At 42.2% G+C, this 72,089-nt stretch overlaps 1 protein-coding gene across 2 annotated transcripts; it reads right to left on the bottom strand.

Moving 5' to 3' along the window:
* Positions 1 to 16,286: 16,286 nt before the first annotated feature.
* On the bottom strand, positions 16,287 to 69,581 carry LOC148031021 (SWI/SNF complex subunit SWI3D-like). 2 transcript variants are annotated; one of them, XM_087684551.1, is made up of 7 exons: positions 68,925 to 69,581; positions 68,029 to 68,567; positions 40,435 to 41,034; positions 40,169 to 40,338; positions 40,003 to 40,094; positions 16,925 to 17,094; positions 16,287 to 16,837 (listed from the first exon to the last, which is right to left on the bottom strand). In XM_087684551.1, the coding sequence occupies exons 1-7, from the start codon at positions 69,370 to 69,372 to the stop codon at positions 16,466 to 16,468; spliced, it is 2,391 nt and encodes a 796-aa protein (XP_087540677.1). In that variant the 5' UTR covers positions 69,373 to 69,581; the 3' UTR covers positions 16,287 to 16,465. The 2 variants fall into 2 exon arrangements, 1 of the variants encoding a protein (XP_087540677.1); XR_015691837.1 differs by having other exon boundaries at positions 16,700 to 16,837; positions 40,003 to 40,099.
* Positions 69,582 to 72,089: the final 2,508 nt, after the last annotated feature.

Here is a 72,089-nt window from a genome sequence, read left to right as displayed (position 1 = left end):
AACATTTAGCATTTCCATGGCTTCCTTTCATAGAGTTGATTAAAAAACATTGCTTATCCACACAGTCTATTGCAATCAAGCTCTAATGAGAACTGAAAGTGATCATATCTCAACAAATTAGTAGGATAAAATCTCAAAAACTCTAATAGAATATTGAATCACTTACTTTTCATTATATGGAATTATAAGGAGCTCCAAAGTATCGAAGTCAATTAGATTGAACCACTGCTCAACAAAACTTGTATTAAGCTCGTTCCTCATAAAGTGTGAGATAGATGGTTCAAAAACCTCAATTTTTTGTTGCACATTCAAAGGAAACTCATGCATTACACACCTAGAAAAGGCATAGAAATAGTGAGTATAAACAATAAAAATATTATTGTTAAAAAAGTATCAAAAAGTAGAAGTAATTATGGGTGGATATACCTTACGCTAGCAAGAATAATACTGTCATTTATTTCTCTTCTTTTATACTTAAGAATCTGAACATAGGAAGTATTAAAGAAGATAATCTTAGCTCTTTTGCCTAAGTCACCAGGTAAAAAACAAAACACATTGAATCCTTCTGGATTAGCTACTTCAAGAAGGGTGGCCAGCTCATTTTCAAAGGGCTCTAGTTGCTCTGCTTCTCTTTCTTCAGCCCTTTGCCTCCTATACTCTCTCCATTTATCTGCTTGTTCCTCTTTAGCTTTCTCCTCTTTTTCATGTTACCTTGCATTAGGGCCAAAAACGTTTCAAAAATGGCACTTGTAAGAAAATGATTAAGTTACTAATTAGTTGAGGTTTTAAAATAATGAACCCTCCAAATTTGGCCATTCAGACGTGATTAATGAGAGAATTTATTATTCATTTAAGAGGTTAGCCATTAAATGCCTAAGGATGTTAACTCATATTAGAGGTCACTTTTCAGCCATTATTATTTCTTTTTGAATACTCTACTATCACGTTTCCCACCAAAATCACGCTTCTTTTTTCGTCTACATTCATTTGAATCATTGTTCTCTCCTCTTCACTTTGTTTCTTAGTTCTTAAAGCAGATTTTACTCTGTCATAAAATTTCTCACCAAAATCACGTCTGGTTCTTACCAGCAGCGTGCATTGGTCTCCCTTCGTCTCCCTTCGTCTCCTTTCACAAAATCTTGAGAAGGTGATCAACAATCAAAAGAGTCTCTACACAGAGGATCAATACCACTTACTTGCCGATTGAGCTATAGAGATATGGTCCTCCATGGACCTAAGCCGAGATCATCTCGTTAGTTTTCAGTAGACCCAACTAGGTTGGGACATCCAAGCTGCATCTTTACTTCGACCCCTAAGACATCCATTCTGTAAGATTTTGTTTCAACTAAATCCAAGCTTTTTCTTTAATCTCTTCAATTTGATTCATAAGAAAATGGGTAAAAGAGTCCCATTGTGTTTATACAAATTGGTAGGGATAGATATACTAAGGATAAGCTAATAGAATAGAAAGTGAAAAACTTCACCTTGATCTTGGCACTTGAAAATAGAATATCTTCATTATAGAGTGTTGTAATATTAACTTTTTAGCAAGCGCTAATGGATAAGACAAGGATAATATATTATAATTAGAAGAAAGTAAGTACTTTGATTTTTGGGAGATAAAAATATTTACCTAGTAATAGATTAAAAATGTTTATTATTCAATTTTGTCTCTTAAAATATAAAAAACATTAAATAAGTAATAGATAGAAGTATTAGTGATATTGTGTATCATACCAACTTTAGAACTAAGATGATTTTATGTGTGCAGGATGCTTCGAAGAATATGAAGGATACAACTTCTTACTTGATATTAGCTCTTGGGAATCTTTTTTTTATCATACTCTCAACTATGATTAGCACTATGGGGTTTCAAGTTTCAATATCCTCAATTGTGATTCTTATTAGCACTATCAGATTTCAATACCTAAATGGTGGCTTGATGTCATGGGATGATACTACTCATGCTATCATATCCTAGCAAATCTCTTAAGATCTCTTTCCTTGATTTGTAAGAAGAAATAGAAAGGACTTGACTCTATTTCTTTCTCTCAGAACTCTGATTCTAATGCAGACTGATTTTATAATTGAAAGCATCACTACATTATTGATACTTTATCCTTGTATATCTTTTTTCAAATGTAATATATCTCAATTTAAAAAAAAAAGAAGACTATCAAAATAATATTTGTGATTATAGATCTCCTTTACTCTATAGCATTCATGATCATATTTATTAAAAAAATAGTTTAAAGAGTATTATATGATGTTATACAAAGTTCTCTACATGAAATAACATGAACTTTTGACAAGTCAATGAAGTTAGATAAATAAATAACATGAACTTTCTTGAGCAGAAGAGGATCTAGATTGATTTGTTGGTTGATCAAGTACTCTAGGGGAGATTGAAACCTTGACAATTGTCTACTTTGTCCTTGTCATCATTGTTGCACCTGAGAATATAACAGGAAGAATAAAAAAAAACTATTCACTGGTATGGTCGATACGACATGGAGAGGATAAGTTGATATGACGCGAGAGCTGCAAAGCCAAATTTTCGCAGGGTTATATTCGTGCTGTATCGTGGAGCAACTCATACGGCGTAAGCATGGCAAAGCATAATGTTTGGTACTATACTTCTCACTCTATATCGTGGATGACTTGATATGGCGCGAGAGTGGCACAACAAAATCTCCGTAGGTGTCCTCCTCGCTCCGTATCGTAAAGGAGTAAACATGCATGTGCAAAGTACACCTCCCTTGTAATGACTTATTTTTTGTGAGACCTTAAATCCATCAAAAAAATTCAAATTTTTTTTTTCATAAGACTATAAGGCTCTGAAAAAAATTTAGAAAATTTTTACGATTTTTTTGAGCTCGTTTGCTATTTTACAACTATTTTTAAGCAAAAATGGCCTAAAAATGACAAAAAAAACACAAAAAATAACCCAAAATAGCATATCTGATACGGTGCAAAAATGGGTCACTTTTAGGCCATTTTTGCTTAAAAATAGTTGTAAAAGAGCAAACGAGCTCAAAAAAATCGTAAAATTTTTCTTTTTTTTTTCAAAGCCTAATAAACTTATGAATTTTTTTTGGAATTTTGTTGATGGAATTAAGGTCTCACAAAAAATAAGTCATTATAGGGGGATTGTACTTTGCATGCGTATGTTTACTCCTCCACGATACGGAGCAAGGACTCCTCCTACGGAGATTTCGTTGTGCCACTCTCGCGCCATATCAGGCCATCCATGATATGGAGCGAGAAGTATAGTACCAAACATTATGCTTTGCCACGCTTGCGCCGTATGAGCTGCTCCCCAATACAACGCGAATAGGACCCTGCGAAAATTTGGCTTTGCTGCTGCTCTCGCATCATATCAACTTATCCTCTCCATGTCGTATTGACCATACCAGCGAATAGTTTTTTTTAACTCTTCCTGTTATATTCTCAGGCGCAACAATGATTAGAAGGACAAAGTAGACAATTGCCAAGGTTCCAATCTCCCCTAGAGTGCTTGATCAACCAGCAAATCAATCTAGATCCTCTTCTGCTCAAGGAAGTTCATGTTCTTTATTACTCTTCCTATCATTTTCTCAAGCAGTAGTAATAACAAGGACAAAGCAGACAGCTGCCAAGGTTCCAATCTCCCCTAGAGTACTTGATTAGCCAACAAATCAAGGATATTTTTGATAGATTTTCAAGAATGTTGACTAAAACTGGCTTGCAAAAGAAATGGTAGCTTGCAGCAATTCTTTCTCTTTAGGAGGCAGTTGAAGACTTTGTTATTGACTTTATGAATTATCCTTACATTGTTGCTGCTCATGCTCATAAGATCACCCTAATGAACAAAGATTTTAATATGATTAGCAGAATAAGGTACCGAGGATGATGTTTACAAGAGAAAAATCGATGTACTTGGATCTATTAATTATAAGAGAATGGGTGAGGTGAATGGACAAATGGTTATCAATGTTTCTTGCACTTCTGAGGAAGAGGACTATCATAGCATATCTCATGAGGACAAGTCCATGCTAGTTGTAAAAAGGATATTTAATTGTTAGATTCTGTAGTTTATTATTGCATAAGATAAGGCATTTTGACTCTAAAATTTTTTAGTATATAGAATAATTGTGCTATTGATTGCAAATAACACGCCTTTATTTTTGCTATTAGCTTTAGGACATTGATTGCATCTCTTAGCCAATAAATCTCTAAAATTATGTGTGTTGTTGATCCACTGTTATCAATGGAATTTTTTTTCGAGATTTGGTTCAAATATAGCAATGTCTTTCAAAGATTTTGATTTCATCACAACTGCCATATTTTTTTTCATTACATCGGATACACTCACCAGAGAAATTATCCTCATGAACTCTTTAAGTGGTATCCATGGCCAAGGAAGAATGTGGGTTGAATGGAATACTGCTTGCTTTTTGATTAATTATTTATTTTATTTGATTGTCTATTTTAGTTACATGTTTCCATTTGCAATGCTGGCAGGCTCGTGACTACCTTCTTGGGCACCACATATGAGGATATTGTTGATCCTAGAAAACCATATAACTCTCTCTAACAATAAATACCATCGCAAAGTCACAAAGTCATACATATACTTGTGGAAAGAGAGTACTTTTCAAATGTCTGGAGGACAATAGATTCAAAGATACTCAAGATAGATGGAGTGAATGTAAGTCTCTTTCATATTGTTGGTTTTTTTAGGGACCCTTTTTTAGTTTACCAACTTGTTACATTTTTTCTCGTAGTGTTAAGATTACCCTAACTCATATATGTGGTGGATAAGGAAGCAATGTATTGAGTTGATTTTGGATAGGGTAATCACACTAGTTGATTATGATTCCCCTCCACACATCCACGAAACATGCATAATAAAAGAACCCACAATCTGCTCAGCATAGGTAATGTCTGTGAACACCTTATGAATCGCATGGAAGGTTCCACTTAAGCTTTCCATAGGTTGCCATTCCGTACTTGTTGATAGAAATATATCTACAACCAAGAATTCATTATTAGTACTTGCTTAAATGGAAAAAAAAAATGTTATCAACTCAAGTCTTACAATGTGTTTGCTGTGAAACACGCTCGTTTGGAGGCAAGTGGATATCCTTCGCCATGTAAACATGTTACAGTTTGATAAACCACCCTTCATGCATAATTTTGAAAGAAATGATACGTCCCTTCCAGTGATGTTTAATATCCTCTTGCTTTTTTCTTTTCACCTTGTGAGAGTCCTTACAAGAGGGCAGCATGGCAACCTAATTGTTTATACTAAAGATCTTTGGCTCCCAATTTTCATAAACTCTGTGGCTATAGATAGTGTAAGAGTTTACTAAACGAGAAGAGCTCCTTCTGGATGTCATACTTAAATTAAATTCGCAGAGAAAGAAGCTCATCGAGAAAGATGAATGAACTAAAAAGTAGAGAAAGAAGCTCACTCAGAAAGGTAAATGAACTAAAAAGGAATATTAAGAAGACTAATGAAAATATATTGGGCGCCAAAAAGTTCTCGACTTTCAAAAAAATCATCATTAACTTCACAGCAACTTTATTATGTCATTTGTCAGATTTTATAAGTAAATAAGGACTTCGGGACTACCAAAACATGTCAGACATTGGAGATTTTGGCTAAAAAGGAGGAGAGAATCACGAAGTGGACTCTACTATCTCCAAAAAAGAGGAGACAAGAATACCATATTCTTGCACACGTGGCAAACTCTCTTTGGCCCTTTTCTTAATTCCATGATTAACAAAAGTGCATTTTTTGAAGCGTTTTTGACCCTAATTACTGTCCCTCTCATGGGTGACATCCTCAACCTTGGGACCAGAATCATCTTTCTTTCTCCTAGTTGGGTGCATTAGGGATATTAAATGTCTTCTCATCAGTGAGGGAAACTGGCTCAAGGACCTTTGAAAATCTATATCTTAGCCTCCTAAGAATTACCATGTCCTTGTCCATGAGTGTGAGCCTATGAGCATGAGCAGCACAAATATAGGAATCTTGAAAAAACTCAACTAAAAAATCCTCAGTGGCTTCCTGTATACAATTAAGGGTTGTTCTTGTCCATCTGAAACTATCTAAACTATATTTGTCACAAATCTCCCTGACAAGCCTTTGAAAAGGCAGCTTTGGAATTGCATTGTTTAGAGCCTTTATTGGCTTCCTAATCTTCCTTAGGCACCTAACATTTTGAGAAAATTTTCTCTTTGGCTTTGACTTTCTAGAGCACTTATGAGGCTTTGAAGATTGATGAATCTTTGATGCTAAACCCCTAGGATCAATCTTCTCCTTCCTTGCTGTCGATTTAGTCCTAGCCATCTGCCAAAAAAAGACATATTACTTCTTGTCCAGTGAAACGCAAGTTTGAGAAGAGAGACCTCCTTGCAGCATGTTATTTTTGTGTTTCACCAGATAACACATAAATAGCAAAACAATCAACAAAACTAAGGAAAACAAAACGTTAACCTAAGGAATACCATAACAATTACCTACAATCTCTACACCATTAAAGCCATAGAAGCAATGTTATAAAACATCAAGGGAAAGATAATTATTTATACTACCACTAGGTTATATCATAGACATAAACTTTTCAAACGCGAGTCAAAGGAAAAGTGTCGAAAACCATACCTTGTCTCGCGCTTTGCTAGAAAAAGTCCGTTTAAAACCAATTTTGTGAATAAGCCTGGTGAAACAAAAATACGTTCTTCACGACCACAACTCGAAGACCCTGATCGCGTTTCACACGACAATGTTATGCTGGTACAAAAAAAACAAGTATAAAAGTGACAACTACCTATAAGCTCCATACTATCAAAACCCTAGAAGCAATGTCAAGACATGAAAAGAAAGATACTTTTTCACACTAGTATCAACTTACCTTACAGACATGGATTTTGAAGCGCGAATCAAAGCCAATTTTTAAAAAAACTCCTGGTGAAACATGAAAATGTGCTGCATGACCATGACCCGAAGCTTCTTATCGCGTTTCACCTGACAATGTTGTGTTTGTGCAATAAAAATAAGTTTCAAAGTGACATTAAACTATTTTTATAACATCAGGCTACTTTGTCATGAAATTTGCCATGCATCTTTCAATTTTAGAATTACTATAGTAAAAATTGCAAACAAATAGTATTGTTAGACATGAAATGGAATACTTACCAGGTGTGGATGACTTCACGCGACAATTTTGTCGCAATTCTAGACTATTCTTTTGGGTTGCTTTGTCTTTTGCGAAGTCCGTTGAGAAATGTGAACAAATTTGGCCGTTGTTTCCTTTTATTGGGAGGCTTTTCTAAAAATTGATGGTACATGCATTAATTGGCGGTGTGTTAAGTGGAACACCTGCACACATATTTTGAGATATTGTTATCCCCGAAAAAAGAGTCTCCTTTCATGCGTGCGAAAATATTGGAAATTTCCTCGAAATTTGCGGTCGCCTTTATTTTGCCATCATTACGTTAACTTTTTCGTTGGAACTATCAACACATGTTTGACAATTGATCAAACTCTAAACACACAATATTAATATAAAAGATTTTCGAAATCATCTTCTCCGATAGTCTTTCTTTCTCCCGAAATTTTACTTCAATTTGTCTTCAAGGTCCTTGCTTCCTATTTGAAGAGCACTTCAACAATTTCTAATAGGTAACAAAATTTTGTTATTACAAGTATCTGAACAAAATTTCATTGATTAGTATAGAAAGAATTTTTAACAACACTTGAAAAATCACACATGTCATGTGTTTTGTGTCTTTCAAAAGGAGCATGGCAATTTCAGAAAGGATTTTATCACAAATTTCTGTGTTTTAATAGAATTAATTCATAGTTCATGTTTCTCTTGGTGTTTTGAATCTATTGACCGATGAAACGCGAAATAATGTCTCTAGTTAGTGATGTCTTCCTAATTGTCGCGTTTCACCGGTCACATACAAAATTTTCTCCTATTTCGATCTTTTGTCTTGTGAAACGCGATTTGTTTGCATTTGAGGCCTCTTTCCATGGTTCTATCACGTTTGATTGGACATTGTTACCATTCTGATTTGTTTGTAGGGATAAATCTTTTGTTGGTCAAGATGACAAAGAGAAAGCTATCTTTGGAAGGAATGGATGAGGAGGAGCCAATGGAGACTTCTGATGATAGGCTCTTTGATTTCTTACACACAACTGGAAATTCTTCCAAGTTTAGCTATATCAAGGAAATTTTCAATGTTCCTTTTGATTTGAAAGAGTTATTGGAGAATCTTGAAGATAAAATTAAAGAGTACATATATTTTTATGATAAACATGTGCAAGGTTTAGAAGTCAATGGATTTGAACATTATAGTGATGTCATGGGAGCCACCAGTAAAGCCAGATCAACTTTGCTAGGCAGGTTCAACCTCATTGATGAGGAATTCAGGAGGAGAGAACATGTTGCCCTTTCCACAGGGATCAACACCAATGCCTTCTGATCCACAAGGATGTTGGATTTATTGTGTATCTTCAGTACATGGAAAATTCTTCTCCAAATATAGCCCAACAGAGAAAGCTAGAGGATATTGCAAGTATGGATAAGGAGGTCGAAGAGAAGGAGAAGATGTTCCAAGAAGATATTGAGAATCAACTTGTCTGAGGTTTTGATGTAGGTTTGTTTAAGAGTGACAATATCACAATGGTGGAAGAAAGGAGATCGAGCCAAGTGCACAGGTTGATGAAGAAGGTCCTCTTGCATATGTTCCAACATTTTCCACTTATCTTATCAACAAGAAGAGATATGTGTTGATAAATGATATTCAACATCTTTTTGATCTTAGAGAAGATTATTGCTTAGCAATCCTTACAGGTTGGGACCAAAATGACATGAATTTTATAGGTTATGAACAAGAACCACTAGCAAGTCTTGATGTTGAGGGAGAGAATTTCCAAGACAGCTCTATAGCCTTACATACATGTATTAATCAGATCGTAGAATACGAAAAGGAGGGGCTACCTACAGAAGAAGAGTTCTTGCAGGTCTGGAAGAGACTTTGTATTGATGATATAGGGTATGAAGAGAGATTGAAGTCTCCATCAGATGAGAAACCCAAGAGTTTAATAAATCTTTATGATGATAGTCTTCTTGAAGAAGACGAACACCCTAAGGTGTGAAATATAATTCGAAGTTACCCATTGAGTTTATGTTAGACTTTATTATGCATTATAGATAAATATCTTATATCTTATACTGTTGTGTAGATTGAGATTGAAGATCGGGATAACTTTCTTGGAAGGGCCAAGGGCTCTAGGCCAATGAAGCTTGGGAAAAATCAAAGCCTTGGCCATTATATTGGAAACTTAAATAATAAAAAAATTATAATATATCATAGTAGATTGTCAAGATCTCCAAGTCTACCAATGATGGATTTGAGAGCTATCTCAAAGGTAATTGGATCTCAAGTTTTCAGCAGAGGTTTGGACAAGATCATTTTAGTGGAGAATGAAGAAGCCATAAGAGTTTTTGGCTTCATGCCTAGATACAGTGGATCTAGAGCTGGATATTTTGGAGTTCTTGGCTCATATTTGCTCTCTTATGTAGGAGATAGTAAGAATTTGAAGCTTTTTACAGGCTATCGAAAATAGGAGTTTTTGAAATACAAACGTCTTATTGAGTGGGATGAAACAAAAGATTCCTCTAGAGACCCTGTCGAGCTACCTGAAACCAAGGATTCCTCTGAAGGCCGTGTTGAGGTGCCTGAAACTAAGGACTCCTTTGGAGACCCTGTCGAGGTGCCTGAAACTAAGGACTCTTTTGCAACACAATCAGACTAGAAGATGCCAAAGATCAAGGGTTTCTTGAAACCCATCTTTTCCCAACTCTTTGTTTGGTTTGTAACCATTCTGTAAATCTTTGCTTTGCGTAAGAATTTAAATATCTATCTTTTCTTCTTTGGGTAACAATTTGTATAGTCCTTGCTAAAGATGATGCATTGCTTGATGTGGTTGTATCTTTAAGCTTGAATTTATGCCAGATTTGTCAATAGAACCATTGAAAGACCTCTAATAAAATGTTGGCTTTGTGTCTTCCACCTCCATGTCTTGTTTGTCTAAAATATTTTGTTCTTGCTGGATAATGTGATTTTTCCATACCTTGGGTTGACTAGATAGATAGAGATCCATATTGTTTAATAAAGTATGGAGCATGGTTGTATAAAATATGCTGCATAGTCAACAAATAAAGAAAGTTATTAAAAAACATTATATGAGTTCGACAATGAAGAAACAGACATATACAAACTTCTTATCATATATTGAGTAAAGTGTTGATCACCCCAAGCTTCTGTCATCGCCTTTTTGAAAAGGTTCAATTGGTTTTTAAAGTCTTTGAGATTATCATCATTCCATTTAGTCTTATCACAATTAAAAAAACGCTTTGTCTAGTGTTTCCCAAACTTTTGCTTTTCTATTCCGAGCTTGTCCATTATCAATGTGATCCTTAACTACATTATGTAGGGATTTCCACTGATTAAATTTAATAGTTGAGCCACCATTTCTCGAGTTTATCTTGCCAAGTCTCCCATGAAAACCTAGTAACCTTCTAGCCTTCACTCCACCAATAGATGGTTTTTTTGGGACACAATTACCATCCTTAAACTTCTGAAGATCTGGTTCAATAACAACATTGCCACCATGCAAACCAATTGCAAAGAGAACTTTTTCAACCTTTGTTATAGCAGCTATTCTAGTTGATAATGGCTTTAGCTTCCATGCAAATCCTATATAGAGATAAACAAGCTTTTCAATTATCCTGCAAAGTGCATGGTGTACAAATATGGGCATTCGCTAAAGGAATGTCCAAGACTGGTTTAAACTGTGGATCCTTATTGTGCCTAGAGGGAGCTCTATTCCAATTGCTTGAGTTTAACTCTGCAGCTGGCAACATGCAGTATAAGCAAGGAGATCTCGAGTTGGCTCCCTTTGATACATTATACATACATTTGAGTGTCTTTAGGTCACCAGCTATGTGCCACTCAATCCTGTAGTTCCCAAATCCTTCAACAAATAGCTCTTCTCCTACTTGTTGCCTTTGAATAACATTAGGTATTAACGTTTGATGAAAAACCCAATATAATATATCAAAATTCTCAGTATCTATGTCAAATGCTTCTAGCCACTAGATGTTATATTCAGATTGAACACTAAATGATGTTGAGTGATTGCAATGACCTGACGAAAGTGCTCTATTCATCAAGGTGGTAGAGATTCTCTCTAATTTTTTTACATTTCAGAATCTCACTTTCATCAAGTTTAATCACAAATCTAGCCACTCCCTATGCCTCTACTACTACTGACAAGTCATAAAATTTGATCATTAAGCGTTATAGGGTGGGCAAGTCAAGGAAAATATTGTTAAATTCATTGAATGTAACCTCCTTTTTCTTGCCCTTGAAGGTAGCCTTGATAAGAAAAGGCTCACCTAGAATCCCCATCACTTTGTTATTAACTCTCTGTCTGATAGTCCTAACCACAAATGGCTTCGAAAATATGCAATTGCGTACCTGTCCTTGCTTCATATTTGATTGTAAAAGCTGGAAAAGTTGCATATAAGCATCTCGACTGATACCAATACCATCCAGTGTCTTCTATACTAACTCAAAATCCAAAGAACGATCCTTTACAAATGACTTCAAGCATTGTTTCTTTGCCTTTTTAAATTTCTTCTTCTCCAAAATATCCTTTGAAACTACTGAAGGAAGAAGATGATAATAAAACTGAGCTGCTTTTAAATGATCTCTTTCACTTGCATTTGGTTGTAGAAGAGATCTAAGAAAAATTAACATCACAAATCAATACAAGTAATTTAAATAAAGCCATATTTAAGATTTTCAAAGTGAAAAAAAATATACATTGCTGCTTGGATTCTTTTACCACAGCCTCCTCCTCCTCGTTTGAGATTCTCAATATTTTTAAGAGCTCTTTGTCGATTTCGAAGGCCTAATAAAGTTTGCTTTCGTTGATAAGCTTTGATACGCTTTTCCAATGAATGAATTTTTTGTTGACAATCCTCTAGCTTCTGCAACAACTCTATATTGTGTTTCATCAAAAGATGATTCTCTAGTCCAAGGATATCCTTTTCTGCAACAAGGTTAAGTGTATAACCTAAAAATCCATTGTAGCCATCACCAATAAATATCATTAATGATGAGCTATTATAGAAAGGAGGAGTGCTATTTCTGCTAGGATCTTTGGGATATAGCTTTCCATCTAACCAAAGATCAATATTCTTCTTTCCTTCAAACCTCAATATATGTTTCATAAACTCTATAACCGTGATCGATTTTGTTTTCTTTCTTATTGGTTCATACTCACTATCCAACTCAATATGAAGATGATAGAGAGTCTTTTATGAGAGATACAGAGATCATTGGATGATTGATCCATTGCTGAGTTACAAAGATCATTGGGTGATTGATCCATAGCTAAGGATATGATTAGAAGCAAGAACGAAAACAAAGAAAAGACTACTAAAGGAGGAGAAAAAAAGAAGAGAGAAACGATGGAGGGAGGCAATCGAGTATCCACCAAAATTCAAATTGAATATTAGTCTTCACTTTAATGAGGAGAGGTAAGATCTTCATTATGACAACCTTTACCAACTTTATGGCGACCTAGATTTCTAGGTTTGATGTGACCACGAGAATATCATGACAATGACTTATTAACAAATTTTGATATTTTACCTTACCAAAATATAAACCTTTTAAAAATTCTATAAAATGATTTTATTTCTTAAATTGTCTTCTCTCTCTAGGATCTCTTACAGGGCATTTTTGAGACCTCAAAACTCCCCTAATGTCTCCCTCTTGTGCACATTCTTCTTGCTGGAAACTCTGATTTTCCACATTCACAAGGTCCTTCAATTTTCATCTTTGCTACCATCTTCACAAAAGATACACATCCCACCACCAGCTTCACCACGTCTTTTTTGCATCCTTCATTAAAAGTACCAATTACAATCATGAGGAGGTGTATTTTCTTCGAAGTTTTCTAGCCCTTCAAGACTCTCATGAGGAATTGAGTTAAATTTATGGGTTTTTAAAGCCCTTCATAATGTAGAAATTACATCTCACAGTTGACAGAATCTAAGCAAGGAGTAGAGAACACACAAAAAATATGATAAGAACATAAACTACTTTAATTTCCAACAAATTGTTACAAAAATGGTTATGTCCACCCATGTGCTTCCACTGTAAAGCTTAGATGACGATCTAGACACATGATAGGTAAAGAGCTTAAGGGTAGCTGAAAGAACTCTCACTAACTGAAATATAAATTGACAATGGCTTTGCAAGGGCTTCCTTTTATAGCATGGGAAGGCCATTTGGTTGGCATGTTCGACCATATTATGAATCTTCCCTTGTCAACCAAGAAATATTCTCTTTATCATCAGGTTGGTGTGATAACTCCCATACTCCATAACTCAATCATTGGTGGCACCTTATGAGAGGGATGCTAAGCATATCTAACACTCCACACTTGCTAGAGAAAACTAGCTTACTATTGGTAGAGTGATGATATGTTGTGATTAGGTTTGAATCCTAGGCCAATGAAGGAAGATTTCCATAATTGGATTGGCCGGACGTTATCCATCACCTTGAGGTTTTGGAGGCTATATGGCTAGCCCAATTATGGGAAACTTATGGTTAAGCATGCACTGGAATGAACAATACTAGGATGGATGACCTCCCAAGAAGGGGAGATACAAGGTCCCTCACCCAATTTCAAACTTGGTATCAATGCTTAAGTTATTGAGCTTGGGTGGCACTAGGACCTCAACCAAGGTGTGGCATGAGGGGGGGTGTTGGAAATGCACTCCACACTTGTTAGAGAAAACTAGCTTACTATGGATGGAGCAACAATGTGTTGAGACTAGGTTTAAATCCTAGGCCAAATGGAGGAAGATTTCGAACACAAATTGTATTTGAATGCCAAAGAGATTATAGTATCAACAAGCATAGCAACATATTGGTTCACTCATTACACGTGATTATGAAGGGTAAACAATGTATATCCTTTGAAAAGGTTGTCAATTACATATGCAAATTACCAAATGAATGTGAAATCAACCTTCTTGAATGGTGTTCTTCAAGTGGAGATATAAGTTGACAAACCCCCAAGTTTTAGTTTATTAAGATCTATGGATCACGTTCTTCACTTGTGGATATGTTTATGTTGCCAATGTCTACTAGAAAGACATGGATGGTTGGTCACAATTAGTATTCTATATTTATGGTTTGATCCCTACAAGAGGTAATAGCTAGCACATGGCTTACACTAGCAAGCAAGGAGTTTGAGACAACAGTTCTTAGGTTTTTCCACTTTTCCCTTATTCTTTAGGCTTTTCAACTACTAGTTGACAGTTTCATCTCTCAATACACACACTATTGAGTTGCTTATAACTTTTGGCATGAGCCTAGTTGAGTACCCAATTTAGCTCGTTGATACCTAATAAAATAAATGCACTTTACTTCTTATTCCCAAATCATTTATCCATAGACCTCTCCTTCCCCATCAACAAGAATGTTGCAAATGTTTCAATGAATACGAGGCACCCAAATGCATGAGATTCATATGGAGAGATGATCACATCGAGTCAAACTAACTCAAATTGTTGACATGCATGGTTAAGGAACTTGTTCCTTAAAATATCATTTTGCATGGAAAGTTGTGCGAGAATCTGACAATCCACACTACTACCTAGCCAAAGTGAGGAACCTAGTGGTTCATGTGTGCATGACAATGAGGTTCAACAATATTATGTTGAGAATCTAGTATTGAGTTGGAGCTTTTGTATTGTCCTACTAACAACCTTTGAAAACACTCTTTCATTCCATTTGCCTCTTCATTAATGGTCCTTAAGAGTATCAATTCGCAATCTAAGAGTGTTAATGGTTGGCAATCTCATGTCACAACACATTGTCACAAACGAACATTCTATGTTTTGACCATTTTTTATCATCACAATTACAATTGCTTACTACTAATCATCCACTTTATTTATAGGCCAAGGGAGTAGCTTATTTATGGACCAAGGGAGTAGTTGAGCCCCTGGAGAGTGATAAATTTGTGTTATACCTATCATTGATCAAAATGATAGCATTGCGACACAATATCAATACTCAAATGTTATCGAAGAGACTTTTCCTACTATTCAACCTTTCAATGTTCACCCCTCAACACACCCACTTCTGCAAACTCATTGTAGCTTGTGAAGGAGCTACCTTGTATCATCCTACTTTATTGTCTTGATTATCAATTCATTGCCTTCATTTTTGTTGCTTGTGCATATGTTTTGACAAAGACCAAAGCATGTATGCACACGCACACACATTGGACAAATGGTAGGTTTGGTCCAAAGGCTTAAAAACACATTCCTTGGTTGTGTCAAGAGGGTACACATTTGGTCACGTGATTCAAAACAAGTTCAACATGCATAACAAACCCAATGCTAGTGACATGGAAAGAAAATGTATAGTCCATAACTTGGCTCGTGGATTGGAACCTACTGTACTTTGGGAGACTCATAATGTCTCACCACGTGGCACCACAAAAGCAATGCTAACAACTATTTTGCACAATGATGCCATGACTCCTTGTGGCCTTGTACACACATACTGGTCTGCTTGAGGAATTTAGCATATCCATGTGACCTTGAAAAGAAGGTCAACTCAAATGTTCATAAGGAGGGATGGAGAGGCACAATGGGCACCAAAAACTACTATCGAAATGTCAACGTTAACTAATAGACCAAGGTTTTGGAAAAAAATTTGAAGGAATCTGAAGTAAATCCTCCTCATCGTCATCTGGGAAGGAAGTATCCTCTATTGAAATGGTATTTTATACATAATTTCAGAGATATGACTACATTTTGAAAAATATGAACATGATTTGTTTCCCCAAAATTTGAGAAGGATCTCCCCCAAGCTGAACACTTCCTCAGGTTAAGCGAACCCATCTTTTCTCAAACTCTGCTATTTCATAGACACCAGTAGTGCAATAACACCATTAAAACTTCTACATCGTTGTTAAACTTCTACATTAGACTCTAACAGCGTCTTTGGTTTCGAATTCGATGGTCCTCCCTTTCTATGGTCTATGTTATTTATGAGATTATTATTTGCAGTCAATGAGATGTTTTTACTTGATATGGAACACGCACACACAGACACACACAATCTCTCTCTCTCTCTCTCTCTCTCTCTCTCTCTCTCTCTCTCTCTCTCTCTCAATCACAAGAGACTAGAACACAGTTTAGAATAAAATCGCACTATAAGGGGGCCAATGACAGCTACATTCATAAGTGTATATAGGGGCCCACCCTGTGTGCATAGCCCCAGCTATTCTTTTCCTGGGTCAGCACCGTAGATTTCATTCTAAGGGCTTATGAAGAATTTCATCACTAGGAAACATAGGACAGCATGACCTTCATTTTGGGTATCCATGTGTGAACCTTTGAAGCTCAGCTTGATAGGGAGCTTGCTGTGGGCTTGCCATCAGCAAAGGAGGTTTGCCAGCCACAGTACTTGGCCCTTGTGACTCCTTTGAATGCAGAGATGTAGGACCTCTGCTAAAATCACTTGGCCCAGAAGCAGCAACAGATGTATATACTCCTTGGGCTACATTGGATACCCTTAATCCAGCAGACATTCCCAATGCTGCCTGGTTCCCCCGACTTGCTGCCATCTGTGCACGCTCTGCGTACAGCCTTTGCCTAGATTTTTCCAGCACATTATGCTCTCTCTGAAGGACACTGTCCAGATCTTTGAAGAGTTTCAGCTTGGCCTCTATCTTTTTGCACTGCATTGTTCAAAGTAGGCTCATCATTACCTTCTGAAATTTGGAATAATAGCGATGCAATCTGAAACTTCATTAATTGAGAAAAACCTGACTATCCACCACAGATAGCGCCAGGCGCAAGATGTCACTCTCTTCCTGTTCTGCAAGGAACATAGCTTTTACAGCAGCAGCAGCCAATGCTGTTGTAGCAGCGTTTTGTACCTTCTCAAGAGAGGAGAGACCTGAATCTGCGGCCACAACTTCTGGAGATTGTTTCCCTGAAACATGCGAGGCACTGATTAGCATAATACACCTATGGAAAAGAGTACTGCATTACAACTTTCTGCTTTGCTCTGGTTTCAGACAATAGCGATCCCATTCCTGTGAATCTCCTTAATGGGCAAGAAACAATCACTCTGAAAGTATAAGCTCAAGGCATTAGAAATTGTGATCTCCTTCTCAACAACTGATCAACCTTAAGGCTGAACTAACACAGAGTGCCACCACTTGATTTTGTAGAGACAAGTCCTATTACAGTCTGAAGATTTTGCAATACCTGATAGTCAATCCTGACGTTGAGTCCCTACTATATCAATCAATGCTGTCACTTGCACAGAGGATGCACAGAAACAAAAAGTTTTTTGTTATATAAAGAAACCCAGATTCTGGATCCCATAATCAACTTGTTGCCAATGTTCCTGCAAAACTGGTGTGGTTCCAACCCCATTTTACCACAAAGATGGCCAGAAAAGGCTTATCAGATCAGGAAATCTGAGCGCAGGCTGAAAGGAAAGTAGATCAAGCAAAGCTCATTCTGTCACCTTGATCACTGTTAGATCATAAGATTCAGAGTCCTTGACAAACAACACAGCCTAAAGAGCGTTCTCAATTCAATGCACACCCTTAGATTTGGACACATATTCCACGGTAACATGTTGGATCCATAGCAATGGTCCTGGCTAAGATAAGGTGCCCCAATGTGCCAGTGGACAGCATCACGAACTTCCCATTTTGCAATTGGCATACATCTCATCTAAGGCCAGAAGTAGAAGGCATTTGATCCACAACCATCATGAGTCATTATCACCCTAGACTTGCTATACATTAAGATGTCAGGAAACAGGATAATGACCCACCCTGGCAATGGCTAAAAGATTCAAGCAACACCATGGAGAAAGTGGATAGTTTTTTGAGGCAGCTCCAAGAGCTCCAACAGTCAAAAGATATCTGAAATCCTCCTTGAAAACATCTGCTCTCACAATTCAAATTTGCTTGAATTATCACTTTTGCCTAATCATCAGGTTTTTGCTGATTAGAAACCTCCCAATGTTGGACATCCTAAGTCTTCAACACGGACAGCACTCCTTGATCCTTAAACTTAATGAGAGACATCAACATGCAAGGCTCACGTACCCCTTTATGCCACATCCATATCTACTGCCACAGAAACATGCCAGTAACCTGCAGTGTAGGTCACCTATTCCAAGAAGCCAAGTAACGCTCCAATCCAGCTTTCATGCCTGCTATGCAGTCCAGTAATATCAACCATTGGCAATGAGTGTATACAAACAGACTCACAAATTTTTGCTAAGCACACCAATCTCCATAGCAACACCACTAAACTACATTGACAGCATTGGCTAGCAAGATTCAAACATCTGCTAGTATTGTCTGTCAAAAAACCCTCACTAGCAAGAGTGAGCACACATTAGCTCCAGGCCTCCAAGTCCCCAAAGCTGCTGTGCAGGAAACAATCAGGGATATATCATTTGCAACATCTGTTACCCTGCTCTTATTTAGTCTCAGTCTGTCATCTCCTGGTTGTGAGCTCCTGTCAGAGTCTGACAGGAGACAGAGGAGCTCTGTCAGTGTGTTTTCAGGCTGCCTTAGTCTGTATGCAGCCCTGGGCATTTTACAGCCCAGATCTGGGCTGTTTTTGGGGTGACTGCCCATTATTTTGGGCAGTCAGACCAGTTCTGGTCCGACTAGTTCTGGTCAGTCGGACCAGAACTGGCCAGTCGGACCAGATCTGGCCAGTCGGACCAGATCAGTTCTGGTCAGTCGGACCAGATCTGGCCAGTCGGACCAGATCTGGCCAGGTCGGCCAGTTTAGCTGGTCGGCCAGTTTGCTGGCTGGGGGCTATTTATAGCTGCCCCCCCCAGTCAGTCCAGCATTCATCTCATTCATGCTCTGCAGGTTCAGCACTCCTCCCTCCGTCTCCGTCTCCGGCATTGGTGCTGCCTCTGCTTCCAGTCTGTCCTGGTTCCCTCACTGACGCTCCGGGCTGCGTGCAGGGACTGTTCTGTCCATTCCAGTGTATTCAGCATTCATCTCAGTCAGTGCAGATTTTCTTCCTTCATTCTCTGCTTCCTCTCTCCTCTCCTCTGTGTTCGTGTTCTTCTTTCGCTGCGCACTCTCACATGGTATCATCGCCTGATTGAGAGCACGGAGGACGAGAGAAATACCTTGCTGCTGCTGTCCACAGTCCCACAACAGCCAGACGATTCCTTCAGGAGGCTGCCAACAGGTCTATTCCAGCCAGGCGACTGCATCAGAAGGCTGTACACCCTGCGTTTGCTGTACACAGGGGCTGCCACGTCATCCAGTGACGCAGCAACCCTGCGTTTGCTGCCAGGCGACCTCCTCTGCTGCAGGGCGACCCTCCTACAGCTTGCGTTTTGCTGTTTTGCAGGTCGCTTCTACCCTGGCTGCTCCTATCCTGCAGGCGACCTCTATCTGGGCAAGTTCCCGGTGCTGGTGGTCTCGTTTCTGGTGTTCGCCATCAGATCTATTTGCGTTTTGCAGATCTAGGTGGCTGTAGGCACTTTCTGCCTGCATCTTGGTGGTTGGTGACCACACTGTTGGTCCTATTTCATCAGCGGCACAACTTTCTTTGGTATTTTGCAGATTGGAAGATGTCTTACCAGTTTTCAGGCTTTGAAGACTCAGAGGATGAGCTTCTTTCTCATCATTCCTCTGAGCGGAGGCGGGACTATCGTGAAGTTCGACAACGGGATGACCCTCCTCGCACTCGTCCTTCTTCAGTCCATGCATCTCAGAGGGTTCCATCTACTGCGAAGGTTTCTTCAGTGAAGACTGCATCAACTGTGCGGATGCCTTCCTTGATTCCCTCTATCCAAGTGCCGATTCTCCCTTCCTTTCCGAAGGAAGACAAGTTGGATGGTTCCAACTATTCCCTATGGTCATGCAAGGTGGCTTGCATCCTTGATACCTTTGATCTGTGGGATCTTGTTTCTTCGCCCATCGACCGACCCCCCGTGGATTCGTCCGATGGCACCTCTATGGACCGTGCAGCCTTATGGGATAGGCTCAACTCTCGAGCCCGTTCCTTTCTTTTTATGAGTCTCCATGATTCTGTTCTTGTACATGTTCACAGGTTAAAGACCGCGGCGGAAGTATGGACAAAGCTTGCATCTTTGTATCAGCACAAGACATTTGCCCACAAGATTTCCCTGGAGAAGAAGTTGCGGATGCTCAGTCTTGATGGTTCTTCTTCCATGAAGGAGCACATCACGAAGATGGAGGATATGCGAGGCGAGCTCGCCTCTCTTGGTCGTCTGATATCGTCTGAGGATATGGCGATGATTCTGTTCACTCAGCTGCCATCACCCCGCTATGATGTCTTCTACGCCAACCTCATCACTACGAGAACCCATGAGACTCTCCTATGGAAGGAGCTTTCCCCGCTTGTCTTGGAGCATGACGAGCGACTCAAAGAGGTGGGAGCCAGTGGCTCCACCAAGGCATTTACGGCTGCCACAGGTGGTGGCAAGAAGAAGAAACAAAAGAAGGAGAAGTCCAAGGACAAGAAGGAGGAAGATAAGAAGGATGCGAAGGAGAAGAAGCCCAAGTGTCCCCATTGTGGGAAGGGCACTCATCCCGAGGAGAAGTGTTGGCAGAAGTATCCCCATTTGAAGCCTAAGGAGAAGGACTCAAAGGCGGCCCCAGCCACAACAGAATCTGCGTTTGTGCATCTCTTTGTTGAGGAAGACACTGCCCTAGCTTCTACCACACAGGAGAAGCCTTGGCTCGTCGACAGTGGAGCATCTTCACATATGACCTTCCGTCAGGATTGGCTTCAGGATCTTCGTTCCAGAGGGGGTACAGTCACCATTGGTGACAATTCTACAGTTCCTGTTCATGGAGTGGGGACTTTACCTATGTTTTCAGACCGGCGGTCTTCCTCCGCCAAAGTTCTCTATGTGCCTGATTTGGGTTTTAACCTATTATCTGTGCATGGTCTTACTCAGTTAGGTACCCGAGTCATTTTTACTCAGGATGCAGTCACAGTGGAGGATGCTTCTACAGGTGATGCTCTTTGGACAGGTACACAGGAGGGTGGGCTTTATACGCTCACAGCCTTGGCTGCGCGGACTTCCCATGAGCTTGGGCTGCTCTGGCATGCTCGGTATGGTCATTTGAACCTTGATTCTCTTCGCCGAGCTTCTAGGAGGAAGATGGTGGAGGGACTTCCTGATTTCCCTCCTCTTCACACTTTGTGCCCTAGCTGCTTGAGGGGCAAGCAGCACAGGCAGCCTCACCCGCAGGTTGCTTCTAGGAGGGCTACTTCACCGCTTGAGTTGGTTCATACCGACCTTTGCGGACCTATGGGCACGGCCTCCCTTGGGAAGGCCAAGTATTTGATGCTGATTGTGGACGACTTTAGTCGTTATGTGTGGCCTTATTTCTTGGAGTACAAGAGCGAGGCGTACTCCCGTTTCTGTGAGTGGCAGGTGTTTGTGGAGACCCAAACAACTTCCAAAGTCCGTGGTGTTCGAGCTGATCACGGTGGAGAGTTCACTTCTCACCTTTTCTCTCAGTTTTGCAGGGATCATGGTATTCGGGTGGAGTATTCCCATCCGAACACACCATCAGAGAATGGTGTGGTGGAGCGTGCGAATCGGACCATGATTGAGATGGCCCGATCTATGCTGGAGCATAGGAGTCTTCCTCATTTCCTTTGGGGTGAGGCGGTGGCTACAGTGGTGCATATACGCAACCGCTCTCCGACTTCGGCGTTACAGGACATGACTCCATATGAGGCTTTCTTTGGAAAGAAGCCTTCCGTGTCCCATTTTCGCATCTTTGGGTCCGATGCTTTTGTCCATGTGGACAAGAAGAAGAGGAAGACGAAGTTCGACTCTAAGTCGAGAAAGCTTATCTTCGTTGGTTATAGTACGACCACGAAGGGATATCGGCTCTACGACCCGACGACGCGGCAGGTTGAGGTGAGCAGGGATGTGATCTTTGATGAGGCTTCAGCCTCTGAGGATCCTATTGATGGTTCTATTTCCGATGTTTCTTCATCATCGACGGACCTTCCCCCACCTTCTCTCCCTTCACTTCCTTCCAGGATCACCCTTAGCACCCCCCCTATTCCTCCTCCTCCTTCGGCTTTCCTTTCTCCTTTGGTGGATGTGCCTTCGTCTACTACGAGCTCTTCTACCGCCTCTTCGGGATCTTCACGGGATATACAGCCTTCTTCAGATGCGGAGGATTTACCTTCACTCGGTGAGGGGGAGTCCCTCTCCGATTTGGGTGCTTTACAGGTTCCGGAGACCCCCCGGTCTCCCTCACAGAAGGAGTCTCTCAGGATTCCTTTATGGTATCGCCGGCTCATGCAGGATTCAGGTGTTACTCACTTTCCTGCTTCTTCTACAGGTCCTCGTCGATCAGCCCGTTTACAGGCCCAGCGGGACAGTTCACTATGTGTGAACTATGCTCTTATGTCACAGATTCTTCAGGATTCCGAGCCTTCCACTGTCGAGGAGGCTCTTGCACAGGATATTTGGAGACAGGCTATGCAGGCCGAGCTCGACTCCATCGAGCGAAACCATACGTGGGAGCTTGTTCCGCATCCCGCGAAACGGAAGGTGATTGGTGTGAAATGGGTCTTTAAGACCAAATATCTTGCAGATGGCTCCTTGGACAAGCATAAAGCTAGGCTTGTTGCCAAGGGTTTTGCCCAGCGTGCAGGGTTGGATTACTTTGAGACTTTTGCTCCTACAGCTAGGATGTCCACCATTCGAGTGCTTTTGACTCTTGCTGCTCATCACCGTTGGCCTGTCTATCAGATGGACGTCAAGTCTGCTTTTCTGAATGGCGTTCTTGAGGAGGAGATTTATGTTTCACAGCCTCCTGGTTTTCTTGTACAGGGGAAGGAGGATTATGTCTACAGGCTGCGGAAGGCTCTTTATGGCCTAAAGCAGGCTCCTCGTGCTTGGTACCAGCGGATTGACCGCTTCTTTCTACAGAGTGGCTTTGCGCGCTCCGCTTATGATCCCAACCTCTACTTACGGGTTGTGGATTCTCTTTCGGTGTTCCTCATCTTGTATGTGGATGATCTTATTATTACAGGGAGCGACACTCAACAGGTGGAGCATACACGGTCCATTCTACAACAGGAGTTTGACATGACGGATCTAGGGATCCTTCACTTCTTTCTAGGTCTGGAGATCTATCAGATGGCACAGGGCATTTTTATCTCGCAGCACAGGTACATCTCCGAGCTTCTTTCGGAGTTTGATATGGCTGAGTGTCGGCCTATCTCATGCCCTATGGACCCTGAGTCCAAGCTTTTGACAGCTAGCGTTCCTCTTACCGATCCCACCCGTTACAGGTGCCTTGTCGGCTCTATCTGGCTGCTTCACACTCGGCCGGATATCTCCTTTGTGGTGGCTTTATTGTCTTCCTTTATGCAGACTCCTACCCAGGATCACTGGCAGGCGGCCTTGCGGGTTCTTCGCTATTTGCAGGGGACTCGATCCTTTGGGATCATGTATGGCGATGGGATTACCCTTTCTGGATGGAGTGATTCTGATTGGGCAGGTGATGTGGATTCGCGACGATCCACTACAGGTTATGCTTTCACCCTTGGATCTGGTGCTGTCTCTTGGAGCAGCAAGAAGCAGCCTACTGTGGCACTTTCTTCTACAGAGGCTGAGTATCGGGCCCTATGTTCGACCGCTATGGAGGCAGTTTGGCTCCGTCGCTTACTCGCGGAGATTGGCTTTTCCCAGACCGGACCTACGGAGCTGCGCGTGGATAACCAGAGTGCTCTTACTCTGGCCAAGAACCCTATGTTTCATGCTCGTACGAAGCACATTGAGGTTCAGTATCACTATGTTCGAGAGCGGATCGTGGATTCGGAGCTGGTGGTGGTCTATTGTCCTACGGCGGCCAATGCAGCTGATCTCTTTACGAAGCCTTTGCCTCAGGCTTCTTTGCTTCCTCACATGCGGTTCTTGGGTCTTCAAACTCTCCCAGGAGTTGAGAGGGGGTGTTAGCCTGCTCTTATTTAGTCTCAGTCTGTCATCTCCTGGTTGTGAGCTCCTGTCAGAGTCTGACAGGAGACAGAGGAGCTCTGTCAGTGTGTTTTCAGGCTGCCTTAGTCTGTATGCAGCCCTGGGCATTTTACAGCCCAGATCTGGGCTGTTTTTGGGGTGACTGCCCATTATTTTGGGCAGTCGGACCAGTTCTGGTCAGTCGGACCAGAACTGGCCAGTCGGACCAGATCTGACCAGTCGGACCAGATCTGGCCAGGTCGGCCAGTTTAGCTGGTCGGCCAGTTTGCTGGCTGGGGGCTATTTATAGCTGCCCCCCCCAGTCAGTCCAGCATTCATCTCATTCATGCTCTGCAGGTTCAGCACTCCTCCCTCCGTCTCCGTCTCCGGCATTGGTGCTGCCTCTGCTTCCAATCTGTCCTGGTTCCCTCACTGACGCTCCGGGCTGCGTGCAGGGACTGTTCTGTCCATTCCAGTGTATTCAGCATTCATCTCAGTCAGTGCAGATTTTTTCTTCCTTCATTCTCTGCTTCCTCTCTCCTCTCCTCTGTGTTCGTGTTCTTCTTTCGCTGCGCACTCTCACAACATCCACATACCCTGATATCTCAGCAAAAAGTCAGAAAACCCCTTTCAAAAAGTGAAACTTTTCCTAAAAGCTATGCCAAAGAATGCACATGCAGATATAAATGCAGTGTAGTGACTTCAAAAGTCAACAACTAGGAAGGTTGTCCTAAACACCTGCAAATGAACCAAAATGGAGATCCAAAGGTATAATGCATATCCATATCTGGCCCAAGTTTCCTTCCAATAACTTCAATTAAGTCTCTATAGATGCCTTTTCCCTCTTCAACTCTTGTGTGAGCAATGCCTGAGCTAGGGCCCAAGGGACCTTCCCACTAACATCCTATGTGGCTAGGAATGGCACATCAAATGAACCGAGTGACCTCTCTAGGTGCATCTATAATGCATTGCTTTGAAAACCCACTTGGATATTTACACTTTAGAATGAGCCCCTGGGTGCACTAGAAGATCATAATTGAATCCTTTTTCGTGGTTGGATCACACGCACATCCAAATGCACTTCTTTTTTATGTCCCTATTTGGGTAGTCTCAGCTTGACTAGCTTGGGCTCCATCAATTTCATCCCCTTAGTTTCATCCCCACTATAGGGAGAGGGTTCTTCCTCATGTAGCCTAAGCTCCACTTACTTTCAACACCAAAGATCAAGGCTTTCCTTTACATCCATTGGTACATTTCCACTAGGCGCTATATTCTTGCATCTTAAATTATCAAAATGTTACTAAACAAGGGGCAATTCTAAAGAGTTTCTATGTCCCACATGCAAAAACCTAATTTGGGACTCGGGAGGACCCTTCCACATCTATAAATAGATAAACTGCCTACCATTCAGCTCCATCTTTGTCTTGCAAAATTCAGCCATCAGCCATTTTCCACTAGTTGTCTAGCCCCCAACAATTGCTGCTACGTGATCTACAATGTCTCCTAGTCTTCCACTATCAACAATGATGAGTTGTCATCATCTTCAGAAAGTCGTTTTTGTGTTTTCAGCACTCCTCTTCATCAACCTCTACTTCCACTGGTGGTTACTAAACTCAGGATCTGTTCCCGACAAAGGACACACATTGACACCTCCCTCAACCCACTCCCGTAAGATGTTGGGGGTAAAGGCGTCTCCGCCTAGCCGCCCGTGTATTACTACACTGACAGTCACCGCCACTGCACACTGCAGGTGGCGGTTGCCCGTCACCGTCACTTTATTCTTTATTCTTTTAATGACAGTTTGAATAAAGGAAGGCCCAGTCACACATTGTGACTGTTGGAGTTCCCATTTCTTGTCTCTCTCTTTCTTGCTCTTGCTCTCCCGCCATAGCTCTCGCGTGCAAGCTTCGATCCTTCTCACCTTTCAACTGGTATCAGAGCTTGGCTTCCCGACTCTTGAGCTTGGCTCGTGGCATTCTCAGCTTCCCATCAACTTCCCACTCGCATCGGGTCTCCTTCCTGATAGCCATATTCGACTCCTTCGAGCTCCCGTCACTCCCCGGCTTTCCGAGCACCTTCCTAGCCCCTTTGGGCATCCTCAAGGCATTCACATAGAGGTATTACTTCACTCTTTACAGGGTTTACCTCAGTTTTCAGGTCTCTTGAAACAGGGGCAGCCATAGCCCAAAACCCTTGAAGCTTCTTTGCTTCATATCTTGGCATACTTGTGGCTACTTGAGGCTTCTTGTGTGCCTTCCACAGGCCCTCCTTGAGCTCTCTTTGTGATCAACATGAAGCCCTTTTAATGTCAACAAATTTGTGCCATTTTTGGCCTGTTTTGGACTGCACACACACTCCAACAATCTACCACTTTTTGCGCAGACATTGGCACTTGGAAAGGCTCCATTTCGGGCATATGAACATGCTTTGATGCATGGTTTGGATGGTTGATGTGTTGACATAGCATTTGGACTGATTTAACACTATTTTGGGACTGTCATAACCGTCCACAGGCAGTTTATGACAGTGTTACACTGACATTTGATGCTGCAGCTTATTTGGCATTGTCATTTGATGCCCGGTTGGTCCCATTTGATTCCCGGATGTTAGGGGAATGTATGCCTATTGTTCGGCAACCATTTGGAGCTGATTTTGGTGCTGAAATTCTCAGTTTTGAACAGTAAATCACTGCTGTACATAGTTGGGCTGAAGTCATTTTACTCATGTATGCTTATGCCTATGCTTTTCGGGCTATGTTTCGGGCATATATGGTGATGTATTGACACTTGGGGCTCGACATAGAGCTTGGTTTTGATTCGGGATCGTTGGTTGAGCTTGAGCTCGCTTTGCAAAGCATTTGGATGCTCTATCTTGGATGTACTTATGGCATGTATGTTGCTTATGTCTGACCGGTCTTGACATGCTTAGCCTATGCCATTACTACATACTAGTTACATTGTTTGGAGCCTATTGCTATTGGAGCTCGGTCTTGGCTTGACCTTGGATTCCCGGAGCTTACTTGAGCTATTTATTGGCTCGCCAGAGTTGTATCTTGGGATGTACTTGATGTCTTACATGCTTATGGATGCTACATACGGATGCTCTACCGCCTACATGTCCGGGATGTACCATTGATGCTTGATCTTGGACACTTGTCCCTCGTGCTTATACATGCTTTGTTCGAGCTTTGTTGCTTGATATTTACGGCTTTTGTGCCAATGGGAGCATCTTTGGATGCTTGACAGCCATTGAGCAGGCGGTCTATGCTCTTTGAGCTTTTGAGACTATTTGGGATCTTTTACCCATAGAGACAAGGAACGCCCGTTCCGGCACAAAGGAACAGATTAACGCGTTCCGGGAGGTACGAGCCCAAGAAACGCTGGCGAAACATTTCCTCCCGTTCCCTGGCCCGTTCCCTGGCCCGTTCCTTGTTTGGAACAGCCGTTCCAACAACATAATTTTTAAATTTAAAAAGAAAAAAAACGTGTTGCCCGCTACTCCCGTGCCTGCTCCCGTCCACCTGTAGGCTATCGCGACTCGCCTGCATCTCCCGCTTGTCGCCCGCAAGCTTCTCCCGCCTGTCGCAACTTGCCTGCTTCTCCCGCTTGTCGCCCACCTTCTCCCGCCTGTCGCTCGCTACTCCGCCTGCTCCGCTTCACTCACCTGCTCTGCCTGCCACACCTACCTCGCCAAGGCCGTGCCTACTTCTGCCCACCTGCCTCTCTCGCCTACGTTGCGTGCGGCCCACCTCTATTGCTTGCTTGGCCTGGCTCGCGCCCGCGATTAGGTGAGGTCCAAGGAATCTTGATTCTCGATGCTCATGTTGAAATTTTGACCGAAATTTTTGCAATTTCATTGGACTTTCAACTTTGGTTGAAATTTCTGCAATTTCATTGAACTTTGACACATGGATGTTGAAATGTTGGCTGCAAATTTCCGTAATTTCATTGAAATTTACTGATTATTTGTCACTTCTATATAGATGGCAGCATTGACATCTATGGGATCTTCATCATCCTCAGCAAGTACTTCGTCAACAACCGGACGAAGTCGAAGCACTACTTGGTCATGGTGGGATGAGGTAGATGCAGGGGTGCCATTGAGAGGTGGAGGGGCTCACCCTTGGAAATGCAAACTTTGCTCTTATACTCGCACTAGGGGGCCTGATAAAGTGAGAGTCCATCTTCTACATGAGGAGGGGAAAGAGGTGCGTTTTTGCACCAATGTATCAATTGAGAAAAGGCAGGAGTTACTTGACCGCATAGCCACTTCTATGGAGAATTCACATGCCAGGAGGACGCCAAATATAGCAGTGGATCCAACAACATGGACTCCAAGGCCAGCAGGGCATGGTGCTTCATGCAGAAGACCACCAGGATTAGTGGCTACGCAGCCTTCTCGTGGGCCATCAATGGCAACATGTCGTAGTGTTAAATAGAGTTCATTGCACACTTCATGGGAACCAAAGAAAAAAGAGGAAACAGATGCAACAGTGGCACGTTTTTTTTACCATGACCATATTACATTCAAATCAGCCACGTCACCTTATTTTTTAAATATGGTGACAAAGATTGGAGAGCATGGACCCACATATAAGCCCCCTTCATCAGAAACTACCAGGACTACATTGCTTCAAAAGGAGAAAGTAGCCATAGAGATTGCAACAGCAAATATTCACAATCAATGGGCAAGAAATGGAGTGACATTGATAGCAGATGGATGGAGTGACACACGCCATAGGTCCATACATGGTGTTGTTGCATATTCTCGTGGAGATGTATACTTCATTGGTAGTCATGATGCTTCAGAGACTGAAAAGAGTGCAGATGTATTGGCATCCGAGTGGTGCGAGGCAGTGCAGGCTGTTGGGGCAGAAAATGTAGTGCAGTTTGTGGCAGATGGTGAACCTACAAACAGGGCAGCAGGAAACATTTTAATGGCAATGTATCCACATATCACCTTTAGTCCATGCATGGTGCATTGCTTGAATAACTTGTTGAAGGATATTGGGGACTTGCCATGGATTGCATCTCTTGTTGTGAAAGGCAACAAGATTATCACATTTATATGTAATCATCAGTACTTGCATGCTGAGTTTCGCAAGAGAAGTGACAAAGAACTTCTTAAATACTCGGATACACGATTTGCATATAACTTTCTTATGCTTGGTCGATTGCACTATTGCAAAGGTGCAATTAGGGAGCTATTTGCTAGTGATGAGTATCAAAATTGGACTGGGGCTGCCACTGCTACTGCTGTGTTATGTAATGCATATGTTTCTAATAGAGATTTTTGGGATGAGGTCAATCGTACCAACCAAATGGTTGATCCTATTATACACAAATACAGATAGGTATGAGCAGATCAAGGAGTTATGCATCAGCAGATGAAATGAGTATGACTCTTCTATGCATGCTGCAGCATATGTGCTTGATCCTAAGTTTCAAGAAAAGATGCAAGAAAGAGACCTTGAGGTGGTCAAGGCTTGGAACACATTGCTTGCAAGGCTTTATCCTAGCCGTGAAATGCAACGCAAAATTAAAAATCAGCTCTCTATATATCGGCAAACATTAGGGATGTTTGGTACAGAGCATGCACTAGAGGACAGGACAAATATTGGGGCTGCTTTATGGTGGGAGGACTACGGGGCAGAAGCTCCAGAGTTGCAGAGTTTGGCTATTCGTATTCTTAGCCAAACAATTAGCTCTTCTTGTTTAGAGCAACTATGGAGCTCATTCAATCACATTCACTCAAAGAAGAGAAATCGTCTTGGTACAATGAAGACGAATGACCTAGTTTATGTGAGCTCCAATCTTCGCTTGCTAGCTCGTACATCAGTTGCAAAGGCTGATTCTTTTATATGTTGGGAAAAAAATGACGATGATGATGATGGTGATGGTGATGGTTAGCAGGATGAGCATTCAGGCACAGTGGAGCTATCTTCCATGAATCAGAGCACTTAGTAGCTAGCCTTTTGGAACTTTAGAGTATTGACTTGGAAATTGGAGCTCTTGTAACTTGGATCTTTACTAATTAGGCTTTAAAGTTTAGTGCATATTTTGTGTTTTTGCAGTGCACACTTGTTGCCAGTTGGACTTATGCAATATTATTGATTACAATGTTGAATTATGAATGCGACAATCCATTGATAGTTACAATGTTTTGAATCTTTATTATTGTTGAAACTTGATTATTATGTCTCTAGAGTCTAATTTCATGAATTATGGTTGATATAATCTCTCTCTCTCTCTCTCTCTCTCTCTCTCTCTCTCTCTCTCTCTCTCTCTCTCTCTCTCTCTCTCTCTCTCTCTCTCTCTCTCTCTCTCTATATATATATATATATATATATATATATATATATATACACCGTTCCCGTTCCCTCACTTTGGGCGTTCCCCCCGTTCCAGGGGGTCCCGTTCCCGTTCCCCGTTCCTGGTAACTATGCTTTTATCCTTCAAGATGATGCATGGTTCATATGTATTGGTTCCTCTGATGCTTATAAGCTGACTCTTTGCTTTGGGTCCCTCTCTTTGTGAGCTGACACCTACTTATGTCAAGTCTTGGTAGTCGCAGAAACACTTTGTCCCGTTGACTAGGGGGTGTGCCTACTCACTCGCAGATGTTTGTATGACATATTTGGGTGTTGGATTCATGCTTATCGACTGTTATATGCCTATGTTATGCCCGCATGATGCCAGCTTTGGTCTTGGCAGTATCTGATTGACCTAGGATCCGATTTTGGCACTGTTAGCTCTCATTTACTGAAATCTGTAATTTATTACATCAAGCATATATGTATGGACTGACATGGATTTTTCATGCTGAAATATTCTGAAATGATATACTTTCACTAGTACTTGGTGGGCAGCAGCTTTGGTTACACTTTTCTTGCCATTTTCTCTCGACTTTGGTGATTTTTTGGTCATTTTCTGCAGTAAACAGCAAGCAGTTTTGAAATGTCTACAGTCTTCTAGCTTGCATTATGGCGAGTTCATCCACCGAACATGCTATTTTCAACATCACTAAGCTTGATGTAATAAATTACTGAAATCTGTAATTTATTACATCAAGCATATATGTATGGACTGACATGGATTTTTCATACTGAAATATTCTGAACTGATATACTTTCACTTGTACTTGGTGGGCAGCAGCTTTGGTTACACTTTTCTCGCCATTTTCTCTCGACTTTGGTGATTTTTTGGTCATTTTCTGCAGTAAACAGCAAGCGGTTTTGAAATGTCTACAGTCTTCTAGCCTGCATTATGGCGAGTTCGTCCACCGAACATGCTATTTTCAACATCACTAAGCTTGATGGTACAAATTACTCTTATTGGAAGAGCCAGATTTGGCAGGTGTTCATGCAGAAATCGCAGAACAAACCTGCGAGGTTGAGTGAGCATCCGCCTGCAACTATGCCAGATGAGAAATAGCTTGAGCTTGATGAGTTATGCAAGTCCACTATTGTATTATGTCTCACAGAACAGGTTTATTACAATGTCTTTGAGGAAGAACAGAGTGCATGGCAGTTGTGAGATAAAATCAAGAATCTCCATGACAAGAAAAGTCCAACGAGTCAGATGTATTGGCTGAAGCAGCTTATGGATCTGCGCATGAAGGAGAATGTGACTGTCTGCTCACTTGAGCCAGTTCCATGCTATACTCAAGAACTTGACTTCACAGGACATCACTTTTGCAAAGGATGTCACTCCTCTTTTCTTGCTTGGTACTCTTAATGAGTCATGGAATGTATTCCGCACTGCATTATGTGCCTCTACTGCTACCTTGAAATTATCTGATGTTGAGAGTGCTCTTCTGCAAGAAGAGGTTAACCGTAAGAATTTGGATGCCTCTCGTGTGTCGCATGCTATGACAGTTAGAGGCAAGAATGATGGATATGGAAAGCATGACAGTAGTAGTGGCAGTGGCCGTGGACGGGATTCTCAGAAATCTCGGTCCAAGTCTCGTGGGAAGTCACGTAGCAAATCCCGTGGCACGAATGCAGATGTTACTTGTCACCATTGTGAAAAAAATGGGCCATATTAGGCCACAATGCCATGAACTGTGCAATGAAAAACGCAAAGATAAGAGGAAAGACAAAGTGCAGGATAAGTCTTTTGATCACAGCATAGTGCCTGCAAAGTCCAGTGTTAAAATTGAAGAGATCAATGTTATGCAGCCTGAGGATGTTGATGATGATTATATCCTTGCAGCTTCTTCTAGTGCTTCGTAGATGACAGAGATACACTCTATGTATGCACAGTGTTGGCTCTTGGACTCAGGTGCGTCCTTTCATGTGATACCTTGCCGAGAGTGGTTTCATTCATACCATATTGTTTCGGGTTCTGTGCGCTTGGGTGATAACAGCTCTCTTGATATTGTGGGCATTGGTGATGTTAGACTGCAGTTTCCTTCTGGCAGCCGTTTTGTTATGCAGGATGTACGTAATGTACCTACTTTGACACACAGTCTCATGTCAGCTAGACAGCTTGATGACGCAGGATATCATGTATCTTTTGGAGACTCTGCATGGAAGATCACTCGTGACAGACTTGTAATTGCGAGAGGTGCCAAGGCTGGCAGCCTCTATCCCTTGATTGTATCAGCCTCTTCCCTTGATCATGTTTTGTCTGAGGGTTCTATCCCACATGTATCTCTTTGACATGCTCATTTGCGCCATATGTCTTTGAAGGGAATGAAAATGCTTTCTGGTTTGCAGTACTTGCCGCCCCTTGATTATACATGTTTTGATTCATGTGAGCATTGTCTTTATGGCATGCAGACTAGGTCCACACATAAGAAGTCTGGTAGGCCACGCATGAGTGAGCCCTTGGCATTGGTACATTCGGATGTCTGTGGGCCCATGCCTTGTCAGTCTATGGGTGGTGCCAAGTATTTTGTTACTTTCATAGATGAATTTTCACGGAAAGTTTGGGCTTATCCCATTAAGCTGAAATCCGATGTCTTGGCTGTGTTTTAGAGATGGCTTGCATTGGTTGAGAACCAGTCTGGGTATAAGCTAAAATGCCTAAGGACAGATAATGGGGGTGAGTATGTCTTATGTGCTTTTGAGCAATTATGTGATGAGAGGGGTATTAAGCGTCAGTTGACCGTCCCCTACACCCCTCCCAGAATGGTTTGGCTGAGCGGATGAATAGAACCATCCAGGAGCGTGTACGTAGTATGCTTAGCCACACATGCATACCACAAAGCTTTTGGGCCGAGGCAATTAGTACACCTGTGCATATCATAAACAGATCACCTTCTAGTGGTTTGGATTTCCAGGTTGCCGAGAAGGTATGGACTGGAAAACCTCCCTCTTATGCGCATCTCCGTGTCTTTGGATGTGAGGCATTTTGCCATGTGCCCAGGGACAAGAGAAGTAAGCTGGATCCTAAGAGTGTCAAATGCATTTTCCTTGGTCATGGAGATGCAGGCGAGATGGGTTACCGTCTTTGGGATCCGCAAGCGCGGAAAGTCATCTGCAGTCATGATGTAGTCTTCCATGAAGACAAGATGCATAGGCAGCCTAAGAGAGTTGTTGAGATCCGCACGGTCATATTTCAGGAGGAGCCAAGAGCTCCCGCACAGCCAGTTGGACAGCCTACAGCTACAGCAGATGCTCATGGTCAGGGTGTTAGATAAGCAGCTGGGCAGGCAACAGAGCCTGCCGTGAGACGGTCTACTAGAGACAGACGTCCACTTGATAGATTTCAGCCCTCGATGCATTATGTCTTGGTTACAGATGTAGGAGAGCCTTTCACTTATGAGGAGGCTATACGCAGGGGTGACAGTCACTCTTGGGAGAAGGCTATGCAGTCTGAGATAGACTCCTTGCATAAGAATGACACTTGGAATTTGATTTCCTTGCCTATAGGCAAGAAGGCTTTGCCATGCAAGTGGGCGTATAAGCTGAAAAGTACCCCTGGATACCCCCAACCGGCATACAAGGCTAGATTAGCAAAGGGTTTTAAGCAGGTGCATGGTGTGCACTTTGATGAGGTCTTTTCTCCTGTGGTTAAAATGACCACCCTGCGCTTAGTCTTGGCTTTGGTTGCTCAGCTTGACTTGGATTTATACCAGATGGATGTCAAGACCGCTTTCTTACATGGGGACTTGCATGATGAGATTTATACGGAGCAGCCTCAGGGCTTTGCAGAACCTGGCAAGGAGCACCTAGTGTGCAAATTAAAGAAAAGTCTTTATGGCTTGAAACAAGCACCTAGGGAGTGGTATCATAAGTTTGATGCCTTTATGCAGTCACAGGGCTACAGTAGGAGTGATATGGATCCGTATCTTTACACGAAGAAAGCCCGTGATGGTTCTTTATTGATTTTGATCCTCTATGTGAATGGATGATATGCTGATAGCAAGGAAAGCTCATGATGAGCTAGATGCTCTTAAAACTCAGCTCAAGAAGAGCTTTGAGATGAAAGATCTGGGACAGGCCGCTCACATACTTGGTATGCGCATTAGACGTAACAAGCATCAAGGACTCCTCTACTTGTCACAGAGAGAGTACATGCATAAAGTCCTTGAGCGCTTCCGCATGCACAACGTAAAGCCTATTGGCTGTCCATTGCCTTCTTATGTGAAGGTATCACGGGCTGATTGTCCGCAGACAGATGAGCAAAGGGCCGAGATGGCCGAGATTCTCTATGCATCCGCAGTGGGCAGTCTTATGTATGTCATGATAGCCACTCATCCAGATATTGCCTTTGCAATTGGTGTTGTGGCACGCTATATGGCTACACCTAGCAAGAAGCATTGGGATGCCGTGAAGGGTATCATGAGGTACCTGAAGGGCACTGCAGATATATGCATATGCTATGGCAGCCAGGATACAGAAGTCGTGGGGTACACTGACTCTGATTATGCAAGACATGCAAATAGTAGGAAGTCCACTAATGGCTATGTATTCACATATGCTGAAGGTGTTGTTTCTTGGATGTCCAGGGTGCAGAAATGCACGGCCCTTTCTACTACAAAGGCCGAGTATGTTGCAGCCACTGAGACTTGCAAGGAGGCCATTTGGTTGGGTCGTTTGATTGCTGACCTTGGTATTGATGCTATCCCTATACTGCATTCGGATTCTATAAGTGCTATTCAGTTAGCCAAGAATCCGGTCTTCCATGCGAAGACGAAACACATTGAGGTGAGGTATCACTTCATGCATGGGGTCGTTGAGGACAAGTCTGTTGATCTTGTTAAGATCTCGACTGACCAAAATCCTACAGATCTGCTCACGAAAAGCCTCTCTACAGAGCGCTTTGCCTTCCTCAGGAGGTTGATGGGCATGGGATGAGATGACGTCTTTCCTCATCCTGTTATACATGTGTACATGTTGTACTGTCTTTTTTCTTTTTCTTTTCACTCCTCACTAGGACAGATTCACCTTTAAGTGGGAGGTTGTTGGGGGTAAAGGCGCCTCCGTCTAGCCGCCCGTGTATTACTACACTGACAGTCACCGCCACTGCACACTACAGGTGGCAGGCACCCGTCACTATCACTTTATTCTTTATTCTTTTAGTGACAGTTTGAATAAAGGAAGGCCCGGTCACACATTGTGACCGTTGGAGTTCCCATTTCTTATCTCTCTCTTTCTTGCTCTTGCTCTCCCGCCATAGCTCTCGCGTGCAAGCTTTGATCCTTCTCACCTTTCATAAGAGCCACCAACACTTGGAAGCTCTACCCTTGAGCATATTGTACATTCTTTCCTTCATTTACTGCATTGATTCATTCACTTCAAAGATCTCTTTCTTCTCTATTTGTATTTGTGTTTTTGCGTTTTGCATTTTGCGTTTAGGGTTTGAGTTTTGCATGTCAAAGTCTAAATCTTTGTATTTCACTCGTGGTCATGCTTTATGTGTTTCCTTAGTGCAAACCCTAGCATATCTTCGCATCTTTTGCTAAAGTCCTTTATGTTCCTAATTTATGATTTAATCTTGGTCTATTTATATCTTGATACAACTAGGAATCTGCAAGGTTTTCACAAAGAATGCAATTACCATTGAAGATGCATCCTCAAGTACTAAAGAGGATGGGTAGACTCTATAAGCTCATAGCCCTTGCTACGTAGTCTTTGTCGAAACTTGGGATACTTTGGCATGCCCATTATGGGCACATGAATTTTGATTCCATTCAATAGGCATCGGATAAGAAAATGGAGGGACTTCCATATTTTTTCACCATCTCTACCTTATGCCTGAGTTGTTTGAGGAGCAAACAACATTGGTAATCTCATCCAAAAGCCACCACCAAGAGAGCTTCTACACCCCTTGAGTTGATTCGCACCAACTTGTGTGATCCTGTGCGCATAGTCTTCCTCGCAAAGGCCAATTATCTAATGCTTGTGACTAGTGACTTTCCATGTACGTGTGGCTCTATTTCTTGGAGTATAAATCCCAAGCATATTCCAACTTCTATGACTACAAGACATTTGTTGAAGCTTGAATCTTTCAAAGTTGAAACATCCAAGCCAATCATAGCAACAAATTTTGTACCAAAGTGTTTGACCATTTTTACAAGGAGCATGAAATTCGGATGGAGAGCTCCCATTCAAAAACACCATCTCAAAATGGTGTGGTGGAGCACACTAATGGGACCATGTTGAAGATGGCTCATTCCATGCTGAAGCATCGAGTACTCTCTCACACTCTTTGAGGAGAGGTGGTCCCTACTGCTTTTTATATCTACAATAGGTCTCCAACATTGGCCTTGCAAGACATGACTGCTTACCAAGCTTTCTTTGGAAAGAAAGCTTCAATCTCACACTTTTCCATCTTTGGATGCCATACATGTGTCTATCTAGACATGAAACAAGGGCAAGCTCGACACTAAGTCAAAGAAACTCATTTTCATTGGCTACATTCACGTGACTAAAGAATACACGCTCTACAATAAAGAAATGAAGGATAGAGGTGAGTCAAGATGTGATCTTTGAGGAAGCTACAACCTTCGATCCTCCCACTAATTCTTATTCTACTATCAATGGATCATCTTTGACTTCACCCCCTCCTCCACCATTGTCTTCCCCACTCCTTCTAGGACACCTCTTGGCACCACTTCTTCGTCTCTGACTCTTCCCTATCCTTCTCCTTCTCCTCCTTTGCCTCCTCCACCTTCGCCAACCCCTCCTCCTTTTCGATAATTCCTACTCCATCCCCATCCCCTTAGGTTTCTTCAAAGGGTAATGAGGCTCCAGAGAGGAAGCTTTCTTTTCCTAATGAGGGGAGACCTTTACCCAATGAGTGCGAGTCTCTTACCCACACAGGTGCTTTGCACCTTCCAAAGCTCCCAAGGTCTCCTTCACAACAAGATCCACTCATTGTCATTCCCCCACGGTTTAGACCTCTAATGCACCATTCAAGAGTTTCTCATTTTCCCAAGACACCAACGAGCCTACGATGATCTACCAAGCTACAAGATAAGCAAGAGAGTTCATTGTGTGTAAACTATGCTCTTATGTCAAAACTTAGAGCTACGAGAGCCTACTACCATTAATGAGACTATGGCACAAGATTTGAAGTTCGTTCCTCATCCAAGAAAACAAAAGGTAATGGGTATAAAGTGGGTCTATAAGTCCAAATACTTGATTGATGCCACCTTGGACAAGTATGAAGCTAGGCAAATTGCCAAAGGATTCACACAAAGGGTAGGATTGTATTATTCAAAGACATTTGCACCACCAATCTGTATGTCTACTATTCAGGCCACTATCATTGGTCAATTTAGTAGATGGACATGAAGTCTACCTTCTTGAATGACGTCTTACAAGAGGAGATACCTATTGATCAATCTCTAGGTTCCAGTGTGCCTATGAAGGAGAAGCATGTCCACTGGTTGTGAAAGGCCCTCTATGGCCTAAAGCAAGCTGTTCGAGCTTGGTACCAACGTATCAATCCGTTCTTCCTTCAAAGTGGCTTCCAGTGATCAAACCATAATACCAACCTTTACTATCAAGTTGAGGGTCAAAATTGTGCCTTGACCATCCTTTATGCAAATGATCTAATTATTATAGGGAGTCACTTAGAAGAGGTGGATCCAACGCTAGAGATACTTCCTTGGGAGTTTAACATGACCATTTTAGGCATCCTCCAATTCTTCTTCGGTCTTGAGATCTATCAAATCACACACAGCATTTTCATTTCGCAACATGGGCATATCTCCAAGCTCCTTTTGAAGTTTGTTGTAGATCAATGTAAGCACATCTCATGCCCCATGGACTCATAGTCCAAGTTGACTATTTCAAGAGATCCCCTTCCTAATGCTACTCAACACATAGACCTTGTTGGCTCATTAATCTATCTCATTCATACGAGGCCAGATATCTCTTTCGTTGCAACATTTTGTCTTCTTTCACGAAGATTCCTTTGCAAGCTCACTCAAGATCCACTTTGCACGTGTTGTGCTATCTACAAGGGACCAAATCCTATGAGATCATGTTTGGAGAGCGAGCCACTCTCACTAGGTGGAGCAACTCAAATTGGGATAGAGATGTCAACTCTCAATGCTCCACTACAAGTTTCACTTTCTTCCTTGGATTGGGAGTCATCTAATGGAGCAAGAAGAATCAACTTACCATGGTGTTATCTTCTGTATCGTGCCATCTACTCCACCACTCAATAGGCAATTTGGATCCATTAGATATTGGCAAAGATTGGCTTTCCATAGACAACATCCATAGAGTTGCATGTGGATAACCAAAGTGCCCTGGATTTGCAAAAGTCCCAATGTTTCATGCCCACACAAAACACATCAAGGTTCAGTGCCATTATGTTTAGGACCAAATCATGGATACTGAGCTAGCAGTGGTTTTTTGTCCCACGAACAAGAATGCAGCAGATCTCTTCACAAAGGCTCTGTCTCAAGCTTCCATGCTTCAAGGGACTTTAGATACTACCCAGGATCTAGAAGGGGGTATTAGCATGTATCTATTCATGTTGTCATTGCCTGGTTGCGAGCTCCATCAGAGTCTGATGGAGACCAAGGAGCTCTGACTGTTTCCAGCCCTTGCATTAGTGTGCATATCAGTTTTTAGATTGTTTTAGTGAGTTCACACTTGCTGTCAAGTGAACCAGTTCATATGCATTTCAATTTAATGCTGCCTAGACTGGTTTCACACTGCAAGAGGCTGGTGGTTATTTTTGCTGCATTTAATGCAGCAGGCAGCACATTAAATGCTGTTCGGGCTGCTCCAGTGCAAGCCTATACACCAGGTCGGCCAGTTTTGTGGATCATTTACAGTTTATAGAAGCCCACCAATCAGTGTCAGCCATTCTGTCTTGCAGATTGCAGTATTCTCCCTCATCCATTGGCACCCCTCCGTCATCCGGTGCATTCTCCATCATCAGCCTGATGTGATGCCCTCTTTGATGTTTCAGTCTGTGTCAATAGAATGTCCTTTGCAGCAGTATCATTGTTCCAGTGGATGGTAGACAAATTAATAGAATGTGCTTTGCATCTGTTTCTCACTGTTACTGTGGCATGTACTAGCTGCAACTGTTTTACAATAATTAGCTCACTTAAGCCCGATCTTCAAGGACAGCAATTACTAGATGGACACTTGTTAGTCAACATCATGTTGGTGTATCTCAACTTTCTCATAAGTATGCACAATAAGCAACCAATTCATACAGAGAACAGGTGACTTCGATAAGTCCAGTGCATTCAAATCAATGATAGCATACACTGTGGTCGGGAAATTGAGAAATGATATGTTTCACAGGCAGAAAAACAGACAACAAATGGTCATGCACCAGCATTCTAGTACATACTTGGCAAAGCCATTAGGAAGGTCCAAACGCTCAATCATTGAACATTCATGGACGCTATTGCAAACAATATCCTCCAATTTACAAACTACAATAATAGAAAATCACCTTCGTCTGCATGAATGTTGCTGTCTTCACAAGGGATTGGCGAGCTCTTGGTAGTACATTGAGATTCTTTTTGCAAAGGCTCCTCCACAACCCTGTGCTTCTTCAGCATAAGTGAATTGACTCAACTGCATCAATGTTAGGATACACAAAATGATTTGATACACACCTGTCTTCATCTACATTGCCATTATCATTCCTTTCCAAATCGAATTCCAGGTTATAAGAGTTTTTATCAGCGAGCTGCAGGGCTGATGCTTGATCAGTGAGCACTCTGAGTGCACTGTCAGCAGACCTTGCTACAACCTCTGGTGTTATAAGACCAGCCAGGAATGCTACCTGAAAAAGACATTACACCATGTTACATTAGCATGCAGAATCATAAAGACGAGCAAACTTCAAAAACTGTATGGACAGAAGAGCTTAGCTACATACTAATGACATAACCGGATTGCCAGATTCACTGATTCCAATAGTCTTTTCTGAGCAACGAAGACCTGCCAATTGAGCTGCTGCAATAAGGGCACTTCTTGCAGTAGAGTTTTGATCTTGCAGGTCATCATCACATATGACATCTTCATGTTTAGTGTTTTCAGAAGTCAAAGTCTGATCTTCGGGAAACCTTTGATGTACTACTTCAACTGATTGAACCTTCGAAGCTCCATCTTGATCATCACTTTGAGTAACAATGTTTGCAGTTTTATTGGCACTGCTCGAATCAATTACCTGTTGTATACCTGAGAGATTTGCAGATGTTTCCAGGCCATCAAGAAAAGGATCCTCAATAGGCAGCCTGATAAAATGAAGTATGCATTGAGCCTTGGTTTTAGTAGCTACATGATCTGCTATTTCACTGAAATTGTCACCATACAATTCTAAGGCTTCGAGAAGTAAAAGTGTCTCTTGATCTGACCAACCCCCACTACCAGTTTCATTAGAATCTGTTACTGCCTCCATGAGAATAAAATCTGTATTTGTAATACCAAAACTAAACTTTCCCTCATTGTAGCATTCTGGGCACAGATCAAAATCTGCCTGTAAAATATGCAAGCTAAAAGTTACAAAAGATCTGAATTCAAGTCACACAATAAAAGCGATAGGTAAAGCAACTGAATATATAAGAGCTTGAGAAAGGCTCTGAACCTTGAAATTTGAGAAAAGCAAACTTGAAGTTACCAAGAACCAAATGGCCACAGGATAAAAATGGCTGGAGCAATTGAAAACAAACAGAAGGGTACTGAAGCTCAGAAGTTTTAACCTAATTAGAGTGTTGCTCCTTTAAATTAAATACCTTTGTGCCAGAATCAAGGGTCGAGTCTCATAAGCTTTGTTCTTTATCATGAAGAGAGACTGTTTAATAAATATTTAATAATGACTTCTCATGACATGATTCAAGTTATTGATACACTATAGGACAGCTATGCATCCTTACTGCAATATTTGATGAGGTATTCCTTATATAAACCTCCTACCTCAATGAAATGTGTGATTAGAGTTGGATGTGTACAACTCTTGAACTGCATGCTTGACTGCTGTAATACTGAGCTTATCATGCATTCTGTCAGCTAAAATGGATTGGATTCTGCCCAAAGTGCTGGTAGGGAGTGTTTTAGAGGAAGAGCACTAGACAATTGGTGAAGCAGATCTGAATGGAAGGCTCAAGACCTGAATGGAAATGCCACTTTCCTTTGTGCACATGGACATATGCATCAAAGCTTCTGACCAAAGAAAGCCTCGTAGGGAGTTATATCCTTCAAAGCCATTGTCACAAACCAGTTGGGATATGAACCACTGTAGCAACTGCCTCACCCCAAAGGGACAGGGAATGAGGTAAGACCACAATGCTCCAGGCCATCCCAAGCATGGGCCAGTTGGCACACTCCACCACACCATTCTCTAATGGTGTGTTTGGATAGGAATACTCTGTCCAAATCCCACGCTCCCTACAAAACGTATCAAAGACTTTAGAGCACAACTCGCTGCCATGGTCCGCTCGTATACCTCAAACTTTGAAAGTCATTTGCTGAAATGCCTTCCAGTCACAAAAGTTGGAATGTGCCTCACTTTTGTACTCCAAGAAATAGAGCCACACATACGTGCTAGAATCATCAACAATAAGCATCACATACTTGGCCTTCCCAAGGGAGACCATAGACATGGGTCTGCATAAATCCATGTGAACCAACTCAAGCCAAGTAGAAGCCCTCCCAAAGCAACCTATGGATGAGGCTACCTATGTTGCTTGATCCAAATGCAACTACGGCATAAAGTAGCAATGGAGGGAAAAAATCTTGAAGCCCCTCCACCATTTTCCAATAATCCCATCGAATGAAGTCAAAGTTCAAATGCCCATAACGGGCATGCCCAAGTGGCACAAGCTCGTGGGAAGACCACATTGCAAGGGTAGTGAGCTTGTGGAGCCCAACCTCCTATGTACCTGTTCAAGACACAACACCTATAAAAGCATTCTCAACAGTGACAGCGTCATAAGTGCAGGAAAGAACATGAGAATGACAATGCTTTGAACTTAACCAACTTGATCAACTATCACCATGAAAATTAAATGATAGAAATTATAAAGAAAGAGAAAGAGGCAACACGACGATGAGAGAGGAACACACCCCTTCCCCTTTATAGGATTTTAATAGACCAAACCACAAGCACAATGGAGCTGATTTGCTACAAATCTGAGAATCAAGGTTTTGAAACCCTAATTCCTGCATACACCAAACAGCAACCTTATTCCTTCTCTTGTGCTTCATAACTTCAAGTTGAGTAGAAAAAACTTCTTGAATGGATGCTAAATAAGCAAATGCCAAATACAAAGCATATGGCTCAAACTTTAACATTAGAGCTTGTTAAAAATGAAGAAAGAGATCTCCAATATATAGGTGAGGAGCTTGGGTGCTTAAAAGTGAAAACTAGAGGATACAAATGACAAGTGTTTGCTGAAAATTACAAGCATTGAGCAAAATGACAAGTATAGCGACACTTGTCTCTTTCAAAATGGCACATTCTATTCTAGATGCTACATGTAATATTTCAATTTTCTAGAGAAAAAAGCTTCTAAACCTTCTACTCTAAAAATCTCTCAAACATTAAAGAATTTGAGATAGTTTTTGAAGACAAAATTGTTCCTTGCGAAATTCTCGAGCCTTTGACGCAAACAAAATTTTCATTTGAGTAACTTCAAAAAATAAAAACCTCCCAAATTTGTAGAAATTGCCAAATTTAGATTCTAGAGATCTTAATTGTATAGATTCACTGGTTCATGGTTTGCTTTCTTTGATCATGAGCATCGAGTTTTATTTTCTAAAACCACTCACTATGTGGCCTTCTAGTCAGTATGACTACTCCAATTAAAAAAGTCTTAATCATCTAGGCTTTTTGATCTACGATCCAACTAAACTTTAAGTTTCTCTTGGATATCTCATCTATGACAACCCAAGTATAATTACAAGGTGTTCTAACCATTGGCCACCCGTGATAAAAAGATGACCATATTTTAAAACACTCAAATAATAAACCGCATTTCAAGATATATAAGCATCAAATTAATTTGAATCATTCAACCAATACATCTTGATAATAGTTGATATATAGAGGTTGGTTACAACATCCTAAGTAAGGACTACCCATGTACCTAGCTATGTCAAACCATGAATAGAGAAAAGGTTAAAACCCAAATCTAGGATATAAAGTAATTAGGCAACAAACTCCTGACGATTAGACAGAAACGAAATGGACCCCTCTCAACAAACAAGTTTCAAACAATTGTCAACAATGGTGACAACCCTCTGGCACAAACACAAACATCCTAAAGCCAATCCTATCAATAGGTCGTATGTAAAGAAACTCCCATGTCCATGAGCCATGGCTTCTCCGTAATAGAAAAAGTAAGTGCCATGTCCTTGACCTCAAACAAATGGATAAAGACACTCTGAAATAGCTAATGTAGCCTTTGTAACACCATTCTTGGTGCCTGGCTTCCAAAGGAGGTACTTCGACCAACACTTCTCTGCCAATGAGTATCTTTTCCATAGTGTGGACACTTCAACTTTGTCTTCTTCTCATCCTTCTTGTCTTCCTACTTCTTGTTGTTAGCCTTCTTGTTTCCCTCCTTATTCTCCCCTCCAAAACCTATAATAAAGACCTTAGTAGAGCCAGATCCACTCGCTCCAACCTCCTTGAGTCACTCTTTGTGCTCCAAAACAAGTGGAGCTAACTCCTTCCACAAAATAGTGTCTCGTATCCTAGAGATAACCAAGTCGTCCTACCAAGGGATGCAAGCTCATCATGTCAAAATAACAAGTATGCTGTGATACCATGTCAAAATATGCAACTAAACAAAAAGACAGTAGGGTATGTGAGGAGAAACACAATGTACAGCAAACACTAAGAGAGAAGAGAGACTCCAAAACACAAAAGAACAAGATGATAAAGCACTGAATCATGCTTTGTGAAGAAAAGTTGATACAACGGAGCCAATGCTCAAAAGATAACTACACTGTCCTATCTGAACTAGGCCATAGCACCTCTAGGGAATCTACACAATGAAGGGAGTAAAACGCAGTCCTCTGGGCAACAAGCTATCAAAGATGTATGCCAATGGTGAAGGACAGTTGTGGAGGGAGCAGAACGCAATCCTCTAATGTCATTTGAGCTGAAGAAGGAGATCACCAGTTGTTGAGGGAGTGAAGCGCAATCCTCTGACACCACAAGATGGGCCATGCGCCAAAAGACCAAATGGAAGATTATGCCAAAAGCCTAGGAGCTCCAAACAAAAGATGGAGGAGCCTTCTAATTGCAAAATGCAACTGGCAAGGACTGTAAACCTAATGCTAGGTACCAAAAGGTTGACACCAAGGTAAACAATGTTGATACCAAGGAGAGAATGATGACGCTAGGCAAGGATAAGCCCTCTAAACTGCCAAAAGCAAAAGATGCATGATGCTTGGTAGAAGAAAGCTAACGCCAAGCTTTGAATACTAACGCCAGGGCAACAAATGTTGATGCCAAGCAGGAGATGACACCAAACAATGGGCAAGCCTCCAAACTGAAAAACGCAAGTGAAAGGTGGAGCCTAAAGGAAAGTGTTGATACCAAGCAAAGGGATGGTTATGCTAGGTGGAAGATACTCCAAACGCAAAGGGTGATGGCACCTAAAACCGAGGGGTGATGGAGAAGAGCCACAAGCCACCAACCGCAATGTCCTCCTGAAAGGGTACAAGGGCAACGGAAGGGCTACAAAGACGAAAAGTAAACAAGATTTAGAATGAACTGAGTGAGAGGTGACATATATATAGACACCAATCTGTCTAGGATGGCATGTCGAGTATATAAAGGCCCTTCGTTACGCTTGCCATGTATATATTTAATTATACACGTGAGCACACCCTTACAGGTGTAAGTGTACCGTATCCTAAATATAAATGCATTCTTTTATTCTTTGTGTGTACCATACTAGTACACAATCTACTCGCATTTTTGCGCTCTACACTCTCTACTTCTACATGAACAGTACTATTGCACACCTCCTGTTCAAACTAGTATTAGAACCAAGTTAATGCATTGAAAAGATGACTAGATTCAACCTTCTCCATGAAGGATTTGGGTTCAACTGAACACATTATGGATAGTTGAACCCATTATGGATGTGTGTAACAAGAGACAGAGAGCAACAACTCTTATTTCTCCCACAAGAAAAATACATCAACAAAGTACTTGACAAGTTTTCTATGGCCAATGCTAAGCCTCTTGACGTACAATTACTGCCGTACACTAAGCTTAGCAAAGCTGATTACCCAAAAGATGGTAAGGCAGCCAGTACTATGAAGGGTGTTCCCTATGCTTCACCTTGTGGGAGACTGTGAAATGCATCTTCCAATACCTTAAGAGACACATAGAAGATGTATATGCTATGCAAAAAGTACATAAGATCTGCAAGGATATTGTGATGCAAACATGGCAAGTGACTAGGATACTGTCACGGAGACATGAAATTTTGAGATGCGTTAATCTTGTTGATAATATTTGATTAAGTTATAAATCAAATATGAAAGGTTATTTAAGCACATGTGATACACATGGCAATTATTTCGTGGTAACAGACCAAGGACCATGAGGATGCAATGGGTATCAAAGGCAAAAGTTGTAATAAGTTATGTCTGACAAGTACTAGGTGGTACTTGCAAGTGTGATGGTCCGGCCCTCAAAATCTTGCACAAGGCACCCCCACAACCCTATTTAGGCTCCCAACGAGCACTAGTCCCACCGCGCTACATTGCAACATCACCAACTCAACACAAATGGCACGAACTCAACACGACACAAAACGCGCAATAGAACTCAAAGAATGCTCACCCGTTTGCAAAATAGCCTATCTAAAGGACAAAAGCTCATATTCATAAGCAAGGAAGCATTTACAAGGTAAGCCCAAGGCTCAGCAAAGGACCATGTCACAAGTGAAAGTGGAGCTATCAACACGCATCCAACACGGCTCTATCAGAAGTAATGCAGCAATGAAAGCATAAACAACATACTGAAATAAACTGCTAAAACACAAGACAAGAGAAAGAATGAATAAGTGAACACAAATACAAATGAGAACTCAAATGTATGCTCAGGAAACGGAATCCATATCGAACACGAGACAGCAGCATACAGCAGTGAATCACTGGCTGCGTGGGCACCCTGGCACCGGCTCCTCTCTCCCCTGAAGAATCCACAAGTGATGACTAAAGTACACAAAGAGGAGGAGAAGCCCAGCAATTCATAGGCATAAAATGGGGGCAGCAATAAATGGCACCGGCTCTTCTCTCCCTTGAAGAATCCACAAGTGATGACTGAAGTACACAAAGAGGAGAAGGCCAGCAATATATAGGCATAAAATGGGGGGAGCAATAAATGCAATCGGCCAGCATTTATTGCTGGTCGGCCAGCATTTATTGCTCCCTAGCCCTAAAAAGGGCACCAAAAAAATGCCAAAAAAATACTACATGAAATGCCACAGCCTCTGCAGCATAGACTCACACCTGAGCTAACTAATCTACTAACACCCTCTCTCAGATCAAGGGTGATCTCATACAATAGAATAGTACAAGGATGGGGAATCATAAACTATACAACATAGAACCACCAGAAAAACCATGGATATCCAAGCAATGAGTGGCCAGCCCACCACCAAGATGCCTCGGAGAGTATCTAACAGCAATGTCGATCATAACAGCACCACCTGAAAATAGAGAAGAATCATAGCAACTTTCTATGTTATGTCACCTATGTCACTCGGGACATACAAGACCAATATGCTAAACATGTCTCTAAACATGTGACCATGGAATCCCCGCCTTCGACCGAAACTGCCAAGTGTCCCCTCATGTGAGCTCTAGACGAAAGCCTCCCGCTCTCTATCAAGGAACCAGCCCATCATGAACCTGGATATCAATCCCAACTCCAGGATTTGTCCCTGCCAGACTTCGGTCGATGCATCATGGATGTCCCTCTCTGGATCCTGTGCATCTATATAGACATATAGATGAGGCACGACTGCCCCATCTCACCACCCTTCACACTTCCTCTTTGGCACTGGAGAGTCGTGAGGGATGACCACATCACCACCACTAGAAGGCAACTGAGAAAGGGGCCACTAAGCTCTTCCCACGATTCGAAGAAGAGGATCCCTTCCGTGCCTTCGACTTCGCCTTGGTCGGAGAATCGGAATCGGAATCGGAATCTAAGGCAGAGGATGACTCGTCGGAGGAGTCCACATTCGACTTCGTCTTCTGCTCCTATTTCTTCCTGGAAGCCGCTAAATCTTTGCAGTCCTTCCTTAAATGACCCTTCTTGCCACAGTGGTAACACTAGGCCTTCGACTTCTTCATCTTCAAACCCCTCTTTAAAGCGGCAAGAGCCTCACCTGAACCTCCATAATGTGACGGAAGCCTCCCATGTAGTCGCAAAGTAGCCTCATGCTCAAGTAGCATGGAGGACATGTGAAGAAAACTGACAGGAGTCGTAGATGTCTGCGCTCGTAAAGCATTCGCCACTCCATCAAACTCCCAAGGAAGCTTGTAGAGTACCGTACCAACAAGATATGCCTTTGATAGGGCAGACTGCATAGTGCGAAGCTAGTCCTGGAGTTGGGTAACACGAAGTAGGAAGGATTGAATCGTATCTTTGGATTCAAACTTCAGTTGCCGGAGCTGGCCATAGAGAGTAACGGCCCTCACGGTGGAAGAAACCTCGTACATCAACTGTAACTTCGACCATACGTCTATAGCTGTCATACAGGAGGTAACCGCCAGTAGGACTTCTTTGGAAATACGCGGAAGTAAGGCTGAATGAGCACGAGCATCATCTAAATCCCATGTAAGCACTGCTCCTCATGGTTGTCTTCATCAAAATCAGATGGAACAAGAGAAGGTTGTCGAGGATGTGCCACAGCTCCACCAACCACGTACCATAACCACTTCTAAATAAACCAAGCCTTCATCACCACACTCCACGTGTAATAATCAAGTCCATGGAGCTTGTCATCAATGGAGATGCATGGAGTCGTCATCTGGAGAGGATTTAGAAAAAAAGTAGAGAAAAGAAGAGATTGGGAGAGGAAACACAGTCAAACCATGAGCACAGACTGCAAAAAGCAAGAGTTCACATGCAGTATAACCCAAAATCTGATCAAAATAAGACACAAGCTGCTGTAAAAAGTCAAGAAATCAGTCAAAAACCGTCAAAAATAGTAAAAACGGCCTAATGATGTAAGCGTCCACCCAGGAGGAGATGCAGAAACACCAAAATGCAAGCTGAAATGGATGCGCAGGCTGTAAGGATGTTGACATTAGCAAAAAATGCAAGCAAAACTGGTCGCTTGTTTGGAGCAGCAACTGCCTGATCAGCAAGAGGGAAAACACTCCTAAAATTAGCAAGAAAACACAGCAGAAACACAAATCCTGAAATCTGATACCATGTCAAAAGTGATGCAGCAATGGAAGCATAAACAACATGCTGAAATAAACTGTTGAAACACAAGACAAGAGAAAGAATGAATGAGTGAACATAAATACAGATGAGAACTTAGATCTACGCTCGGGAAACATAATCCATATCGAACACGAGACAGCAGCATACAGCAATGAATCACTGGCTGTGTGGGTACCTTGGCACCGGCTCCTCTCTCCCCTGAAGAATCCACAAGTGATGACTGAAGTACACAAAGAGGAGGAGCCCAACAATATATAGGCATAAAATAGGGGGAGCAATAAATGCAATTGACCAGCATTTAGCCAGCATTAAATGCTCTCCAACCCTAAAAAGGGCACCAAAAAATGCCAAAAAAAATACTAATGAAATGCCACAACATCTGCAGCACAAACTCACACCTGAGCAGACTAATCTCCTAACAAACTCGACATCGCTGGATGAGGAAGCTTCGTTGTCAAATTTCGGCCTAAACCAATTTATTGGCCACTAATGTCCCTGGTGATATTAGAGACTAGGCATCAGTTAATTAATTAATACTAGTCTAAGATTCAATAACTACTCAAGGATACTTGGAAAACAAATTAGCCTTGCCAATTTATTTATTGGCTAGTGAAATTATTTTTTTAACACTAGAATAATTATTAAATTAATTTTCAGAATTAATATTCTAAGAATTAATTTAATAAGTTGAATAATGCTATAAAATGGGGTTAGAAGGCTGCCACTTGGCAAAACTTCCCCGTGCAAGTGGAAAAAACGTTTTTAGGTGCTGGTGGAGTCTATTCCAACCATTGTGAAATAGGAGGAGGCTGTTAGAGAGCAGGGAGAGGCTGCTGATGTGATTTGCAACCACTAGGGATTTGTCCTACAACATGTGACAACAATTTGGAGCCCTCCGAGAGCATGTGACAACAGCCCAAGATCCTTATGGTGCAGATGACAACATATAGAAGGGGACAACAATCTTTCAGGTGGTTCTAAGCTGTAGGTGACAGCTTCCATGGCTGTTTGAGGGCAGGGCAGCAACAATTTTTATGCATTTCTCACCATGAAACTCTGAAATTTCTCTCTCTACAAAATTCTCTCTCATCCTCAAGCCATCTGTCAAGTTATTTCAATATTTTAGTTGAGCCATCAAAGGAAGAGACTTCAACCAATCTCCAATGTAAACCCTAATTTACAATAGAAATTAGGATTCGACAACCCCCTTGAGATGATGCTCAAAATTGAGGGCCTAGAACTTGAATTCTCGCAGCTAAAATTGAGGAATTTTAAGAAGATTCAAGAGGCCAACCAGTCAATATCAAATTTGGGGCTAAATTTGTCTTTCAAGGAGAAAGCTGAAGGTCATTCCCCAAGTAAACCAAGGGGCAAATTGGTTTGGAAACCTGCTGGTCAATTTTGACAACAAGAGGCACTCGGATTAGCAGAGGAGATCAAAGGATCTCAATTGTACTTCTCCCATTTGCAATATAAGATAAAGAAATACTACAAGGGGGGCCAATTTAGGAGCCAACCGAGTGTCCAATGTCCAAGATTAAAGAAGTAAAGTATGCATTTTCAATTTATGTGAAATTTATGCTTGCTGTAATTAGTGCTTAATCAAGGAATTACCACCCTCTCCAAGAAGAAAGGCTAGTTTCAATTACTTGCAAGCCTACTAGCAAGTACATTATCACCTTCACTGGCGGGCCTGTTTCATGGTTCTCTAGATTGCAAAGATTAGTAGCGCTCTCTACCACTGAGGCTGAATATATTTCAGCAAATTGATGCTTCAAAAGAAGTTATTTGGCTTAGTCATTTGGTCAAGGTCTCGGGCTGCCCACCAAAACACCTATATTTGGATGTGATAGCCAATGTGCTATATGCCTGGCTAAAAATGCCATGTTTCACGCATATACCAAACATATTGATATATAGTACCACTTTATCAGACAATTTCTGGATGATGGTCTAGTCACACTGACTAAGATCAAAACACAAGATAACCCTATAGATGTTCTCACTAAGAATCTTACAAAGGCTCAACATGAGCATTGCATTCGACTAGTAGAAGTTGGTTGAAGGTTCACTCCAAATCTTTAAGTGGTAAGTTGTTGGGTGTAAAGGCCCTTCGTTACACTTCCCATGTATATATTTACTTGTACATGTTAACACACCCTTACTCGTACCCTAAATATAAATACATTCTTTTATTCTTTGTGAGTACCACATTGGTACACACCTACTCATGTTTTTGCGCTCTCTGCACTCTCTACTGTTGTACACAAAGCACTCCTGCTACGCACACCCCCTTCATGGCACCCCACTAATTACTCTAGGATGGTACCCCAAAATGCGGGCATCCAACCCTTTTTGGGGTTGACCTTGATGAAGCCCTAATTGAAGCGACTAGACTAAAAGAATTTCTCAACACCCCTTCATGCCCAAAAAGGGATGAAGAAAGAGGAGTGAAGAGAGGTACGAAGAAGAGGTGGAGGGTCTCGGAGATCCAAGATTTCCACTTGCAAGATAACCTATAGTAACAAACATTAGGCTAGATGAACTATAGAACCTAACTCCACCTTGGGAGATAAGCCACTAGCTCTATAACTCTCATGCTAGAAGGAATTTGAAGGTCTCATCACCAAGTTGCACCCGAATCTCCAAGGCCCCAATCTAGGTGGTATTGAAGATCTTGGGTGTCATGAGAAGAAATGATTGAATGAAGGCAACCATCCCCAAGAGTAAATGGTGGATGAAAAACTTCATGATGAGTAGATTGTTAGCAGTCATGTTTGTCATGCCTTGTCATCTCCTGCCTGTGAGCCTCAGTCTGAATCAGACGAGGACATTAGGAGCTCTGACATGTCTGTCATGTGTTATGATGGGGGAGGCTAGTCACTCTTGACTGGCTGTCTTAGGTTGTGTATTTCTTTTTGGCCTCTTTTAGTGGGCAGCCACTGGCTGCCCGGCCACCTTTTTGGTCACTGTTGTGGGGCGCCCATTTTAGGGCACTTTTAGGGTTTGCGCCCATTTTAGGGTTTGCGCCCATTTTAGGGTTAGGGTTAGGGTTAGGGTTTGTCCGTTGCCTATATATTGGCAGCCCCCCTCCCCACTTGGTTAGTTGTCTTCTTGCAGATTCCGACACTCCTTCTCCCCCGTGGTGGTGCTGCCATCGTCATCAGCCTGATCTGGTGCCCTCACTGACGCTGTGGGCTGCGTGCAGGGACTGATCAGTCCATTTCAGTGTATTCAGCATTCATTTCAGTCAGTGCAGATTTCTCTTCCTTATTTTCTGCTTTCTCTCTCTCTCTCCCTCCGTGTTCGTATTTCCTCTTCCGTTGCGCTCTCTCACATGGTATCATCGCCAAACTGAGAGTACACGGAGCTGAGTTTTACGCGGGAGAACACCCACAACTCTGCGTTTGCTGGTCAAGACGTCTCCAACAGCTGAGGCGTCATCCTCTGCACCATCTCCTTGATCAGGGCGGCCTGTTTTGGTGTCCACAAATTTGCGTTTGCTGCTGGCGCCTTCTCCAGTGGCTGCCATGTCATCACCCACCTCTTCTTGCTTGCGTTTTCAGCCTGGGCGGCCCTCCAACAGCTGGGCGACACTCCTCCAGCCTGCGCCTTGCTGTTTTGGCGGTTGTTCCATCGTCCGGCGGCTCTTTTCCTGCTGGCGACTTATTCCCAGGCTGCGTTTTCAGGCAGGCAGCTGTTTTTCTGTGGTGATTGCATCGTCAGCATTTGCGTTTGACATCATCCTTGCGTTCTGTGCAAGGCGGCCAGCTCAGGAGCTTCTGGTGTTTGTGTTTCGGCACCGGCAACCTTCCCTTGTTGTGTTTTGGTATTTTGCAGATTGGAAGATGTCTTATCATCAGTCTACAGGTTTTGATGACTCAGATCATGAGCTTTTGTCTCAACATTCATCTGAACGGAGGCGTGATTTCTATCGCGAGGATCGTCATATGGAGTCTCTTCCTCGTTCCCGTCCCCCTTCTATTCATGTATCTCGGCGATCCCCTTCCAGTGGGCCGAAGATGCAGCCTTTGGTACCCCCTGTACAGGTACCCGTACTTCCTCAGCTACCCAAAGAGGACCGGTTGGATGGCTCCAACTTTTCTCTATGGTCCTGCAAGGTGGAGTGTATCTTGGACTCCTTTGATCTTTGGGAGCTTGTTTCTGTTCCTATTCCCCGGCCTATGGTGGATCCCGCAGATGGGACATCTATGGATCGTGCAGCCTTATGGGATCGGCTCAATTCTAGAGCCCGATCTTTCCTCTTTCTGAGTTTGCAGGATTCTATCCTTGTTCATGTTCACAGGTTGAAGATTGCAGCGGACGTGTGGCAGAAGCTAGCGTCTCTCTATCAGCAGAAGACGTTTGCCCACCGGATATCTCTTGAAAAGAAGTTGCGGATGCTCGCTATTGATGATAGTCCTTCCATGAAGGACCACATCAACAGATTACAGGATATGAGGGATGAGCTTGCATCCCTCGGTCGGACGATATCTTCTGAAGACATGGCTATGATTCTCTTGACTCAGTTGCCATCGCCTCGGTTTGATGTCTTCTACACCAGCCTACTTACATCGAGGACCAGTGAGAAGCTTCTATGGGAGGAGTTATCCCCGCTTGTCTTGGAGCATGACGAGCGACTCAGAGAGGTCAGTGCTAGTGGATCCGACTCCACTAGAGCCTTTGTTGCAGGTTCGGGAGGACAGAAGAAGAAGAAGAAGTCAAAGGCTAAGAAGAAGGACAATTCTTCAGACTCTGACTCAGATTCAAAGAGACCGAAGTGCCCACACTGTGGGAAAGGGACACATCCAGAGGAGAAATGTTGGAAGAAGTACCCTCACCTTCGTCCGGGAGCGAAGGGTGGATCTACATCGGAGCCTTCTTCTACCACTACACCAGCTGTTACCCATGAGTTAGTGTTCCTTCATATCCCTGCTTTGGAGGAGGATCCTTCTTCCGTGGCTGCAGTGTCTTCTGCGCAGCCTTGGTTAGTGGACAGTGGTGCTTCGAGTCATATGACTCCCCGAGGTGATTTGTTACAGGATCTCCGTCCATCAGAGGGTTCAGTCACTGTTGGTGACATTTTATCGGTGCCTATTAGTGGTGTTGGCACATTGCCTTTGTTTACAAACCGAACTACGAGCTTCCTTTCACAGGCCCTACATGTTCCGGACTTGGGCCTTCCCCTCCTCTCAGTTTATGGCCTTACGAGGCTTGGCACACGCGTGATCTTCACCGAGCATGCCGTTGTTATTGAGGATTCTCTTACAGGAGCTGTCTTATCTACAGGTTGGCAGGAGAGCGGGCTTTACAGGCTCCATTTCCCTTCTTTGATGCAGGGTCCTCCGAGGCAGTCTATTGCTACAACCGTTCCCGCTTGTGCACCTTCTATTCCACAGGTTCCTTCCCATCCCCCACCTTCTCCTCCGGTGGTTCCCTCGTACCTCCTATCCCTTTCAGAGGGGGACGATCTCGGTGATGCGGCTGTGGATTCCCTGGCCCCTAGTGTTTTAGAGGAGGCTTTCCAGGATCGTGAGGAGCTCCTTCAGCAGCAGTCTACATCGACGGACTTCATCGACATTGGCATTCCTCTTGCCACCCCAAGATCTATTTCCTCTTCGGCCTTCAGCCACATCCAGGATTTGAGAGGGGGTGTTAGCAGTCATGTTTGTCATGCCTTGTCATCTCCTGCCTGTGAGCCTCAGTCTGAGTCAGACGAGGACATTAGGAGCTCTGACATGTCTGTCATGTGTTATGATGGGGGAGGCTAGTCACTCTTGACTGGCTGTCTTAGGTTGTGTATTTCTTTTTGGCCTCTTTTAGTGGGCAGCCACTAGCTGCCCGGCCACCTTTTTGGTCACTGTTGTGGGGCGCCCATTTTAGGGCACTTTTAGGGTTTGCACCCATTTTAGGGTTTGCGCCCATTTTAGGGTTAGGGTTAGGGTTTGTCCGTTGCCTATATATTGGCAACCCCCCTCCCCACTTGGTTAGTTGTCTTCTTGCAGATTCCGACACTCCTTCTCCCCCGTGGTGGTGCTGCCATCGTCATCAGCCTGATCTGGTGCCCTCACTGACACTGTGGGCTGCGTGCAGGGACTGATCAGTCCATTTCAGTGTATTCAGCATTCATTTCAGTCAGTGCAGATTTCTCTTCCTTATTTTCTGCTTTCTCTCTCTCTCTCCCTCCGTGTTCGTATTTCCTCTTCCGTTGCGCACTCACATAGATACCCTCCTAAGGGTGGAGATGTAGAGGCTCTCTTGAAAGTCGAAGAAAAAGCAGAAACCCCCTAAGAGGGCATGGAAAGAACATCCCCCTTCGAATCCCCCTCTATGAGAGATAGGGAATCTAAAAACTCATGGATCCGGATCTTCAAATCGTCTGATGATGAAGGAAGTACCACCAATTGTGCCAAAGATATTGAAAGACTCCAAGAGGTGGCCTCTGGAACTTGAGCAATCGCAAGTGGGAAAAGGATAGGCTCATGTTGAGCCAAGGGGGCCTGGCAGTCATCGTCTCTCAAGGAAGTGGACCACAAAGCCGTAGTAATGGAAGGTATTAAACAACCACTCTCTCGAAGGAGCCGACTCCCGAGGGAACAGTATCCAACAATCACTCTCTCTCAAGGGAGCGGACTAGAAAACCACAAGTTGTCAAGGTAGCATTCCTGAAACCCTAGAAGAAGTAGAAGCAACCTCTATAGTGCCTTGCGGTGGTCGCAAGGAGTTCGAGGTACCAAGTGATCCTCCTTCGGCTCGAAAGGTCTAAATGCGTATTGGATGCATCTTATTGCCTTGAGCATAAAATTTGAAAGCCAATGCAAAACATACTCCATGACTTAGAAGGGGTAGACGCATATACTCTAGTAGTGTAAGGAGCAAAGGTCCATGTCAACAAGCATCAATAGGGGGGTCCGGTGATGCCAGAAGAGGAGCACCCAATGCTCTATCCATTTGCTTGTGGAGAAGTCATAGCACCAGAGTATCAACCTACAAAAAGGAAAGATGGAAGATACCATGTCAAAATAACAAGAATTCTCTAATACCATGTCAAAATATAAGAAAATGCGAAGAGATAGTAGGGTTTGCGAGGAAAAACACAAAGTGTGTACAACAAACATTGAGAGAGAAAAGAAACTCAAAAACATAAGAGAACAAGATGATGAAGCACTCAATAACGCTTTGTGAAGAAAAGCTGATACAATGGAGTCGAAGCTTAGAAGGGGACTACACTATCCTATCTGAATCAAGGACGACACCTATAGGGAATCTGCATAGTGAAGGGAGCAATACGTAGTCTGCTGAGCAGTGGGATATCGAAGATGTACGTCGATGGTGAAGGGCACTTGCGAAGGGAAAGGGACGCATTCCTCTGATGCCATCTAAGATAAAAAAGGAGATCACCATCTGTTCAAGGAGCGAATCTCAGTTCTCTGACACCAAGAGATGGATCAAGCCACAAAACAACAAATGAAAGATGATGCCAAAAGCCTGAAAGTCGTAAACAAAAGGTGGAGGAGCCTTCTAACTGCAAAACAGAAGTAGCAAGGGCTATAAACTTGACACCAAGTGCCACAAGGTTGATACCAAGGTGAAGAATGTTGATGCCAAGGAGAGGATGATGACACCAAGAAAGGGAAAGCCCTCCAGATTGCCAAACGCAGAAAAAAGATGATACGTATCAAGAAATACCCTAACATAGAAACACAACTAACACCATGCGACAAAGCACAGACTGATAAAACAACACAGTTAGGTTTAGGGTAACTCAAAGACATTAAACACAGAGAATGATGAAGTGATATGACTACTGAATATACAATGCTCATCCAGCAAACACACTATGCAATGAATGAATACTAAACCTCAAACTCCTATATCTCAAGGATCAAGGCAAGGGTAATGAGCTGGAGAGTGTCATACTCCGAATGGATCTTGAATCACAGCAAGGCAAGCTCCAAGTGTCGAACAACAATAAACGCAACATGTGTGTGGCTAGACCTAATGCACATGGTAGTCTAGAGAGAGTGTATTGTAAACGCAAGCTAAGGAGAGAATCTACAAACGCAAACTGAAATGATGATGGGATCAATTGGAGGAGAGAGAAAACTGTAAAATGCAGTAGGGAGGAGAGAGTAAATAGCAACAACAACTAAGAGGAGAGAGAAAACTAGCAAGGTGGCAACTAGGGCCTGCAAACGCAGTACTATGCTGATGTGGCAAGCTGTATGACAATTGGATGGGTGGACAACAGCAATCGCTTGGCTGAAAACAATAGCAATATGATGATGGAGGGCTGGAAACAGTAGCAAAATGATGATGAGGGGCTGGAAACAAGCACCAGATGAGTGAAGACTGCAATGGACAGCTTAGACTGCGATGTCCTCCATGAACGAGGTGTGGGTAGCAAGCTGAAAACACCTGAAACTTGCAAAAACGAGATTAAGACTAAATGGAGTGCACCATGCCTATTTATAAAAACTTAGAGCCCTTCGAAGTGGGTTTCTGCTTATGGGACATGGACACTCTCTAGCAACGCATTTCTTTTAAATAAACAAGGTTTTTTTCTTAATTAAGCATGTTTTGGGATTGTTTAAGTGAAGCTAATGTATTTTTAGCTCAACACCCTTTCTCAGGCCCAACAACGATTCCACGAGAAGTAGGCCAACCAAGCTCTTTTTTTTCCCCTTTTCTTTTACCCCAATGCATTCCACCCTAAAGCAGCTAGAGTATCGAACAAAGGGTGCGCGTCGGCTACCTAGCGGGCTACTAAGACTACAAAGGCAATGTTTATCTTACCAAAGGAACCCAAGTGATCACCCCAGACAGACCAGGGCATTGGACAAAGGGTGCACAATAGCCCAATGGCCAAGTCTTGCAAAGGCAGATGGAATCAACTATGGACTCTTTTTTTTAGGGCTTTCTAGTTTTGATAGATTTAACATTAAGTGAGGGTTTCAAATCAATTTTCATCATATTTGAGTATCTATGCCTCAAACGTGAGAGTAATAAGGGATGGTCAGACCTAGGACGTTCACAAAACAAGCACACTAACCCTACCATTATTGGGTATCAAAGAATAAGGAAAAGGCTAAGGTGTGGATGACACAAATATAGTAAAGATGTAAAGCAAGAAAGACAAGCAAAGCTAGGGAGAACTGCCTTAGAGACTGACATGTACAATGCCACGAATATGGTGAAGCCAAAGTAGACAACTCCAAAAGACCGAAAATGAATAAATGCGCGTTTACATAACAAAATACCAATGCATGGAAAAATGAAAGGGAGATACAAGATATCATGCTCACGCAAAATGCAATGCAATAATGCCACTTGGACAGTGCCCTCATAGGGGAATTGTTCACTTACCCAAGTGTCCTTTTACAATCATGTTATCCTGACAATATGGATGAAGTTATAAATGTCCGTAAGTACAATACAAATGAATGAATGAATGAATGAATGTCCAAAAACTGTAAGCATCATCACTCTCACTATCAAGAGAAGTAGTCACCCCCTCTCAAACTTGAAGGAAAAGCAAGAGGAAAGCACCCTCTCCCCGTCAATTTGAAGAAGTAAAAGAGGGTATACCCAAGCTGATCCTGGGTAGAAGGTACTAAAGAACCAACTAGTTGACCTCTTTGCTCAAAATATCTATAAAATTATCTAATGAAGGCACAAACTCTAGGTGAATAGTCTCTAGCTTAACCTACTCTCTGGAAAAGTGAAAGTAGACTCCCACATGCTGCGTCCATGGCATGATTATCAAATTTCCCACAAGGAGAATGGCACTTTGGTTGTCGCAGTAGACAACGATAAGAGAGTCGCAAGGGAAGTAAAGTGTTGCCAATAATGGTGGTGCCATCAGAGACCCTATACTCGGCATCGGCCATGGAAGCCGTCATTGTCTATTGCTTATGGCTGGACCAAGAAATGAGAGTCATACCCGAGGTAAAGAGGTAGCCGCCATGGGAACGCCAAGTGTCAAGATCTTATGCCCAATAAAAATTGGTATATCCCTGCAAGAATAAGTACATTATAAACAACGCAACACACGAAGACATGCAATCCAATGTGACATCCTAGGTGCTCTAAAATACTGACTGAGAATGCTGACTAAGTAAGCTAAGTTTGGCCTAGGATTAATTAACCAAAGAAGTTTCCCTACAACACACCTATAAGTATGCACATCAAAGGGCTGACCTAGGATATCCTTCGACAAGTGGATAGTAGAATCAAGAGGCATGGCTATTAGTTGTGTCTAATCCGTAGTGAACTATTCTATAAGCTGAAATGTGTACTTCTACTGTGATACAAAAATACAATCCCCAAATCAAACTACCTCCATCACCAAGAAGTAAGACAACAAACTAGATTCAACATATAAGCTTAGGTCATAAGGGGTACAATGGTATTCGTGAGTCTGTAAGAACTGTATCCTATGGAACCAAGACCGCGATGCTTACTTTAGCCAATAAAAAGCTTTCTGCAAGCGGAATACATTATCCCTCGGTTCGCAAACGAAAATCTTGGTGGCTACTCCACATAGACTTCCTCCTCAAGATAACCATTTAGGAAGGCACTCTTAACATCCATCTGATGTATCAAAACCAACCGTGGTGAGCGGCTAATGCAAGTAATAACCAAAAAGATGTCAACCACACAGTAGATGCGAAGGTCTCTTCATAATCAATACCATACTTCTGTTGAAACCCTTGCACAACAAGGGGGGCCTTGTACTTGTCTAAAGACCCATCAGCCTTTAGAAAAATCCACTTCGTCCCAATGAGTTTATTATGGCTCAAACGATTCACCAGTATCCAAGTCTCATTTCAGTCAATACTCTCTAGCTTCTTTTCCATGGCCTCTCGCCATTAGGGTACTGAAGAGCCATCTGCCATGTATCCGGCCCAAAATGCGCTATGTAATCAGCTATAAACAGTAGTGCAAATGATGCCTAAGGTGCAAGCCAAGCAGATCTTCTAGGTTCCTCCAGAGTGAAATCCAGTGGTAAGATCCCTAAATCCCACATGAACTGCTGGTATTAGCAAGGTAACAGGACTCGCGGAGGGGGGCTGGTAGACGAAGAATCCATAGGTAGGTCGGAAGCACCAAGCTTGGTAGGCACGATCTCCAATGATGTGGAAAGAAAAAATGAATCAAAATCCGGTGCAAAGAACTGCACAATATCCCTCTCCTCAAAGATGACATTCCTTCTAACGATCACCTTATTTGTGCGAAGATCGAATAAACAGTAGGCTTTTGCTTCAAAGGAGTATCCGACAAAGTTAAGGAGATCAACTCGCGGAGTGAGCTTTCCTATTTTATCATCAAGCGCATGTGTGTATACGCGACACCCAAAGACTCTGAAGTGAAATATGACACGTTGAGAGCAGAAGAATGTCTCGTACGGGATCTTCTACGAAAGAGCCGCAATTAGGCACCGGTTGAGAATGTACACCATAGTGTTAGTTACCTCAATCCAAAGGCACTTAAGCAGCTATGTTACGAATAGCATAGAGCATGTCATTTCCATGATTGTCTAGTTTCTACACTGTATGACTAGATTCTGAGAGGGGAAGTTAGTAGAGGTAAGCTAGTGAGAGATGCCATGTTGCTATAGAACCTCGAAAAACTCGTGGAAGATGAACTCACCACCGCTATCACTCCTCATACAACCAACACAACAGCCTATCTAATTATAAACCAACAACACCCAAGAACAGAAATATGTGAAAGCACCGGACTTATGCTAGAGGAAGTACACCCACATGTATCTCGAATGATCATCCACTATCAAAAAGAAGTACAACATGCTATTTAAGGTGGAAGTGAATGTTAACCCACAAAAATCAACATTAATTAATCTAAGAGGCACCTCAGCTTCATGTGTAGATTGTTGAGAGAATGAGGTACGGTGTTGCTTCTTGAGCTGGCATACTTTATAGAGATCTCAAGCTAGCTTCAAGTAAGGAAGGCCCTTAACCATCTCACGCCAAAACAACTCATAAATGAGTCATAGCCAAGATATTCTATGAGGAAATACCAAAGACGCTCATTGTTCCTAGGCTCCCGAGATGTGGCTAATGCTTGGAAGCTATGGAATACGAAGCTCTCGGTTGTCCGCTCAGTAAGAAAATGGGTCATGTGGTATAGGTCATTAGGCTGTGCCTCACCGCAAGTAATCACTAAACCAGTCTGAGAATCAAGGACCTTGACTGTGTTCGCTATAAAAAAAAAACTACTTGCCCCAACCTACAAAGTTGCTAAACCAATAACAAGTTCGCCCCAAGCTGATGTCCAGTGAAGCCACATCCGGACCCTTGTTAGTGGCAAAACTAACACAACCTTGAGCCTGGACCTTGACCGAGGGGTTATTTCCTACGTGAATCCGCTTGATTGTAGCGGCTCAAGTATGAAAGATATCCTCTATAGGAATCATGTGATGTGTAGCTCCACTATCCATAATCTAAACACGTATTGATGTGCTCGACTATGATAGGTGGGTCTCTGCAGTAGTCTTGTCGAGAGGCAACTCACATGTGGACAAGACTTGCATCAAATATCTCTACAGAGAATATGTGGGCCTCTGCTGACCAATCACACAAGCCCTCAGGAGTTGAGAACATTGTCGACTAAGATGGCTAACCAATGATAGTGTAAGTCTAACTTTTCCACTGCCCCTTGCCATCACCCTACCTCCCTTAATGGGGGTTGCCTAACTGAGGATCTGTAACTTGGATATTGGTGCTATGTCCCTTGCCTTTGATCAACACTCACCATCAAAATGGCCAACCTTTTAACAATGTTGGCAATACCTATTCTTCTTAGGTACATTCTACCACTCAAGTTTGAGTTGAGACTAGGAGTTTTCTTTTGCTTCCCCTGCTTGATTTTGATTTTGATTTGGATTTTAAGCTTGATTTTGTATATCCTTCCCTTGCTACCCCTTCTCAGAATGAGCGACAAGAGTCCTCTCCTCTCTAAGGGATTATTCATATGAAATTGATAGAACAGTCGTGCATAACGCTATAGCTAACACTCAAATTCATAAAATGTGGATAAATTGAACAGACAAACCACTTGCTGCACAAAATTGAAGTATTTATGTGGCAACTTGTTAAGAAACAATGTGACCTGAGTGTCAGAGGACGTAGGAGTCCCTGTATTCCATAAAGTATCGGTGGAGGTGGAGAGACGGGACACGTAAGCCCTGTCCAAATGTCGATTGAAACACAACATAATGACTAGAGGGTCCATTAGGTAATGCCAAGGAGGCAAACTATAGTACCAACTGATAAACACTTGAGAGAGACTAAGGGGAATACCCAAGTTACAATGATCCCGAAAGTGTGTGAGAAAAAGATGGAACACTATAGAACCCCCCGGTGGTGAATGAAAACAAATGTGATCCTATGTGATCCTACATGAGATGCAACATGGGACGCACTTAATGGAGGCTCAAAGGATGTGACAGTGGAATAAGAGTATGGGATGGAAGGGAGATTAAATGGATTTGTGATAGGTATAGTCTGTAGATGTGGGAAATTATATGGATTCGTTTTGTCCATTAAATGCATTAAATTCAAATGATGATAATAAAGATGCACCTACTTCATTTTAACCTTTGAAAACAAAATTGTTTAAAGGAAAAGAACGGGAAGGAGTACTCACTGTTTCTTGTTTCAATTGCTTACCTGGTCTTGAGTTCATAAAGAAATATATATCTTCATCATTACTCATAAACCAGAAATTGTTTTGTATATGTTTTGCACACGTCCATCATGAAGATCATCCATATCAATAGAAGAAGGAAAATCATCATTAACAGAATCTAAAATGATAAGACATACTGGCATCGGAGAGAATAAGTAAAAAGGCAATGGAGTATATTCAACGCTTCACTTGCGGATGGCCAATCCTAAGTGGAGATTCCGCCCTTCCTACATGGTCAGTAGATCGGTGCATCAAATCTAAAGAGTGAAATTCAAACTTACCTTCTATCTGCTACTAGGCTCTATGCATCAAAATGAGATCGTACTCAACTGCAATGATCTCGTAAGATCGTGGAACTCCATGGTAGTCCAATGTCTGTCCGGCAATGTCGAGGGCTTGTGAAGCAAGCCGTAAGGCCCAATCCAACTCGTTTCTCGATGGATTTAGCTCCGATGTGAGAAGTGGTATGGAAGTAGTGTTCGAAGTCATTTGCCCTTCTGTTGTTCCTGCTTCTTGTGTAGAGCTTTCAAATCAAGGCCTAGATTTCTCTCACAGAACTCGGCTTTGATACCATGTGAAGAAATTCCCTAACGCAGAAACACAAATAACACCATATGACAAAGCACAAACTGATAGAATAACACAGTTAGGGTTAGGATAACTCAGAGACATTGAACATAGAGAATGAATGAAGTGATATGACTACTGAATATACAATGCTCATGCAACAAACACATTATGAAGTGAATGAATATTAAACCTTGAACTCTTATATCTCAAGGATCAAGGCAAGGGTAATTAGCTATAGTGTATCGTACTCCGAATGGATCCTAAATTGCAACAAAGCAGCCTCTAAGTGTCAAACAATAAACATAGCATAATAGCATATGTGGCTCGACCTAATGCAGATGGCAATCTAAAAAGAGTGTGCTATAGACACAAGCAGAGGAGAGAGAATCTACAAATACAGACTAATATGATGATGTCAACAGCTAAAGGAGAGAAAATTGCAAAATGCAATAGTGAGGAGAGAGAAAACAGCAACAACTAAAAAGAGAGTGAAAACTGATAGAGCGATAGCTGGGGCTTGCAAATGCAGCAATATGCTGATGTGGCAGGCTGTAAAATAACTAGATGGACGGACAGCAGCAGTCATCCGGCTAGTAACAACAACAAAATGATGATGGAGGGCTGGAAACAGATGTCAAATGAGAGAAGATTGCAATGGACAGCTTGGACTACAATGTCCTCCGCAAATGGCGTGTGGGTAGCAAGTTGAAAACACTTGAAACCTGCAAAAACGAGATTAAGACTAAATGGAGGGCAACATACCTATTTATAGAAAGTTTAGGCTCTCCAAAGTGGGTTTGTGTTTATGGGACACACAAACACTCTCTAGGAATGCATTTCTTTTAAATAAACAAGGTTTCTTCCTTAATTAAGCATGTTTTGGGGCTGTTTAAGTAAAGCTAATGCATTTTTAGCTCAACACCACCTAGTAGGAGAAAGCCAATGCCAAGCTATGAATGCTGACAGCAAGGCAGTACATGTGGACATCAAGGCAGTTGATGTTGGCTGCACTAACGCCAAGCAGAAGGAGATGATGCCAAAAAGAGAGAAAGCCTCCAAACTGAAAAACGCAGGTGAAGGTGGAGCTTGAAGAAGAAGGGTGCTAACACCAAGTAAAGGGATAGTGATGCCATGTGAAAGATGCTCCAAACGCAAAGAGTGATGGCACCTAAATCTAAGGAAGAAGATGGTGATGGAGAATAGCCACAAACCACAAACCACAAAGTCCTCCTGAAGGGTTGTGAAGGCAGTGGAAGGGCCGGCGAGAGGAAAAGTGACTGGGAGATAGAATGAACTGAGTGAGGAGTGGCTATATACAGGCATCAATCTATCTAGGGTGGCGCCCCACTGATCACTCTAGGATGGCACCCCAGAATATGGGCACCCAACCCCTTTTGGGGCTGTCCTTGATGAAACCCTAACTGAAGCGACTAGACTGAAAGAGTCATTTCTCAACACATCCCACAAATCCTCTATCTTGTTGATGTGATCCTTCATGAAAGAAGAATCATCAAACTAAAAGCATGAAGAGTTCATTTTCTATGGTGTTGCAATAGACAAAGGTCTTTTGTTGATAAAGAGAAAAAAGTTTCATCCATACGTCCACTACAATCCAAGATCTGCGCACATGCACAAGGACAGAATCCTATAAACTCGTGAAGAGAAAGGATTGAACTTGAGGGCTAAGCCAATCCCATAGGGTTGCTTAGTCCACGATAGAACCAAGGCAAGGATCCTCCACTAGACGCAAATTAGGGATGGTAATAAACGTCCACAAGTCAAAGACATCAAGAATACACTCCACTTTTCATAACCAAAGGGAGTAGTTTGTATCATCAAGATGATCTTTTTTGGGCATAGAAATAAGAACGTACACATGTACAGAGGATGACATCACAACTACGCAAGAACCAGAAGAATGGGCCCTATGTGCATAGTCACAAGTAATGCAAGGAACAGACCCTTGGGATATCAGGATGCCATCTTCGTGATGACTCTATATCAGAACATGTCACTTGTAAAAGTGACATCATTTTTACAAGTGTCACAAGGTGATGACAGCAAGATGTGTCATGGATGGCAGCCTGTGACATCTCTTTTATAGGTGTCACAAGGTGATAGGGACGAGACGTGTCACGGATGGCTCAACCTATTTGTGATGGGAATGTAATGGCAGTTTGTGACAAGGTTGTCCAAAGTCTATATCTTGCTCCATGGCCAATTGACAAGGCCTATCCGACATGTCCAACCTACAACATAGCCAACTACCGATGCAACTATTAAGATGTTATGTGAAAAGGGTATCCTATTGATTAACAATGCAAATGCTTGTCTACAACCAATCCAACTTCTCGCCTGTCAACCAATCCCCACAACTATCTACAACCACCAAACATCAATTTATAGCTAGCCCCACAACTTCTCACCTATCTACTAACTAACATGGAGTACTCTCACCATTGCCAACCCCATCTTCATCATGTGGGATTTTGAATTTCAAAGTTAAGGTACAAAAGCTTAGTCCCCTACCCCCGTCTCTTATTTTCAGCCACACCCAACACATCCCCGCCCATCACTTGTGACTATACCTATATGAAACATGGAGGGAAGTAAGAGGGGGAGAAGGCTACTTTCATCTTCGATACCTATCGGAGTGAGGTGGCTCTGATCTTCTATCTTCATGTCACTCGTTGCAATGATCTAACATTGAGAACACCTATCTTAAAAAGAATAGATAGTCCTTGTCTGAGTCATCGAAAACATTGAGCCAGTGATACTCCATAACTCTAAGAGACTAGCGGACACAAAAAACTGCAGCATTTTGATGTTGTGCTGCCCAAATGGAGGAAAAATCAGCTACACCCTGCACAAGGAAGTTATAGATGCCTTGCACACTTTGTAGAGGCACAAACAAGGCAGAAAATATACGTTCCTTTGCAACAAATCTGCTCCAATTAGCAAGCTGAGCATGGTCTCTTCTTTGTAGCACCTCACAGTCCTCACTTTGGCGATCATGCTGTGTGAGAGTGCACAACGGAAGAGAAGCACCAACACAAAGAGAGAAAGGAAGAGAAAGACTGAAAGAAAAGAAGAGAATGGAAGGAAAGAAGTCTGCACTGAACTTTGAATGGAAGCTGAATACAAGAGTAAATTGATCAATCCCTACACACAACCCAAGGCATCACTGAGGGTACAAGATCAAGTTGACGACAAATGGTAGCAGCAAAGATGGAAGAGAGTCTAAGAAGTCAAAGTGTGCTGAAGTAATCTGCAGAAGAATGATTGTGAATCATGGCAGCCACCAGTTGCCTTGCTATAAATAGCAGAAAAGGCTGAAAATTGGCCCACCTGATCAAGGATGATGCAAAAATGCTGGCCGACCGCAATAAAATAATGTCGGCAGCCAATAAAATGCCGATCGCAGCCTGCAAAAGCTGACCGCCACACTTGACAAGTGTAAGCAGGTCCTCTAGCCAATGAAAAAGAAATGCAAAGGCTGGAAAACTCTCCTCTACTAGCGTGAACACACCCAAAACTCACTAGAAAAGAAATGCACACAAAAGAATCGGCTAAAACTGTCAAAGCTTCCATGTCTTTGTCAAACTCTGACAAAGCTCACAACCACGATGTGACGAATTGACAAAATATAGGCTAACATCCCATATCACCAACCCACACCGTCCTAGTGCACAAATGCAATGGCTGTTGGGCATTAAGTCCAAAAGTTGTAATCACACAATAGTGTGCACAAATGGATTTAGAGTCCTATAAATAGCACTAGGCTTCCCTAAACCTAAAGTCTCCCTGGTGCATTCGCACTAGGTCACTTTATGACCCAAGGCTATGACCAATGTCGATGCCCATCTTGATGTCCAATGATGTATCAATAGGACAACAAATAATGGCAATCACAAACTTTTCCTTAAAGCTCCACCATTGCCAAGTTCTAACACAAGCTCCTTCCACCACTTGCACAAACTTCACCCATTCAGGACCACCGAGGGTGACCATTGAGAAAACCTCTGAGCTCTACATATTTGGACAGCCCCACCCTTTGGTGCCAAGGTCATCCACAAGATTACCTAAGAATCCAAGCTATTATATAGCCTTGCAATATAACATTCTTAAGGCACCTCACCTTAAGAGGTATCATCACAAATGTACCAAGAGCCCTCCATGATAATCCTATGTTAAATCTATGAGCATTGTAGGAGAGCCAAGAGCTCTTGTATACATATATGATTCTACCTTCTCATTGTTTGAGACATACCATGATTAATTATAATCCCCATTTAATCTCATAAGCTCGTTTTGGGCTTTAGTGATCATTAAAATAACTTTTCTTTCTTTCTTATTTCTCCTTTTCTTCTTATGGCATTACGGTGACCATAGCACATACTACCAAACAGCAGCATAATCAACTTTGTTTCAACCCTCAAATCAGCCAACCTAAAATGCACCATGTTTCCTTTTTCCTTTTGTAGGTTGTAGAAGACTCTTCCTTTCAAGAAGGCAAAGTATAATGACCAATAGTTCAATCATGACCTAAAAGAAGATTGGAAATTTTTGCCATCTTAGAAACTTTAGAAATGAGAGCCAAAGTTCGAACAACATAATGATGATTTCTGAAAAATTATGACAGGTAGCGACAAAGATGTATCCCTCTAATGCACAAGCTAGAACAAGAAATCAGAAAATAGATGTTTCAAACAAGATTTACATTTTCAGGTACCACATAAACTATGGTTGAGAAGTGCAAACCTGCTTCTGACAGTGAAAGCGTCTTTTAGAACAGTCTGCTGAACATGAATTACAATGATACTCAACAGCCGGTCCCTGGAAACCACCTTGTGGGTCAGCTATTGATGCTTCTGTTATAGCAGATGTTGGAGTGGCCTTCTCACCAACTGCAGAAGACCTTGCTGTAGAAGATGCACCTGTTGAGTCAAATCGGTACAAGCTCGAGACAAGAGTACCATGAGAGGGATTCATTTCAACCTTTTGCTTTGGCGAACATCCATGTTTGGTATTTCCAAAGGCTCTTGAATTAATAAGGCCCCAGTGATTCAAGAAATCAAATATGCGTTTAGCTGCATCTCTGGAGCCCTCTTTATTTTCTGAAATGGCTGTGGAAGCCTCTGCCCATGTAAGTAGCTTATCTGGACTCTCCCAATACTTCCTCATAATGGTGTTTCGAGACTCCATGTACAGTGCTGGGGTCTTCAGTTTTGACTTTGAATTGAAAAACTCTGGAACACCCTTCTGTTCAATTGGGTGTATTTTATCCCACAAAAACCAACCTAAAGGGAACCAATTTTCATCCATTAGTGAACACAGAATAACAGAACTAGCACAAACTTAAGTGCTCCATAAGTGTTTGCCTGCTGACAGATATGTTACTAGAAGAGATTTATTAAGCGCTTAACAAACATCATTTATGCAGGATTAATTCTGTCTTTAAGCTTGGACCACCAAAAAGAAAAGATAGCCTGTCCTTGCATTCCTTATGCCCAACTACACGTCAGTCTTAGCTCTGCGCTGATATCAAGTACTGTTGTTGCTGGCTGGTCATTGAGGTCTCTTCCAACCATAATATGCCCTTAATTGAACAGGGAAATCATAGGTATCCAACAGCCAGGTAAAGGCAGTCGCTCTACCTGCATGGTTGGGTATTAAATGGCCAGAATTATCCTGTGAGGCCACATCTGCGGCACCATCACAAACAGGATCATCTCCAGGTGAGCCATCCTGCCCAGAGCCATTGGCAGCGGTTGGCATGTCCTTGTCTGCACCCTTAGAACTGCTCTGCTCTGGGTCTCTCTTGTCGTCGTCCATCGGTGCAGGGCCAGAGGGGGGAGGGCCGCTAGTACTGGCTCTCAAATCCGGTGGGGACTTGACACCAGGGTGGGTAGCAGCGGCGGTGGCAGCAGCAGCAGCTGAAGGTCCCTTGAGGGAGGGATCGACGGCGGGTGTAGAATTCTGGCCTGACCGACGTCCGCCGGTGTAGCCATTAGCCGATGCAGAGGAAGACTCGTCGCCTCTGGAAGCCCGTTTACTGGAGGAGGAAGAGTGAGGGGGGGCATGCTTCCGCTTGAGGGAGCCCATGGATCACAGAGGGGCCATATACAGGGGTGGGAAGGTGCGGGGGTAGGGGAGAGGCCGCCTGTGTGAATGTGTTGAGCTGTGTACTGTTGGATCAGGACAGTACAGCTATGGCTTCTCAGGCACAGGGCGCGTGTTTTTGGGTAAAGGAAACCAACGTTGAGCCACTCGCTCTTGTCCTCCTCCATTTTTTCCTCCTCCCCCACCCACATTATTATTTTTCCGAGTCCTCTCATAACTAGTAAAGTGGGCTGATTAAGGCGCATTTCTTTTCTTTCCTTCCTTCCTCAGATAATTCTTTTGTGCTTCTCTAACATCTCTTTTTCAAAAACTCCTTTTGAGTTTTCCCTTCCTCCTCGCATTTTTTGGGTGTCTCCTTCGATGCTCCATCTCGCATATGAAAAAACCCAACACTCAAGTTAATAAAATCTCCAAAGAATAGTAGACACCAAATTCACACGTGTACAAAACATGTCCCCAAATCTTAGCACAAGCGTCATAAATGCCATGAAAAAAAAAAAGTAATGAAAAGGCCTTCTATGGATCAATTTGATGTGTTCCAACATGTGCGACATTCCTACAAATATGCCAATAGGATTGCGGCAATGTGGTTTTTGAGCGTGGGTTGAATTTTTCGGATGCATGAGCTCAAACCCTACACCCTGCGTCCCTTGAGACACAATAAAATATCTATATGCATCCAACGTTACCAGAAACATGACAAACTTATAGAACAAGACGCTAAACGTTGATTCAAATGAGAGGAGAGAGAGAGAGGGAGAGAGAGAGAGAGAGAGAGAGAGGATAGGTTTGTGAGAATTTCCTTAGTGGTCAACCCTCAAGTTACGAACAAAAAGTTTGTGGCTCCCAAGTACTTCGATAACAAGGTTACCAAATGAAATTGCAATAGTGAGCCACTGCAAGAGTAACTGTTTAGAAATTAAGATCATAACCACCATTTACAAAAAGGTCAAAAATGTCTACTTAAAGGAGAGGTGTGAACAAGAAAGAAGCAAGATAAGTAAGAATAATAATGTCTGCCTCTAAGACTTGAAATGACTACCAAACTTGAAAACAGCAACCTTAGATGACAAAGGACTACTACAAAGGTAATAGTGTAGACTAACAATTAAGATCATGGGAGAGAGATTAAAACAACCAAGCACACATGAGGGTTGTAAAACATGGAACAACATGTGGTTGGATATGCTTCGTGAGTGGCAACTACTTGTGTTGAGCATTACTATTTGTAGATGCTTTTGAGAGTGTATCAGGGTTGCACTTGTTTTGAGGATTTGTGTGCTAATGGATATATGATGCATGATACTTTTAAGAAGTCTTACATCACAAAAGTCGTGCTAGAAAGTGATAATGAACTATATGCATATAGCATTCAAATATAACATTTTTGCAGTCGTGAATCTCAATCAAGACCATGCCATCGTCCTCCATGGAGTGCTAGCCTAAGCACTTGGCCATATACAAGTACACATCTATTGGCAATTCAATATTATGATGTACATCCTAATTTGAGTGTTTAACATGATAGTTGAGCCCCCAATCCCTACTTTGAAGGTGGTGTGACCATTGGATGCATGTACCAAATCCTAATGAGATTTTAAGTTCAGGAACTAAGCTGTTCTAAAGCTTTGTTTTTCATGAATTCAAGTATTTTCTCTTGCTCATATGGAGCATAGGAGAAATGTTAGACAAACTCTAACATTTGGATATGGTTATAATATATGTGTAGCAACATTAAATTGAGATAAAGCCAACTCGCAAGTGTTCAAACAAATTCATACCCAAAGTAGTTCCTTATTTCTTGAAATTTTTGGGCCAAAAACAAGCTATGAACTTAAAGTCTCCATTGCTTACTTCCTTGAGAATTAATATCCTTAAAGAGAGAGCTTGATCCTACTTTATATAAGATTGCCAAGAGAGGAGCTTTTCCATTGTGTTTATGGGATTGCATCCATCTCACTGGACGTTGTGACCCTTGAGATGCTAGTAGCAAACTTTTTACAATATCAGGGAGGTCCTCATGGGGTTATATTGATGATATCAAAGCAAACATAAGAAAAAGCTCTATCCACCCAACCACCATAGAGCTTAAGACACCCATATTTTGACTTTGATGTCCCACACCACTAGGATTTATGGCTTCACAATAGCAATATTGAGCTCTAGCCAAATGAAAGTATCAAAAGAATAGCAATATCCTACTCAAATGGGATTGCCAAGCGAGGACCATTTGTATGCACACTCCTAACCTTAAGGGGTTTTAGGCCTCCCAAGACTTAACATAACCAAAGTACTTTAGAAGGGAACCATACTAAGCTTTAAACATTATAAATAGATTTATCTTGAAAGTATGCTTTGTAAAATAACCATTCCAAGGCATCAATGTCCTAAGGATCACACATAGCCAATAGTCTTCTTGCCCATGGATAAAGTCGAAAGTGAAACAACATTTTAAAGAGAGGTTTGTGATTGGTTGTTATTGATTTAAGACCCATTCAAATAAAGACCTTAAAGCTTTGAATAGGTTTGACTAGGTTCCTAAAGGTTAGCAAACTATTTATAGAACAAATATTTATCGTGGCTATTTCATCATCTTCTTCAAGGATGAGTAAGAAGAAGAAAGCAGTAGCACATAAAGATGATAATGTGTGTCTGAGATTTGAAATAGTCTGAAACTTGAAACAAATACCCCATGTGAG

The sequence above is a fragment of the Lygodium microphyllum genome, chromosome 9 (genome assembly GCF_053477565.2).
Source record: "Lygodium microphyllum isolate KBCC chromosome 9, Lygodium_microphyllum_v1.1.10, whole genome shotgun sequence".
Lineage (NCBI taxonomy): Eukaryota > Viridiplantae > Streptophyta > Polypodiopsida > Schizaeales > Lygodiaceae > Lygodium > Lygodium microphyllum.
This window is presented reverse-complemented; position numbering and strand designations above follow the sequence as displayed.

Coding starts and splice junctions, on each gene's coding strand:
- LOC148031021 (XM_087684551.1), bottom strand. CDS start 69,372: ATGGGCTCCCTCAAGCGGAAGCATGCCCCCCCTCACTCTTCCTCCTCC. Junction 68,568..68,924: donor TTTAATACCCAACCATGCAG/GTAGAGCGACTG, acceptor GGTTCCCTTTAG/GTTGGTTTTTGTGGGATAAA. Junction 41,035..68,028: donor GCTTTCACTGTCAGAAGCAG/GTTTGCACTTCT, acceptor CATATTTTACAG/GCAGATTTTGATCTGTGCCC.